Genomic DNA, 72089 nt, shown 5'->3' on the forward strand with positions numbered 1-72089 from the left:
TCTCCCTCACACAATCGACTGCCTACACGTACAGCCCTCTCTACCATTCATCTCACTCTTACTCACAGATATAGGCTATTATAAAAAGAAATACATGCAAATCAAAGAAAAAACGAAAGAAACACAAGCAAATCAAAGAAAAAATGAAAAAAATTGATGTCGAAAAAATACAAAAATACTTATCGATTGAGAAGGTGAAGAACGCAAATAAGAAGTCGAATCAATGAACCAACATTTGGAAGCAATCAAAAAAGAAGAACAAAAAAAAAAAAAAATCGGTCGGAGAAGAAGAAGACTTGTCCTACATGCGTGTGGCTTGAGTGAGGAAGAAGAAAAATTAGGGTTTTTAGTTGTTAGGATGAATATGGAATTAATTAAATTAGATGAAGGTATAATGAAAAACAAGTAGTATGCTGTTCAGATACCACCACTTCAATGGTTAAAAAATTTATTTTAAAATTTTTCATTTAAATATTATTTGTTACAATTGAAAGTTGAAATAAACATAATTTTTTCACGCTCGTAAAATATAATACATTAAATTCGTATCACTCATCATGATCCAAATAGAGGGTAAGAGTTAACATGGACCAAAATATTTGTTTTTTGGTCAATTGAGTTCATTGTCCATTAAAAAAGTACATGAATTAGATTCATAGTATTGTAAAATAGTTTATTTTATATTCTGTGTGAGCGATGCAATTTTGAGAAATTTTTTTTTTAATATAAAGAGATTGAGAAAGATGCACTTTTAATATATCATTTTTGTTACCCATGGTAAATATTGGAGAAGATAATTGGTAAAAACATTTAAATAATAAGCCTATCCCAAAATGAGTTTTTCCCTATTCCAAAACGGACTATAATTTATCTTAAACAATAAATCATACTAATTATTCTCTAGTTTATTCTAAAAGAATTCCATCATACATATACATTCTCTCTCTCTGTATTTTTTTTTTTAATTTTCAACTCAACAATCCATTAAAATAATTAATAGAGAATGATATAAGATTTAATGTTGATAAAATATTTTTACTTAAAAAATTGCAATTTATTCAATTGTTGCATGGCTTTTTTTTTTTTTTTTTTTTTTTTTTCTGGAATTCAACTCTATAGTTTCACTATTATTTTTATTTTTTTATTTATGAAGAATGTGACTTTTTATACTCAATTTTAAGTTTTTTTTTAAAATATTTATATAAGAATTAATCTCAAAATAAATAAATTAATAGTATGTTTAGATATTAAAATAATAAAAAGGTATAAAAGAATTAGTAAAATAAATGACTAAATTATTACATATTTTCTCAATTTAAAAATGATATCAAAAGCATAATTAAATAAACTAATTACATAAAATATAAAAATTTAAGAAACTATAAATGAGATAATTATGTTTTATCTTCTTAAATTTATTTTTTTGAAAATTCATAAATACCATTTTTACTTCATCAAATGCAAAAATAAAAAATCATATATAAATAATAAAGAAATAATTCTGCATACTCAATAAGCAAAGTGTGTGTGTGTGTGTGTGTGTGTGTGTGTGTGTGTGTGTGTGTGTGTGTGTGTGTGTGTGTGTGTGTGTGTGTGTGTATATGTATATATATGCATGTATTGCGTGGTAGAAAATTTTTAAACCGCTTCAAAGCTCTTCTTCGCCGGTGGAAGAGTCAGGTTGGTGTTAAAACCATAAAAAAGAATAAAGAAAGAAAGGGGGAGACTCGAAGCCCCTAAAAATCTCACCACTCAAAGCCCAACTGTTTTCTTTTTCCAATCCCTCCCTTTCTATCCCTTTCTCTTCTTCCTCAAACCCAATTCGATTCAACAAACCAGAATTACTTACAACTCTTCATCATCACTCGCCATTCTTTTGCATCTTCCGACAATTTGAACGACGCCAAATGATTGAGGTTTATCTCCTTTATTTACCTTCTCTTTTTCTTTCTTTTTTTTCTTTTTTATGTTTAAACTTTTTCTTGTTTTGATTTCTTAGGGTTTGCTGCGTCCCCTGTGATTATGATTAGTGTATAATTTTTTTTTTGCTGTTCATAATTTGAGTTAGGAAAGAGAAATAATATGGTCTCCATGCGTCTCTGTTATTTCAGTTCGGTTAAATTGATTGAGGAAGTAAATGAGGATGGGGTTGGCTTTATTTTTAGCCTAGTTCTCGGTTTGGTCTCCGAGAAGAGACGTGGAGAGCAGGAGGCTGCAAATGAATGTTAGATTTTGTACTGCTTAGAAAGTCAAAAAAATTTCTAGCGTTTAAGTTTGTTTGGGTAATTAAAGTTTATGTTGTGCCTTCTTATGTTAGGTGTAGTTAGGTTAATCTTCTTGTTTTCCTAGGAAGAGAGTGAACGTTCATTTCTTTTCCTTTTCATTTTTTCTTTGCTAGTATGGTTTGCCTTCACTAGGAACATAGCAAGATCGGGGCCGTTCTTTTCCTGACGCTATTGCTCAAACCCTTGTTGGGTTTTAGTTGATATACATAATTAATTAGTTTGTATGTTGTTAGCTTGAGCATTATTGTGATAATACAAGTTCTCTTCTTGTTTTCATGTAATTTATGTTGAAGTGTGAGTTTTCTGATATTTTTCATAAGCTAAAACAGAAATATTTCTTTATTGCTTTTTATTTTGGTTAAAATTAGGCCGTTTCAAGTAGATGATTGGGTGCTTAGCCGAGGAAAATGGTGTTGGTAACCCATCAGTTGCAGGTAATTCAAGGAAACTTTGACTTCTAGTAATCTACCGTGCATCTGGAATTATGTTGTGGGAAAAATCGTGCCTGTAAAACTTGCTGTTTATGCATTTATCCCGGATTGACACGTATGAACTTCAAGAGGAAGCTTTCACATGATAAGAATAATTCGGAAATGGCTTTCTATAAAAAAAGAAAAATCTGGAAATAGGCTCATACAATTGAATTGAGCATTATACTATTACGTTAAGAGTCCTTGCTTGGGATAAAAGTAGTCCAGGCAGGTTGCCTTTGACAGCAACACTAATTTTACCCAGAAACATGCTCAGTGGTGATGTTGATTTTTACCCATAATTTAAGTCTGATTTTATTTGCTTGTACTCAATATCATTTCTTTATTGCTAGCAGAATTGGAATGCAGAAGGTTAAACTTTACTCAGTGAACATGTTCCAGTATATCTAATGTCGTCACTGTCCATTTTGTTTGTTCAGCCACACTTTTTCATCATAGAATATAAGGAAATCAAATAAATTGAAGATCGTTAATACATTCCAAACCATGCCCCTCTAATTAAGAATTTTGCTCTTCTCTCAAACGAAAAAAGAGGACCAAGTATGGTTCTTGTTCTTTACCCATGCTGGTGTTTCTGCTCTTTATACCAAGCCCTTGGTTTAGTTTTTGGGCCTGACATTTAAATTTGTGTCTATGGATTAACTCTCATAATGATTTATGTGGCGATAGATTAATTATGAAATGTTTGAGGTCCTGCTTGTTTCAATGAGTTTGTGTTTTCTACTGAAAATCTTTTGCAAACTGCACTCACAATCACTTAACACCAAAACTGTTATTTTTGAAGCTCAAGACTTTCCAAAAAGAGTTCCAAAAGGATACTCCTTATCTTTTTTTCCTTAAAAAGATATTATTTAAAGAAAGCTCACCTAAGGCAATAAAAAAGATAAAGGGGGGCAGAATTGAGGCAAAAAGTTTAACACCTTTACTTCAGATCTAGTGTTTCTTTTGTATATTAAATGATTATGGATAATGCTTTTGGCATTCAGGGTACTCATGTAGCATTTCCTTCTAAATCTTCATCATGGAGCAAGGGGTTGACGTTAAAGCGATACATAACCACACTTCAATTGGTTGGGAGAAAAAACAGGTGTTTGTCATTAAAGAACAATTTCCATGTAAGGTGAGAAATGTCCTTCTGAAATGTACTTATTTCTTATTTATTTTGTTTGATGGCAGAAATGAAAAAATTGGACGTAGTAATTTCTTAAAGTGTTATTTTAAAAGTTTACTTATAGAGTCTAGTTTTACTTGTAAAATAGGAGAACTAAGGGTCCTTGGTTAGAATTTGAGCAAGCTTCAATGGATTGAGGTTGCATTCAGAGAATCTAACTAGTTTTACTTGTAAAATAGGAGAACTAAGCGTTGAGCAAGCTTCAATGGATTGAGGTTGCATTCAGAGAATCTAACTGTTATACTAGAAATGAGCTCCATTTGTTACACTTATAAATGCAGATAATATAAGAATTTCATTCCGCATTTTACATTGCTCTTTTGAGCCAATGAGGTCTCAAAGTATCAAGTCAGAGGTCGAAAGAGTTCAAAGAAAGATGTCATAATGACTATGTTTGATTATTTGAACTTTGTGAGTAAAATACTTTTTAAGAGTGTTAATAAGATGGAAATTTCCTAATTAGCATTAAAAGAACCTTTAATTAAAAAATGAACAGATAAAAGATGACCAAGACATGGGATGAAAAAAGAATTAGATTCTCACATCATTAATTGATTGATGTCTGTGAAAGGAAGTGGCTGGTAAATCTGGAACTATTTCAGTGCTTTTAATGGTAACCATGGACGAGAGGAAGATATATGGCTTTGTATCCCTCATGTCATTGATGGGTTTTATGGGCCTTTTTCCTCAGCGTATTGCTAGGATTCTATAGTCTTGAATGCTTGGGCCTGTTAATGTAATTTGTCAATTTCATCCGAAAGGATTCCCACTTGCTCATGAATTTATTTTGAATTGGGATCTTCTGCCTCAATTTTTGCTGGGGGAGGTCTTTGCTGGATCCAGAATGTGCTGTATACCATTACAAAGCAATGATACAAGGATTTGAGCATCTTCCTTCTCCTGTAATTACAATCTGGATCTTGGGATCCAATTGCGTTTCTTTAGTGATTCAGATTGCATCAACTGAATTTTTATAAGTTTTGAGAGTCTCTGGAATCTTGATAATTAGATACTTGGATTTTATCTGTTTTTGAACTCCTTATTTGGATATTATAATGAAATGGCCCTATATGATTTTGTGCTTTTATTTGTTTTCACATATATTTGTGTATATAACTGACTTAGTTAACACTCATTTGAAGTAACATATTAATTGGTAATAAGGTGTCTAATGGCAGTTCCAGCCATAACTCTGTCCTGAAATATCAGATTGTACTTCATTCTAACCTGCATGTGCAGATTGAACCTTATGTGGGCTTCTGGTATCTCGGGTACTTGCAAAATGTTGACCACTAGTTAAACTCTCTCCCTTTCTCTCTCTCTCTTTCTCCCCCACAACCCCCCAACCCCCCCTCCCCCACTCAATCTCTAGCAGCACAAGTAATCTGATAAGATATTTCACAATAAGCGATAGATGGAACTGCTCTTAGACGATATATGAGCTGGTTAATGGATGACTTTATTTGTAGTTCCATTTATAGGGCATTTTCTTAATGCTGATAAGGTTTAGATTGCATTGTTTTCTTACTCTTTGTATATGTGCTGAACCCATTATATGGGGTTCTGATATCTAGTATGCTAACAAAATGCTGATAAGGTTTAATTTTCTCCCTCTCTCCCTTCTCCCTTTATCTGGGTTTTTGTGAAGGAGTTTCTCTGCTGATATGCGCGACAGTAAAGTCATTATTACTGTCTGCTATATATAGTTATTATATGCCTGTTTACCAGGATTGTCATATGCTGCAAATGCTCCCTATTTTCATTTTTATGGTGATGAGAAGATGCCTTTTGAAATCTTTCCAGTATAATTCTTCATTGTTTGCTTCTATAGTGGTAGGCTATTTATGTCTCCATTTTCATTTTCTTGAAGCTGTTTCTTTGTGTGTTATGTGCAATCAACATGTAATTCATATAACTTGTTTCTGCAGTGTAGGGGCTCCTCGTGTTGTTGGACTGAAGGTAAAATGTTTCAAAATTTCAGCATTTAAAAGTAGTGCCCAACATGATGACTCTGGAAGTCGAGGTCGTGGATCAAAGGTTGCAAAGAATTCTGTTGAACTGTCTTATCTTCCAAAAGATGGTGAAGAGACTACGGCAGAGTCTCCTAAGGCACACAATGTTCCACTTTCTTATGCCACTGAAACAGATGAAACTGTTGCAGCATCCCCTGCTATTCACAAGTTATTCAAGAAATGGTTAACAATGTTACGCACTCAATCACCAAATGAAGTGGTGGATGAGGTTTTGGGGGAAGGAAGACCTCCTGTGAAGATGTCAGAGGCACAAACCGAGACTCAGATCACTGGAAGAGGTGAGATCCTAAAGGCAGTATGGTGCCACTTCTGGTGTCTGGACGCAACAATTAAGATTCCCTTGTTGATATTGTAAGTATTGCAGTTTATATATTTCTCTCCAGTACCACTGTAGTGATTTGCATTATTTCCACTTATATGCTCATCAACGTTATTACAATGGTGTGACTATCTGTGTTACAGTTTTTCCATACGACGGAAGACCTGACAATTGTGTCATTAGATATTAATTGCTTTTAATCACTTTGGTGTTTGCGTGCAGTATCCCTTTGTATTTGGTTGTAAATGTGATCTACGGGGCAGAAGTTTCAAAAGAATTGGCACCTTTATGGGTGTTTGGGCCCTTGATTGTGGTTCTATACATCAAAATGCTCCAAGGATTGTGTAAGCTCTATGCGTACTGCTTTAAGCAAACAGTTAAAATTGTTAAAAGCTTACCCACATACTATTTGATTGCGTACAATTACGTCGCTCACGGGAAACTGAAAGAAGATGTGCGAGCTCGTATCTATCAGCCGGTAGTGGACATGAAGAATTTGGATTACAAAGAGGTGTCAAGAATAAAATTGAAAGAACTCCAAGAATGGATGCTGGAGAAGTATCTAGATTTTGTGGAATCAATATGGCCGTACTATTGCCGGACCATCAGATTTCTTAAGAGGGCTAATCTGATATAGATTTGGCAACTGTAGTTTGGGTTAAGAAAAAAAGGTGTTTTAGGTTGTTGAGAGAGAAATTTTGAAACCAGATCCCATTTTAGACTGGGATCTTGGATCTTTGACTTGAGCGCTCAAGTGGTCTGTGATTCTTTGTAATTTTGAAGGGCAATGTTTTTATATTCATTTAGGCATCTAATATTTATTCCTTAGTAATATTTTATTGCTCCTGCGAGATTCTTTAATGGATGGATCCTTTTTTATTTTGATAACTCATGGCCATCAATATTTCTTATATTTCAATTTTTGTGGAGTATATGCTATTTGGTTATCTTCTGCATATTGTGTATTTAGTTGGCTATCTCCCTTGAAGTTGTAATGGGTATCAAGGAGGATCATTTTTATTTCCATTCTGACTTGTATTCTCTTTTCTGTATAAATTTAAAATTTACCTTAAATTTACATTTAGGGAGGGGAGGGTATAATAAATTTTGTTAGTAGAGAAAAAAAGTTCTGATGAAATTCAATTCAATTCACAGTAATTCATGAGAATATTCAATTTTCTTTAATAAAACTAATTGTGATTTGGTATTTAATTTTTGTATTTATTTACTTATTACCATGAAAGAGGATAAATTTCTCACAAAATAATAGACATTGAACTACAGATTTCATTTATTTTCAATATAGACTAACAATTTGATTTGAGTAAACAGACTTTATTTATGTAATTTATTTGAAATTAATGTTAATATTTATAAAATGATAAAGAAGTAAAAGTGGAACAGTGTATTTTAAAATTTTATATATTTTTAATTAAAACAAACATGAATAAAATCTGATTTTATTCATCATTTTTTGGAATTGCCAAAAAAAAGCAAAGGGAAGAACCAGAGGCTCGTTTAAGACGTGGAATTGTCCAAAACTTGGGCTGTTCTCATAATCTATAAAAACCAGAGAGCCGCTTTCTTCTTCCTCTTCCAACTGCATCAAATTACTACTTCACTCTCATCCAATTCCTCTTTCCCCTCAGTTCCCAAATGTCTTTTTATTTAATTTCCCTTCAATTCAAATATATTGAGTTAAAATCGACCACCATGTATTAATTTGGTCACTGTTAGACTGGAGCTTCCTTAAATTCTCTCTTTCCCCTTCATATATATATATATATATATATGGCTATTAAGCCTGGTTCTTCTTCGTTTTCTTGTTTGGTCGTCTCTTTTTATTCTCCATATCAGTCCAGGAACTTCTCCCAGGTACTGCTTTCGTCCCTCCCTCTTTTTGTCTATCCATGGATGTATAATTTTTCCTTGTCTTTTTTTTTTTTTAATTTTTTTAACTAAGGAGTAGTTCTGGGTTGTGTTCTAAATTCTTGTTCTTTTATTTCTATTATTTCCCATAAATAACAGGCTAAGTTTTGATAGGTAATCTTTTTTAACTAATTCGTATAATGTGGGAGCTGTTTTGTTAACTGAAATTATTAAATGCAGCTTTTCCATGGTTAAAAATGAAACCTTTCTACTTTGTTTAAGTTTGTATGCACTTCCTTCAACCGGAAACCATGGTTCTGTTTAGTTATTGTTAATCCTATTTTAGCTCTAAAAAGGCTTATATTGGTATTTTGAGGACGCTATCAGACTCTGAGACTTTTGCCTTTTCTTTGTCTCAGTAATTTTCGTTCAAATGGTGGTACACTAATCAGTGTTTGCTTAATGGGTTTGATATACCTGTGTTAAGCCCTTCACAAGGTTTATATAATTTGGCATGTCTATCTCGTCTCTTCATGAGGGTTGGTTAGAGGAAAGATGGTAGAATGTTGTGTAACTGGTTTTTGGCATGGGTGTTGTGATTGGCGAGAAAAATGCTAGGATTTTGAAGGATCGATATTCTCCTTTTCTGCTTCTTTGGGAGGAGATGAATGCTTTTTTTTAAATTGTCTTCCGGTGAAGACCCATGGGCTTTTTATGAATTTGTCTTTGTCAATTCTATATAGAAATTGGCTGGCTGTTCTTTCTTGAATTTTATGTGTTTTCCCGGCCTCTTATTTTTTGTTTATTTTGTCTTGTTTTTCTGGGCAACTAGTCCCTCCATGATGCATTCTTTTCCCCTCTCTCTATCTAAATAATACCTCTTTTTCCAAAGAAAATAATAAGTTGGCTTCAGAACTTTGAAAGAGAAACTGTTTTGCTAGGTGGGAATTTGAAAAAGCCCCAGTAGCCTAAAAAGTACAATTCAGAGAGATTGGTGGATGATTAATCTTCCAGTCAAAGCTAACTAAGAAAGGGAGTGATTGGCTTTTTGTATCAGCTCTTTTTGGGATTAAATTGTATGACAAACAATTATATGCTGCTGACTGAACATAGAAAAGACAAATATTTTAGGTGAATTCCTAAACAAAACTTTAGGTGAATGCCTGTTGCATTTTTCCAGGATATCCCTCTTATTCATTATTCAATTTCTTTCATATATGAAAGATGAGAAAGTGAATGATCTTATGAACTTTCATGCATTTGTAAATTATATGTTCTTTTGTAAGGATGGAAAGTTGACTAATCTGTATCCCATGAAAGAGTTTAAATTGTGGCTGTTTTCTAAATGAGGTTAGTCATTTGAGATTTAAGCAAGAAGAGTTGGTGAGAAAATAGACCTGATTAAGCAAGCTACCAAGTACCTAGATAAACTCATTTTTGATAAGGAACTCGTTCTTGATTGAATCCTATAATTTGGCATATGGAAGCTGGCTACTTTGCAGAGTTGTTTTGGAGCTCAGTTCAAAGAATACGAGGGTTGATGGGTTAATTACACTGGTCAAGTCTTATGAGTCATTTGGGTTTGGAGGGGAAGAATATTGATGTTAAAATGTTGTGGTCTGGTTATCTCAAAAAAAATGTTGTGATTTGGAGCTGCTTATAAATTGAGTTTTCTGGGTTTTCTTTGGGCATATCTAGATTGCTGATTGGTTAATATTGGTCGGAACTGGTGGTCTGCCTGCTTATGGAAACTATGGTTTCTATGGGAACCCCGATTTGTGATTTTTCTCAAGTTGAATGATAACATCTTCTTGCAAAACATTTGAGTCCAATGACAATTGGCAGTTTTGTTAAATTACCGTACAGGACTCTCTTATTTGATATGGTCCTAAATCTCAGGAACATAGTTGTTTATGAGGTCTCATGTTTTGTCTGCTCTTGATTTTGAAAATCATTGAAATTAATCTGTTCCTTATCATATTTTTTAAGGAAAAGACATTTTTTTTGTCACAGAGGGACTTGAACTGCTCTGTTTATGAGTTGCCAACATTATTCTATTTCTTAGATATTCACACAACTCCAAGAGACTGATGTGTTGTGGATACATTAATGCCTGTCCATATGTTCGTCCTGCCTGAAGATGCAGTAGCACACAGTCTTTCTCTTGGTCTTTCTTTTAAAAATCCTTTGATTGCTTCTTCCTAGTTTTTTTCTCTCTTTGTTTGTTGGGAGATAACTTTCACCTCCACACTTTTAGCTTCTGCAGCACATCTTTTCTCCCTCAGCACGTGTCCATATTCCTCTCCTTCTTATCACTATTTTTGTATATATATGTGTATATAACGCCCCCAATAAGATACACAAAAAACAACAGCTTAGTTTCTCAAACACAACACTTGTATAATTTCTTGCAAAGATGCCTTGAGAATCTGTTGAGTTAGAAACATGATGCTCGTTTTTAAAATTCTCCTTCAAATCTGAAAAGGAAAATATGTATTCAGAATCGAAGGCAGGTCTTCTCCATTTTATATCTTTTCCATTTGTTGTTGACTCAATTAAGGAAGGTAAATGACATTTTATTGCTTTGAATGAGATGTTGCCCATTTGCACATTTTGTAAAAAACGAGGTTTCCCTTTGTTCTGATTTCTTAACATCTACTTGTCTTCTCACTAGTAGGATAACATTGTGTGGAAATATCTAGCAGCAGTTTTTGTTTATTGTCATGCACAGTGGTATGGTGTGAGTTCTTTTTGTTGTGATTTTACTCAGTGGATTATCTACTCTACAATTTAGAATTTGTTTCTGTTAGAGTAAGTTGTTGATTGAGCCATTTTATATTAGTTTAAGATTTTTTGATAATCGATTCAGTCTATTAGTTGACATAATATCAGAACTAAAGATATGATGTTCGAATCCTGGTTGCCCAATCTCGATTGAAAATTGATTTCGCACAAGGTTTGCTGGGCCTGTGCTTTATGTGAGCTTTTAACCTGATGGGCTTATACGTGAGGGAGCTTGTTAGAGTACATAATCCATTGAGTCATTTCTTATTAGGTTAAGCTTTTGGGATAATGGGTTCTTTCCATTATTTAACAGTTTCCGATGTATAGTAAACCAACAAGTGTAGTGAAGTAATACTAGGTCTATCATCTATGTAGTATTTATTCTGTTGAATGTTTTGCTTTTCATCTTATGTTTGTCTAATTTGCTACAGTTAGACTTACGTTTTGTATTACATTAATCATTCTTTGATATCCAGCTGAGCTTATCAACGAGACAATATAACCACCAGAAATATGAAGCTTTGCAGCTTGTAAATGCTAAAGGTAGCTTTGATAACTTGCAATGCTTCAACAGTTTTTTTGAATTCCTGCAAGTGATAGTGATGTTTGGCCTCCTCTGTAGTTACCCATGGCTACAGGTCTTGATTCCCCTGTTTAGACTGCAACATTTTACTTCTCTGCACATGTCTTCTTATTTTTTCTTTCTGGTGTTATGAGTAGTCAAATTATGCCACTTCATACATGGATCTCTCAAGTTAAGAGCAAGGTTTCCAGAGAGGAAAAATGTGCTACTTGCTGCTTGTGAAGATCAGTATTGTGATGAACTTAATCCTGATGATCAGTATTCTGATGAACTTAATCCTGATGCTTTAGAGCAAGTAAATTTCCAATCCAATGCCGAAATTGTTTCTACGGATGACAGTTCATCTATTCCTCTTGAGGGAACTGATGGAAAACCTGGTTTAGTGTCATTCTACAACCGGCCATATAAAAGACAGGACGATGTCAGTTCTAATGTGCAACGGACTCAAGGCAGCCCACTGTGGTTTCTCGGTCCTGCTGTCTTGGTAGCCTCTTTCATTTTCCCTTCCCTTTATTTGCGCAGGATATTGTCCACTGTGTTTGAGGACTCTTTGCTGACAGGTAATTGCATTTCCTTATGTTGGCTTGAGTTTTGTAAGCCTAAAATTTATCATGGTGAAGAATGATTTATTGGGGATTAATGTTACTTTCTTCCCCTAATAGATGCTTTCTTTCTTTTTCCTTGAGGTTATTTATATGCATATTCCAAGGGCTGTTTTGTTTGTGCTGCCGTCTAGAAATTTCAATGAGTATAAGCAGGATCTGTTATTGAGTTGGATGGAGAAAAGAAGAGAGTTGGGTCCCTGAAATTATTTAGTGGATAAAATAAAAAGGAGACACCAAAAAATGAAGGAAAGAAAAAAGTTTTATACTATTCAAGTTGCCATTGGCGGGAGAAAATTCAGTCCTATATATGAATGTGTTTCTTGTTCTTCAGAAAATTTAGGTAATACATTCCACATTCACTTTATGAATTCCTTTGTGATTGAATAGCATTTTAAGGATCAAGAACTTGATGGAATACCTAAGAATGTTTGAATAGTATTATGAATATGAAAGAAGATGCAGCAGAGATGGACGATTGAGAATACTGAAACTATATTTTCCTTAACAATACAGGTGCAGTATTTGGAGAGAAGTGTACAGGGAACATGTAGAAAATTATTGAAGGTTAATATGGAAGTTAATACCACATCAACCTGAAAGAACAAGAGATTTGAAAATAGATATAGCTAACTTATAATGATTTAAGGTGGACAGAAAAATGTTGTCCATGGATGTATGATCTATTTGGGATTGGATGCCAGATTGTTAGCTTCTAGAATTACTAATTTATTAGCTGAATATTTTCGCAAAATTTCCATATTCTTGGTGTATTGCTTTTTATTCTTAGGATAATATTGATTCCTTATTTGAAGAATCTTTCCTTCCCTCTATGTAGATTTCCTCATACTATTCTTCACCGAAGCCCTTTTCTACTGTGGCGTTGCGATTTTTCTTTTCCTCATAGATCATCTAAGAAGGTCTGTGCAACCTGATTCTGCTACAAATGATGACAGAACATTGCCTTCTCAATTAGGACAAAGAATCTCTTCTGTTGCTACCCTGGTGCTTAGTCTTTTAATTCCAATGGTGACAATGGGTTTTGTCTGGCCATGGACTGGCCCGGCAGCATCTGCTACACTTGCTCCTTACCTGGTTGGTATTGTTGTTCAATTTGCATTTGAGCAATATGCAAGGTATCGAAAGTCACCTTCTCGGCCTGTCATTCCAATCATCTTTCAAGTAAGACACTATCTTTTATCTTACCAGCTTTCCACTTGTCTTTCTTTTCAGTCAGACCATGGAAAAGAAAAACCTCAAATAATATTATCCTTCACAAAAAATTTTAATGTACTTTTTACCTTCTGATAAATCAGACTTTTTTCAATTGTGCGTTTATTCATGGGTCAACTGGAACTAGAATGTTCAATATTTAATGGTTTTTAATAATTCTTTTCCTGCTGGGAATTCATCTTAGTTGACTTTATATTTCACTGGGAGACTCTAAAAGGGTCTTTTCTTGGCTTGGCTTATCTTTTAACAGATTTATAGATTACATCAACTGAACAGAGCAGCACAACTGGTCACAGCTTTGTCATTCACAGTTAGAGGTGCTGAAATGACTGCTCATAACATGGCCATAAACAGCTCTTTGGGTACACTTTTGAATGTTCTGCAGGTCCTTGGAATTATCTGCATTTGGTCACTTGCAAGCTTTCTTATGAGATTCTTCCCTTCCACTACTAGGATTGCACAGTGAAGTACGAATTTCATTTCCAGATTGTGATCTAATTTACAGAGTAAAGACTGCATTTTGTCTTGGTTTTGACAACTTATAAATTTATGCGACTGACTCAACTGCATTGGTGTCAACTTGCGACCAAGTGGAGCTGGGTATTTAATTAGTCTGAAGCATATTAAAAGGCTAAGCAGGATAATTTGATCGAGGATGTTAGCGCAAAAGAGAGCAAAACCAGCCGGGATTGTCGTGCTTGCTATTTTCTGGTCTCATTTGCCAATATCAAAATTTTGAACAATTATCTGGAAGCTTGGTAGAATTTGGATTTCATTTTGCATAGATTGGCCTCATTCTCTACAGAGTGTTAATTCTTTTGTCAATTGTGCTCCCGAAGTCCACCAGGGTGATTAAGACAGTGACACTGCTGAAATTTGGCAGTTATCTTTCTTTGCCTATTAATTGATGGAATTTAATCAACTAAAATAAATCAGTTGAATTCTTACTAAATTCTTTCCTGCATAAATGTCTTTATTGGACTTTATTCCTTATGGAGTACAAGAAATGATGATGTGCCTTTAAGATGTGTTTTCTTTGTCATCTTCATCCTTATGTGACAGTAATTTACTCCGCAAAAGAAGCAAAGTTTGCAGTATTTACTCAAGGTTACTGGAGTCATGTTCAAGTCATGTACTTGCATGTTGATCACAATAATTACAGATTCAGTTATTACTTTTTACTTACTGAGACTACCAGTTCTTTTTCCTGGCTTTCTATATTTCTAACTGTATCCACCATTTATTATCATTCTTGTTCATATTATCAATCATTGATCTAAAAGCTTCTTGGTGTAGGAAAGGACCACTAGGTTATAGGTGATCTCATGTGACATGGTTTATGCCCATAATCCTGATATTTCCATTATAGTGACATAGATGGATACAGGAGTTGGCTACTAAAGCTAGAAGCCTAAAAGACTAGACCCTCTCCTTCCAAAAGCCGAAGTCATCATCTTCTCAACCAACAATGGTATCACCCCATCAACTGTCCACCTTGATGGCCAACGCTAAAATATACATACTTTTTAATGACTGAATGATAATGCCCACAGCTGCATAAGGGATCCATATTGAGAGAGAGACAGTACCTTCTTCTTTGGTGGTATTCTCTCTTGTTTCTCTTTGCTCTTGTCGGTTGTGATATTCTAACTAAACAGATGTCTTGTTATTGGTATTTTAAACTTGGGAGTAGATAGTGTTTTATTTGATATTTTATTTCTCCAAGTGGAAGATTAGAGGAATAAAGAACTTCCTGATTATGTTCATGATGGGAAAGTTTTCATGGAATGAACCATTTGACTAATGAGGTTTGTGTTGATAATCTTTTATTTTATTTATCAGTCAGCAGCATGCTTTGTTTGCCATTAAAAACCTTAACTTGCCTACCTGCGGGACTTGTTGTCCATAAGATCATAGCTAGACATGAAGAGAGAACGTCAAAAGGGTATCTCAAGAATCAACTTTGATTGCACAAAAACACATCCTAGGCATGTAGAAGTGGAAGCAGTAAAATATGTCGCTGTGTTTACACTCTGTTGGAAAGTGACTTAGATAAGAAGTTCAATATGGGCACTATAATGTCATATTGCTTCTATACGAAAGAAAAAAAAAAAGTAAATAGATACCATTGAATTTAAATGGTCCAGGTGGACAAGTACTTTGCTCTTGCTTGTATTAGGTATCTTGATGGGACAAGCCCTTCTGGATTTCCACCAATGTTGTTTGCATATCCTAAGATCCGGAGAGTTTAAGCAAAGGTGAAAAATATAAATCTAACTACTGAAACCTAAAGCCATTGCAACTCTCTCTTAGAAAATACAGTAGGTGGGATGAAATTCTTTGTCTTTATATACTTGGACTCTTGTTTTAGCAGAATCCATTTAGTTCTTTACCTTAACCACTAACTATTTATTTAGTGGAGGAATTATCCTTTCTGTATTCCTAGAGACAGACAATTCCCCTTCCAATATTTTTAATTAAATCTGCTCTGTGCAAATTGAACATGATTTGGATGTCTGGTACCCAAAACCCCAGATGGATTTTGGCCTTATTGGTTTATACTGAGATTCAATAGACTTCAATAATGAAGCTGAATTCTTTTCTAGTGTAAAATTGGTCATACAATGTTGTTTTCTCTAATTGTTATCTTGTGGTTTTTAATTTGGTATTAGGTTGTGGCAGAGAAAAAAAGAAAATTCTACCCTTTCAATCAAATAATCATCCCACTAGCAGTAATTGTTGGAATTTCGATTTCTCTCCAATCATCTTCCTCTTGAATCTGCCTCTTCAATTGATGTTGTGTCAGGAAATTTTCATGCCAACTGGACCAGGAAAGCTGCACGCTTACGTTCCTCTTTTCTTCTCTTTTTGAGCTTCCTATAAATTATTTTCATTTTCTTTTTCTCATTTCTCTTCAAGATTGACAAAATGGAATCATAAAAAGCTTGTTTATAAAACATTAAAATATTTAAATTTCTTTAGAACAATTTATCTTTGACTTATTGTTTTGAGTTACGTTGTAAATAAATTTCTTTTTCAGTTATTTTTTTGTCTAGTCAGATTGTAGAAAAAATACCAATAAAAGACTGCTGAGTACATGAACTTATATAATAGAAAGTGATATTTTCTTCTCTCTCAATTTAAATGTGAATGAGATTTTGACTTCACATCTTATACCTGAATCCTAAAGATTTCTGGTTACATAATGGTTTATAACCTATATAGTTGACAACTGCTGCAGTTAAATTGGACCTTGTCTACTAGAAAAGTCAGACTATACTTAAATCTTTTGGAACAGTTCTGATGTATTCTTTCAGAATTCTTATGCAGCTGACATACAAAACAATATTATATATGGAGCATAGGTGAGAGGAGAGCGTAGACAGGAGCCCACTTCTTGTGCTTTCTTCTAGTTTCAAGTGGTTCTTTCTTAACTTTTTTCTTCTCTTTCATTCAATATCCATCACGCTATCTTATCCCCCACATAATTTCCTTTTCATAACCTATTAAAATATGCCTTCACAGTTCATAGTAGCTTTTTACAGGGAAAAGATTTTAAAAAATACATTACCTTCTATCAGAACTGGAAAATGTTAAAAAGAGATTACTAATTACTTTTTTAAGGAAATTTGTGCTGGCAATTATTTATGGTACTGCATCTTTCTTGTCAAATTTGTATTTTGTGGTCTCAAGCTCATAATGCAATTATTTGAACTTCAAGATTCCATTGGATTAGTAGTATAAAACCTATGTGATTCTCATAAAAATTCCATTCTTCCATTTTGATTCCAACCCATGTAACCTCTTACTTATACTGTTGACCTTGAGCTTCTCTTGCTTGTTCTTGCCCGTTAGTTTAACATGGAACCAAGCTCTCCCAGAACAGAAATGGATTCTGGTATATGATACTTTTGAGTCCTAATCAATTCCGGTAATACTTTTGTGCAATGGGCTGCACTGAAATGTCCCAATCGGTGCTGTTTCTGGCCTTATTCATTACAGTTTCTGTTGCTGTTGATGTTGGCAATAATTTGACAGATGCATACTGGCTTCTAAGAATCAAATCAGAACTTGTTGATAGAGAAGGAGTTCTTGACAGCTGGTCCCCAGGAGCTCATATCTGCGGATGGTCTGGACTGATATGTTCTGATGATCAAAACCATGTTTTGGGCTTAAACCTGTCTGCCTCAGGATTATCAGGTTCCATCTCAAATGAGCTCTGGCACCTCACTTTCCTTCAGATACTTGATTTCTCTTATAATTCCCTTACTGGTTCAATTCCTGCTGAGCTGGGACAGCTGCAAAATTTAAGGATGTTGCTTCTGTATTCTAACTCTCTCTCTGGTAAAATTCCTCTGGAGATTGGTCTTTTGACAAAGCTGGAAGTGGTTAGGATAGGAGATAACATGTTTACAGGGGAGATTTTACCGGACATTGCTAACCTAACTGAGCTGAGGGTTCTTGGTCTTGGGTACTGCCAATTTAGCGGAAGTATTCCAGTTGAAATTGGTAACCTGAAGAATCTTGTATCTCTTGATTTGCAGTCGAACAGTCTTGGTGGTTTCATTCCCAAAGCGATTGGAGGCTGTAAAGGGCTTCAGAATTTTGCAGCATCAAACAACAAGCTGGAGGGAAATATCCCTTCTTCAATAGGATTGCTTAAATCACTACAAGTTTTGAACTTGGCTAACAACAGCATTTCTGGTTCAATTCCTTTCCAGTTGAGTCATCTGACCAATTTGAGGTACTTGAATTTGGCTGGGAATAGATTAGGTGGAGAAATTCCTTCAAATATTAACCAGCTCATCAATCTTGAGACCCTTGACTTATCGAAAAATAACTACTCGGGGACCATAAACCTTCTTAACACCCAACTGAAGAATCTCCAAACTCTAGTTCTGTCTGACAATGCTTTGACAGGTACAGTTCCCCCTGACTTTTGTCTCAGCAATTCAAATTTACAACTTTTTTTTCTTGCACGGAATAAGCTCTCTGGTGATTTCCCGGGTGAGGTGCTGAGATGCATGTCACTGAAGCAAATAGACTTTTCCAATAATAAGTTGCAAGGAGTGCTACCACGCAGGCTGGACAAATTAGAGAACCTTACAGATTTGCTACTCAATAACAACAGCTTCTTTGGAAGTCTACCTCCTGAAATTGGAAACTTGACCAATTTGGAAAATCTGTATCTGTTTGACAACATGCTCACAGGTACACTTCCAATAGAAATTGGCAAGTTACAGAGGTTGAGTACGATATATCTCTATGATAACCAGATGTCAGGAAGCATACCAAGAGAGTTAACAAACTGCTCAAGCTTAAGAGAAATTGATTTCTTTGGGAACCATTTCACAGGATCCATTCCTTGGACTATGGGAAAGCTAAAGAATCTTGTCATTCTGCAACTGAGGCAGAATGAGCTATCAGGTCCTATCCCCCCAAGTTTGGGCTACTGCAAAAAGCTACAGCAATTGGCCTTAGCTGATAACAAACTCTCAGGACCTTTGCCACCCACATTCAGATTTCTTTCAGAACTGAGAATCATTACCCTTTACAACAACTCCTTCCAAGGTCCTCTTCCTGTATCCCTTTACCTTCTCAAAAACTTAAAAATCATCAATTTTTCTCACAACAGATTCAGTGGCACCATACATCCTCTCACTGGTTCGAGCTCTCTGGTTGCACTGGACTTAACAAACAACAGTTTCTCTGGTTCTCCTTCTGGACTAGCCATGTCAAGAAATTTAAGCCGTCTCCGCCTAGCATACAATCATCTTACAAGTGACATCCCATCTGAATTTGGCCAACTCAGAGAACTAAGCTTCCTTGATTTGTCCTTTAACAATCTCACAGGAGCACTGGAACCTGAACTGTCTAACTGTAAGAAGCTTGAACATCTCCTACTTAATGGAAACCAATTGACTGGTGAAATGCCTCAATGGTTAGGAAGCCTACAAGAACTTGGGGAGCTTGATCTTTCTTCCAATAAGTTCCATGGACCAATTCCTGCAGAGCTAGGTACCTGTTCAGGATTATTAAAGCTTTCTCTTCACTCTAACATTCTCTCTGGCGGGATTCCAAACAGTATAGGAAATCTTACTTCTCTCAATGTTCTCAATCTTCAAAGGAACAACCTCTCAGGCTCTGTTCCTTCAACAATCCAGCAGTGCAAGAAACTGTATGAACTGAGACTGTCTGAAAATTTCTTAACAGGCTTGGTACCAGCTGAGTTAGGAACAATGACTGAACTACAAGTAATCTTAGATTTGAGCAAGAATCGTCTATGTGGAGAGATTCCATCATCTCTTGGAAATCTGATGAAGTTGGAGAGATTGAACCTGTCTTTCAATCAACTCCAAGGAGAAGTACCTTCTTCACTTGGAAGGCTGACCAGCCTTCACATGCTAAACCTGTCGAATAATCATCTCAAGGGCCAGCTTCCCTTAACCTTTTCAGAGTTCCCACCAAGCTCTTTCTCCGGTAATGACAAGCTATGTGGCCCGCCATTGTTATCATGCTCGCAGCTGGTGGATCAACAGAAAAACAAGCTCTCCAACAATGAAGTTGCAGGAATCATAGTGGCCATTGTCTTTACTTCCACGGTTATATGCCTAGTGATGCTTTACATCATGCTAAGAATGTGGTATAATTGGAGAAAAGTTTCAATTTCGAATGCTGATGGTGGTCTGAATGAGAAGAAAGAGGAGGAGAGATGGGTCTATGGAGATGAGAAGCAGAGGAATGGTGAGTACCGCCGAGTGAATTCTGCAACCATGGTCCATTCAAGAGATGATCAAATTTCTACACCATGTCTTTTTCATCTCAAATTGGATACAAGAGTCACTGAGAACTCCCAAGGCCAATGGATGTAATTACTTTGCTTGTTTTCTTTATTTTTCTAATCCCCTCTTCATCATTTTGTAAAGTTTTTTCTCTGCCCTCACTTCCTTTTAACATTTTCATTTCCAAAAGTATAGAACAGTTCAAGCTCACAGAGTTTTTAGATCATATTGGTGCCTTACTAGCCTTAATTGAATTCTTCTTTTCTCTTTCCCGTAGGATGCTCAAGTGATATTTTGTTTGTCCTAAAAAAATAGAAGATCAAGTTTTCTAGTTAGCAATGTTTTGTTTTAGGGGACTTGCTCACTTCGTTTTGGTGGTTAAAGCTTTCTTTTGCCCATTTGAAAGATGCCCAAAGTTACTACCAAATTTCTGTTTGGCACAAATGAATTCATTTGGAAATGGACTTGATTGAAACTTCATCAAATTTCAAGTACATAATTATGAATCTTTTCAAAATTATGAATGTTTCTGCCTTGCACTAAACTATAAATTCAGGAAAAGGTTAGAAGACTTTTTATCTTCCGCCCAAAACGCCACATAACACATTGAAAATCCAATGTCATGATTCTCTTTGTTTCACATACAATCTAAACACCATACTTTTTGTAAGCATAAATTATTAACCTCCATCTATTAAAATTACATTCAGAGTTAAAAGTTCAGTGTTTTATCAGATAAAATGAAGAAAAAAATTGATTTAAACTGTAGTGAATTGATTTTTAATTTATTAATACTCTTCATAATAGATAGATGGTGTATAACACACTTTGATTAATCGCAGATAGATACAAGAACGATTATCTGTAGGTTTATTCTTGATAGACTCCAAGTACAGCTTGCAGTTTTTCTTTTAATGTTATTCTTTTGCCATTACTGTTAATTGTCCTTGTTGATTTTTCTCTAAACTTTTAACATTTTCACTTTAATTTAATAATTTTTCTAGACCTTGTTGATTAGATAAATATTGTTTTGTAAAATGCAGAATCAATCAAATCAATGTGATCAAAAGTTTCAACATAAAATGTAGTACAAAAATTTAATTTCTAAACAAACTTTCTCTACTTAATCCACAATCAATATTGTGATTGAGAATTAAGATAATTAAAATAAATGAATTGAATAGAACGACATAAAAAAATATTTTGATAAATTAAAATCAATTCAAAAAATAAGATTAATGAAAATGTCACAAGTTATCTTGATAAGTTGATATCAATTCTCCACTCAACAAGAATATTGAAGAAAATCTATCAAAGAGTAGTCACAACAGTTAAAAGTTAAAGCAAAAATTTAAATTTTTATTGATCCAAATGATGTGATTACAATAAAAAAAAATAATGAGATCTTTATGTAGTCATAAATTTTACTAATTCAAGTAGAAATTGAAAACTAAATTCTAAATATATTCTTATATAAGATTTTGATTAAAATTTAAATTAAAAACTCATAAATATAAAAGAAATAAAATTCTTCTCTCTTGAATTAGATTTCTAATTTTTGGTGAAGAAGTTGTATTGAAGATGTCTTAAAAGCTTCTAAGTTGAAGTAGAATACAATTCTTCTTCCATGAAAAGATTTAAGAGAAAATCTAGGATTCTTTACATACTATTTCACCTCATTTTGAGTGAGAGAACTCGGCTAGGACTCTTGGAAGAAGAGTTGGATAGCTTCTATGTTTGTAGGGATGAAAAATCTAAGAGTTCTTGATGGTGAAAACTCTTTTGGTGGCCGCTTGCTTGAAGAGATTTGGCTGAACGGCCATGTGAGAAATATTGAAAAAGAAGAAACATTCTTGTGAAGGGCTGACCGCTTGTGATGAGAAAAATTAAGAGAAAATTTCTTTTGAGTGAGAGAAAATTTTTTCATGTGCAAATCCAAGCTGTCCATAATTTTTAGGACTCCTTTTGGCTTGATTTTGATGAGTTTGAGGAGGATAGAACTCCTTACACCCTGATTAGATGATTCGTATGAGAGTTTATTAATATGAAGTATAGTCGGGTATATTCAAAGTTCATTAATGTCCAAATTTAATTATATTTGAATGATGGTCTATAAATGTCTGATAGTGACATCTGTTTTTATTTAAATTGACAAGATGATATGGTTGCATATTTGAGTAAATTTTCTATTTTGACTCTACTTTATTTCATATTACAATAAATGAAAATTAAAAAAATATGTAATGTTAAATATAGAGATATATAAATATATACATATATATATATATGTATATATAATTAAAATATTATATACATGTATAATATATAAGTAAAAACATAAATATATATATGATTAAATATATAAAAATATAGATAATTAAATATATAAATATATGTATATATAAATCGATATAATTAAATATATAAATTTAATTGAATATATAAATACATATTTATATAAAAAAATATAACTAAATATATATATATATATATACAATATTTTGAAAAGAAGAAGAAGAATATAAGAAGAATTGTTGGGTAGAAGAAATAAAAGAGAAAAAATTATAAAATCATCATAAAACCACTGAATTATTAGTTTGAAAAAATAGAAAAAATCATGGTTTTGAAAACCATGACTCAATTACAAAAAAAAATTATGCCATGTGTTTGAAAATACAAACAAACAGAAAAAAAATTATAAAAAAATCATAATTGAACCATCATCGGAATAAGGTTAAGGTTTTAAGGATGAGTAGCCTAGAGTCCTTAAGTTGAAGGGTCGTTTTGCCCTTGTTGTAGGACATGTTTTCAGCTGTCTCTTCCCTTGAATTGAGGGGCTCGGGTTTTCTTTTTCAACACCTTTAAAGTTTGGCCCAAGTCCATTTTGAATTATGTCCAAGCCTTGCTTTTTTTGTCGGCCTTCACTTGTGCACTTTAGAGCCCAAATCATCTTTGATTAGGTGTTGGACAGCCTTGCCCGAAACTTAGATGGATGGAATGATCCTTTGAATGTTCCATGTCGTCTAAGATCACATTATATTGTACTTGGATTAAAAAATATTAATTATATTTTAGTTAATAAACTTTTTCTGAAAAATTTAGTCACAAGTTAATTAGAACTAATATCAAAGTTTCTAGTTAAAGTGTTTAATTAGTTATTTTGGATCTAGAGATAAATAATTAAGATTAATTATTATGTGCTGCATAATTAAGATTACTTAAGAGTATATAAGTAAATTCTAATATATTAATCAATTTTTTAATTGATGAGCTAAAATAATAGAGATTGAAATTAATTATAAAAATATAATCGAGAGGTCAAATAAGTAAAGCGGATTTCCTTATTATTATTACCTATAGAAACATTTTCTCTATAAATGTATTCAACCAAATATAAGGTAGGTATTCTAGATCTACAACCTGCTTCTTGATTTTATTTTAGTACACCATAAAGAAATAAACATGGCCAAATTGGTTTGTTTTGACATGCCTAATTTTTAATGAAAAAAGATATACTTAGGTTATGTGATAGATAACTAATAAATTTAGTTAAATGATAACTAAATAAAACTTTTAAATTTTATTGAATGTAAAGATATATGTCAAACTCATAATTCTTTGATTAGGAAATCTTTCATTATCTCCAAAATAATCTTTACAAAAGTATGTCCTTTATTTATTTATGTTTTTTCAATTAGAGGCTATAAATTATCAACAATGATCAAGAACAATATTTTTAGTTTATAAAATAAAAAAAAACACTACCAAAACATGTTTAACCAAAAGATGTATTCTTCTCACTATAAGCTCCATCTCTTTTCCCTTCTAAGAAGAAATCTATTAGACCAATCTTGTAGTACATCATCAAAGTCTTACACTATAACACATGGTTTAGGAATCAAAGAGTTAGTACTTTCAGTCATCTCTAAATGAACATTAAAGTACAAAATCGATTGGGTGTTTCAAAGACAAATAATCTTTATCAACAATGACCAAATCAATATCTCATGTGCAAGTGATACCATAGTTGTTGAATCAAATTTCAAGCTCCAAACTAAAAATTCAATTAATCTTATGTAATAGATGTAATTAATTTCGTAATATAATGTAACATAACCGATTATAGTGTTGAGAGACTATATTCATCATTATATTAAAACTTTGATTACATAGTTATACAGTAAAAATAAACGAGATAATCAATTTTGATTGCAGAATTTTTCATATTATATAGGTTATTAAGGGAAACCAAACATGTTGTTACTAGTATTATTATCAATCCATGCTTTTACATGTCCTAGTTGTATTTTACTTTCTTATTTTTGGTTATAGTGCGTTAATACTAAGTGCTTTTTGTTGGGTCTTTCAAAAAATCTAATTTTACTTGTGTAAATTAAGGCAGTCACAAAATTAATTCCCAAAAGTCCAGTTGATAATTCTAAACCAATCAATCTGTAAATCAATGTATCACGCAAGCAAATAAACAACCATAAAATAAAGAGACGTACCATTTACGTAAAAAACTCTCTAGTGTAGAGAAAAAAATCACAAGCTAAATTTCGAATCAAATTCACTATTACAGAATCAAGTACACAATATTCTAAAGAAAAAAATATAAATTCTTCTCTAATCAAATTCAATTTTTCTTAAATGATTACACTAAGAAATTAGAAAATAATCTTCTAAAAATTGATTCAAAACACCAAAGAAAAATGATCAAACTTTCTTCTCAGTTCCCATGATTGAAAAGAGAACAAAATCAGCCCCTTCTTATTTTCTATCTTGAATTCTGTGCACAAGAAAACAAATAAACAAAGCAAGCCCCACTAATTTCTTTCCTTCGGTTTCTGTGCGTAGAGAAGAAATTTTTTTTTGTCTTTGTTGCTTCCAATTTCTGTGTGTACATGAGAGATACAACAAAACCCTTTCTTCATTCTCGCTCTGCCTGCCTGAAAATGAGAGAAAATTAAAAAAGGAAACCCAACTTTTTATGTTAGTTTCAATGTATGTGTTGGATACAACTGCCAACACTTACTTATTTATTTGCCACATGGGATAGACAAAGAAAATCAACACTCTCTCCTCTCCAGCCCATGGAGATATACCCAACATCCACCGCTCAACTGCCATTCAATCTACCATTTTGTTTCAAAACTGATGTTTGTCATGAATCACCACCATCTAAGATAAGATATCAGCTGAATTTTTATTAATGTGAATATTTTTAAATAACATTTCTTAATTATCTACCACTTCACGAATTTAATGGTATTTCACATCATTATGTTTAGTTCAAAAATGATATGTAGCATTTTTATTCAAATGTAGAATATTTTGACTATCAAAATTCATCACATACTCATCTTGCTTCAAACTCAATTCTTCAAAATCTTTTCATTAAGAATATTTTTTTACCTAAGTTGTAGATAAAACAAGATACTTTTGTAATTTAAACTGTCATAATACAGTTCCCCTTGCAAAAGATCACCTACGATATCAATATATTTATATATTACTCTAGAATTGATTCTAAGCCTCTAAAACATAAGTATATCTTAGAAATACTTCTCAAATATCTGAAAATCTATTTTACTGCTTCCTAATTATCCTTACCAAGATTATAAAAAAACCTACTAAATAAACCAATAATATGACAATATCTGGTCGGGTACAAACCATAACAGACATCAAACTCTCAATTTTAGAGGAGTAAGGAACAAAAGTTATTTTTTCCTTTTTTATTTGAGTAAAAGGACATAATTTCTTACTAAGTGTGAGATGATTAACAAGCACTGTGCTAACTAAAATATGTCATGCTAAATCTTTCATATCAAAAGAGTAAGATAACTCCTTTTTCAAACTAATAATCTCTGTAGTGTCTTGTCCTAAAAATCAGTATTGCCTCCCGAAAAGTGTCTCTTTGGAATCAAGGTTAACAAAGCTTTTCAACAGGAACTCACGCTTAAGAAACACCGAGAGGAGCCCACGAATGCTTTCAAACTGATGGTCGAAACCCTAATGGAGGGTTTTCAGACCTATCCGTGGAATGAATGAGGCGATGATGCTTTCTTGATCGACGTTGCAATAAGCAATGCTATCTGAGTGGCCACCCTTGGGTCCTTTGTGTGCTCTACATAGTCTGTCAGGTAGGTTGCCAAGAGGTTCCTCTCGGTACATGCTACATCTTCTCCTCTTTTTTTTGTAGATTTTAATCTATTTACTTGGAATTGCCAAGGGGCGGCCAACCATCAGTTTGGTCATGTACTCAAGTCATTCATCAGGTAATATAATCCTTCTATTATTGCCTTGATAGAGCCTCGGATTGCCGAGATGAAAGCGGACAAAATCATCCAAAAATTAAGCTTCAATTCTTCCCATATAGTGGAAGCCCGAGGCTTTGCTGGGGGCATCTGGTTGCTTTGGAAGGACCCCATTCAAATGAAAATCCTGGTGAACAATTGACAATTCATTCACACTAGAATACGATTGAATGAGCAGGAGCCGGATGTGGTGTTCACGGCTATCTATGGGAACCCGTAGGGGCAAAGACACCGACACCTATGGGAGCACCTTAACCAACTAAGCCTGAGCATTAATGGACTGTAGTTACTGACTGGTGACTTTAACACAATCCTTGATAGTTTGGATAGGAGGGGTGGTGCTATTAGGGGAAATAAAGGTTGTGCTTATTTTAACCAGTTCATTACCTCTAACTCCTTTATTCAGGTTGACTATGTTGGCCCGAACTTTACTGGAGGAGAGGCACCCTCCTCCAGCATCTGGACATGGCCATTGTCAACACGTCCTAGTACAATGCTTTTCCCAAAACACTGGTACAACACCTCCCTAAGCTCTAGTAGGATCACAGACCTCTGCTTTTCAAAACTCATACCAACCATGTATGTGGTAAAAGGTCCCAACATTTTAATTTTCTTGTAGCCTGGGTCACTCATATGGACTTCTCTAACCTGGTCAGATGCAGTTAGAATAGCCTTCCCTCCTTTTAGGCCACTATAGAAAACTTCTTGAAACAGGCCAAAGAATGGAACACTACTGTTTTCTCCCATATTTTTAGGAAGAAGAGAACCTTGATGGTCAAGATCTCGAGTATTCAACTTGGCTTGGAACATGCTCATATGATCACCTAATTCGTTTGGAGGAAGCCCTCTGCAAGGAACTAGAGGACATCTTACTTCAATAAGAGTTGTATTGGATGAAAAAATCAAGATGTGAGCTTATTTCCTTAAGTGATAAGAATACGACGTATTTCTATAGTTGCACCATGGCTCGTCGTAGACGGAACATGATTATCAAGCTCTAAGATAGTACTGGCAAATGGATCACTGATGGGGACACCTTAAGCATATGGCCGTTGATTTCTTTAAAAGCCTATACTCCGAGGACCAGCAAAGTGGCCAGGGGTTCATGGCGAGGGGTAGATTTTTGGCTCTACCCCTAGTCATACTCGATGTGCTGAGTGTCCCGGTCACTAAAAAAGACATCCGCACAACACTGTTTGACATGAAACCTCTCAAGGCCCCAGGTGTGGATGGTCTTCACGCGACTTCTTTTCAGTGTTATTGGGACGTCATGGGTGACTAGGTTTGTGAGATGGTGACAAAAGTGTTCCAGGGGGTCAGTTGGAGAAAGGCCTCAATCGAACCTTAATCACATTGATCTCCAAAGTGGCCAGACCCACGAGCATCAAGGAGTTTAGGCCAATTAGTCTCCTTAATATCTCGTACAAGATCATCACCAAAATCATTACCAACAAGCTTAAAGGCATTATGCATTTTTAATCAGCGGTACCCAAGCGAGCTTTGTGGAGGGGCAGAGTATCTCTGACAATATCATTATTTCTCAAGAGTTCATTTACTCTATGAGGCAAAAGAAAGGTAAGAAGGGCTGGATGGCTATCAAGGTGGACCTTGAAAAAGCTTACGACTAGCTTAGGTGTGATTTTATTGAGGACACCCTGTGGGATGCTGGATTTCTGCTGTCTCTCATCAGAACATTTATGCAATGTATCAGAACTTGCTTTATGCAACTCTTTTGGAATGGGGAGACCACAGAAGAATTTACCCCCTCTAGAGGCATTCGTCAGGGGGATCCTCTCTCACCTTACATTTTTATATTGTGTATGGAGTGCCTCTCCCAGCATATTGAGCTGTTAGTCAACCAAGATAGTTGGCAACCTATCTCTCTGGGTAATAATGGACCCAAAATATCACATATGTTCTTTGCTGATGACTTAATACTCTTTAATAAAATGTCTATTAGTCAAGTACAGCTTATCAAATCACTGCTAGAGGATTTCTGTGGTACCTCAGGACATAAAATCAGTAAGGCCAAGATCCATATCTTCTTCATGGTAGAGTTACTGTTGAGACCTACAGATACATCTTGGAGAATGTGTAAAATAAACTCTCTGGGTGGCAAGTCAAACTTTTATCCATGGTTGGCCGTTTGGTCCTTGCCAAATATGTTCTTATAGCTATCCCTGTCTACGCTATGCAAACTTTCGCCCTACACAATTCCCTTTGCGATCAAATTAATTGGTTGGTGCGTGACTTTATCTGGGGTTGTTCAAATGACTCGAAGAAGCCAAACTTAGTTAACTAGAATGATATGTGTCAACCTATCTTGCATGGTGGGGGAGGTATCCTGCACCTCAGAGACCTCAACAAGGCCTTTCTCATGAACGTGGGTTACACTATCATTACCAAACTGCACCTCCTCTAGGTTAAGATCTTGCATCATAAATACAAGTAAGACTATAACTATAGAAACACATCCAAGGTTAGTGCCTGCTCTCGCTTATGGAGGAAGCTCAATGGGCTATGGGATTTTTGGATAACAGTTTGGCTTGACACAATGGGGATGGAAGCAAAGTTAGATTCTGGGAAGACAACTGGTGGTACAGCAGACCACTTAAGCTGTTGGCTTTCCAACCCATTAATGAGACCCAAGCGTCTAAGAAGGTTAAGGATTATGTGACCTCATGTTGTCATTGGAATTGGTGGCTTTTACAGGATACGCTTCAGGCTGGCATCCTCTTGCACATTACAGCGATCAGAGTTCCTCATCGTGAGATGGGGGGCGGACATGCCCTATTGGGGGCTCTCTTCTGATGGTAATTTTTCTGTTAAGTCTACTTATAATATGTTTATTGATATTTCTTCTCTTTTTTTGGATAGCAGGTGGAGTCTCGCTTGGAAATGGTCAGGCACTCAATGGGTTCGCCACTTTCTTTAGCTAGTCTTGCGGAAGAGCTTACTTATCAATGAGGAACATGCTCGTAGACATATGACTGATGATCCAACATATAGTATTTGTGGGCTTGTCATTGAGGACTTCAACTATGTTCTGAGAGAGTGTCACCAAAAAAAGTGTCTTTGGCTCAAGATCAGTCCTCAGACGACCACATTCTCCTTGTTTAACCCTGCTTTGATGATCGGCTCTTCCACAGCCTACAGAACAAGTATAGCTGGTGTTTTTCCTTAAGTGATTGGAAGATTTTTTTTTGTATTACTTGGTGGCTGCTATAGAAACAGCGTAATTCTTTTACTTTTGGTGGCAGCCTGTCTAGCTTAGAGGCGCTGAAACATGTCGTCTTCAGAATGATTGATTACACCTTCCATGTTGTTTTTGTTGAGACAATTATTTCTAGGCACTAGGGGAAGAAGGATGAGAAGCTTATCACCTGGACCCCACCACCTCAGAACTGGATCAAGATCAACACAGACGGGGCCCTTCAGGGCAGCACCAATAGGGCCTGTGTGGGTGGGCTTGTCAGAGATGATCATGGGAAGTGGCTTGGGGGTTTCTACTATAATATTAGTAGTTGTTCCATTCTACATGCAGAACTCTGAGGGGCGTTGGTTGGCTTAGAGCTTGCTTGGAACTTGGGTGCGTGGTATGTTATTTTAGAGATGAATAGTGCCATTTCTGTCCAAATCTTGAGAAGAAACCTTAAAAATGAGACTATTCCTACTAACACCAACTCCAACCTAACTGACTTTGGATACATGGTTACAGAAGAATTACAATGTCAAGGTTCAACATGTCTACCAGGAGGGAAAATGGTATGTCAATTTTTTAGTGAACTAGGCCTTTATTTGGCCTCTGGCTTATACTACCAGTATCATCCACCTACGAAACTCATTAATATCATAAAAGATGACACTATTGGGTTTTCCTGGCTTAGGATGTGTATTTTATAGTCCTTTCTTGTGTTTTGTTCATTCCTTGTAACAAAAAAAAAACTTTAAAAATCTAATTTTGCTAATATAGATTAAATTAGGTAATGATTCTTATATATCTGTACAATAGAAATATAAAGCTACCATTTAAAAGAATGCAGGAATATAAAAGACTGCTGAAAAATAGAGATTTGAAATCCTAAATTTGTTGTTATGATTTAGGTTTTTACCAGTATGCCTAAATAGTTAAAAATTCATAATCTAAACCATGCAATCTTGATATAGAGAAAATTTATGATATGTAAATCATAAATATATTTGTTTTCTAGTTATCTCCCTTTGTTCTTCTTGTCCAGCAATTCTGCCTTTACCTCGATTACCCCTGCCTCGATAACCTCCTCTACCACGTGGTGGAAATAACAGATTATAATTTGACTCACTAGCTTATATGAATCAGCCATTATTTAAATTTATAAGTTGGTAACTAACATATCTTATTTGTTTACCTTTTTTTTATGGTATCTCTAATTAATCCTTTTTTTTTTCTTGTGGGCACTATTTTATTCTGCCTTACTCTGTGCACGTGAAATGATGGCTCTAGAAGATGGATTAGCTGATCTTATCTGGGAACTGAATAATCGCCTACTTGCTCTTTCATTCCACATCAGGGAGTATTGTTGGATTGATTTGCGAAAACTAAATGAGATTTATTGTTACAAGACTGAAAATACTCATATGATACGATTAATAAGTTCAACATTTACCTAGATCAAATATCTCCTTGGTAGGTGGAATGGATGCCTAATAAAGGAGGTTATCTAATCAAAAACTTACATCCAACACATATGGATTTTTGAATTTTTTCTCTAGGAAACATGTGGTATGTTGTAAGAAGTCTAGCAACAGCTGATCAGTCACATGCCATACTGGATCTTTTTAAAGCAAAATGGGTAGATTTGGTAGTAGACATATCGTTCAAGATATGTCATCTTGCTCTTGAAGTTCAGGAGTGGCAAATAATCACTGGTAGTGATCTTAAGAACATGTAAGATATTTGCTATCATATTATTTATTTATGATCTATTTCTTTATTATCTTTAGCATTTCTCACTACATTTCCTTCTAGTGCAGGCCTTGGTCTTACCACAGTGGTGGTTCTTGGCCAACTCTGTTATGGTAGGTTAGTTTGTTATGCTTAAATATTCACTCTACTGTTAATGTTTTGTTCATTGCTCTAAAGAACTGTTTGTTTTTAGGTATAAGTTTCCTAAGTTGTCATGCTTGAATTTAATAGGATATGACACCTTGTTGATGTTTTATAAAATAAAGCAATAATGAAGAAATGTTGGCAGTGCGACTTAAGATTTTAAAAATGGACTTTTGGCAGCTTACTGTTGCAGCCATAAAGATGAAAAGACCAGAAATCATTGCAAAAGTTGTTGAAGTTGCTGAAAGACACGTATCAAGAGATAAGTGACCTGAATACTATGACACAAAAAGAAGGTTCATCTAGAAGCAAGCACGGTTATTCCAAACATGGTCAATTGCTGGATACCTTGTGGCTAAGCTTCTATTTGCAATCCCAAGTGCAGCCAAAATTCTGATAACTGAAGGGGCTTCTGAGCTTGACAATGCCTTCTCTTTCATGATAAGAAGAGTTAATCAACTGGTAATTGAGAGTGATGGAGAAGACAGTGTGTACAGGTGTATGTATATATATACAAAGTGAAATGACGGTTACATAGAGTGGAGTAACTGATAGTAAGTTGTTCACCATTTTCTTTCACGAGGAAACAAAATTGCAGTCTCCTACGCATATAACTCTCTGTTCTCTGATCTGTAAACCACTCATCATTCATAAACATTTTCTATGTCATGTGTTCATCGTTTCTTCCTTTTCAATTTTTTTTTTGTTTCTGGCCTTTTATGTTTAGAGTTAATTCATTCTTAGAAGCATTAATATATATATGTATCTACATATGTATATACCATACATGCACCATTTTATGACATAATTACTAAACCATATTAGTATAGTATAGTATAGTATAGTATTAGAAGTTAAAATATTTGTATATGTATCTAATTGTCCCATTTACTTTAATTTCTAAACAAGTTTCATCATTTTCTTAAGAAATTTAATTATTACATTTCTCCCATATTTTATAATTTAATAATATATCACAATTTTAATATTTAAACTCTCTGATTTATATTTTTTGAAAACTGAATTCTAATTGATCTTCCTATGTATGAAGGATTATGAAATAAAATTTCATTCAAGCTAAAAATATAAGTGGTTCAAAAATAAAATTAATGAATATATATCTCATTCAACATGTAAATGATTATTAGTAATTACACAAAAAGTAAAAATTGAATCAAATGAACAAGATAGATTTAATACTGCTTAATGTAAGTACACGTATATATTTTTGGATGTATTTAATTTAAATTGTACTTTTATATTTTTTTTGTTATTTAGAGCAAAAAAGTAATTTGATAAAAAATCAAATATGTTATTTGAGTTGGTTTATGGTTGTTAGCTGAAATTTAGGAACTATTTGAAAAATATGAATCTTATTACGAATATACTTTATAATTACTACCTAATTGTGCGTTATGCATTAGGAAAAAAAATAGAGAACTTACCTTTATAATGCCTACATTCTAACTCTTGTTTTCTTATCTCATTTCCTTTTGTTTTTCCTCATTCTCCCAATTATTTTCTACTTTTTCATATTTTTAGATCACCTAAAATTGATCATATCGTAATAGAATAATAAATGTAAGGATAAGATTATGAAGAAATCATATTGTGGTAAAGAAATTAATAGAGCTAATGTTATAAAGAAACTAGTTTATTGTTTCCTATCTGAACATTGCATTATAGATATAAATTATAACATCAAAGATAGATTGAAAGAAAAGCCGAAAGCATCAAAAAAGAAAAAAAAAACTACACGTGTTGTAATCAAACATTTTGGAGTTAAAGTGTTGTAATAAAATATTTTCGAACTTATGTAATCAAAATTTTTAGAGTTTTAACATTATTTTCATTATGTTTTCTATAAAAAAACTATTATAAGATTAGATTTAAAGAATATTTAAATTTAGAGAATTGAATGCTTATTACAAGTCAAAGTTTAGAGATTTCTTTTCTTCATTAGTCTTTAAAATTTAAAAATTTGATTACTACTTAAACAATTAGAGATAAAAATCTTATTTTCAAAAAGTAAATATATAAATATATAATTATATTTAAGAAGATGTTATTAGTTTCTACCTTAATTATTAAAAGCAAAAATATTGATTGTGCCTCAATTATCAAAAGATATTTTGTAATATCTATTTATGTAATACCCAGGCCTGAAATTTGGACTGGGATTAATTTTAAAATAAAAAAATATATAAAAATATAATTTTATAAATTTTTTATTTAATATAAAATTAAGAAAAAAATAGGTGGAGGATGAAATTAAAAATAATTTTTAAAAAGGGGTGAAAATTTGGGTTTGAGAGGTATTTTTGAAAGAAAAAACGTAATTTATAAAAAATACGTCACGTAGGACCTGCCCAGTCAGCAGCCCTGACGAATCGAAGTGCACTGCGTGGTAAGGGACGATGACTCGGTGCCACGCGGGAGTCCACACTGGCAATCTGCGTGCCTACGATTGGAAGGTAAGATGTGTTCTCGTGTGCGTGGACGGTCCAGATCCGTCCCCTGCTCAGGCGCGATCGGACGATCATAATTAAACGCGATAAACGGTTCAGATTCGTTTCTTCTTTAAATACGATCGTACGGTCCAAATTAAATCACAATGAACGGTCCAGATTTATTTTTTCTTTAAACGTGATCGGACAGTCGAGATCTAACACGATGAATGATCCAGATTTAAGGAAGACGGGTATAAATATTTCACTTCACATCGAACCCTAATCTTAGCTGCCAGCCCCCCCGATGGAGAAGAAGACCCAGTTGCCAGAGAAGGGAGCCGACCCTTGCTGCGCCGAAGCCACCTCCGACTGCCAAAAAAGGTAAAAAATTCTGCCATTCGCTTGAAATTTGATTTTAAACACCCCCATGACCAAATTGGAACAAAAAGATCGGCGGATCAGTTGAAAACCGCGAGTAAAGCCCAGCAGCACTGCCGTGGAAAAAAACAAAAAATTGCCTTTAATGAGCCCCTTTTCGATTCTTGTTTCATACGATTTTTTCACCATTATATTTACCATTCTGTTTTGTACAGATTGACCAAAGAAAAATACCCAACCGCGAAGGCGAACCGGCGGAGCTGCTACGTCGAAAAGTTCTGTCGCTAGTAAGTTTTTACTTTTCGACCTTTTTCAGCCACGATATCCCTTAATGTGTTCTCTCGTAGGGATGAGTATGAAACTGGTCAAAAATAGCCAGTCCAAGGCACGGTGGCGGTGCCGTCGTTGGAGCACGACGGTGCCACCGTGTTAGAATTTCAAAATTGGTCAGAAAAGGTTTTTAACTCCAATTTTGAGTTTTTTTTGGGTATTTCTAGGTATTTGAAGCGTGTTTTAATCTCTAAAGAAAAATTTAGAGAATTGGGGACCGCCAGCAGGTGTAGCTAAAAGTTAAGTATTTCGAACACCGATTTGGGTAAGAATTCCTCACCTTATTCCCTATTATAGAATTGAAGTTTAATTATAAATAATACGATATTTTGTGTTATTTAGAAAACTTCGATAATTTATTACAGGTTACTAATAGAGCCGGGATTGGTTATTTATTATTGTTTGTCTTGTTTTAACTGATTGGTTAATTTTATAGTTTTAAAAGCATGATAATACACTAAAATTGGTAAGATGATTCGGTTGTGTTTTCTTGATGCATGTATTGCTTGTCTTGCGTGATTTACAATTAAATTGTGAAATTGAAAAATTAAATATAAACGGGAATTGCTTGATTAAGTGGATGAATGAATGGTAGCCTTACTGGATATCTTGGGAGTGGTGGATGGACCGGGTACATAGAGAATCTTACTGTGAATGTCGCCTCATACTGGATAGGGTATCGAAGATTGGTATTTTGGCGCTCTTACCAAATGGGGTATTGGGACGGCCCGTTTGACCCTCATACCGGATGGGCTATTGAGAGATGGTATTTTTGGCGCTTATACCGGACGGGGTATTGAGGGATGGTAGTTTTGGCGCTCATATCGGATGGGGTATGGGGACGACCAATTAGTTAAAAATGTTGAATAATGATTCACGTGTAGTGGGGACATCTCTATGAACCTCAATGGATACCAATAGACAGATAAAAAGAAAAAGTTGTTGTTCTTACTTACTTGAATATGAGATTATGATGTTATTGAGCTATTATTCCTATAGGTCAGTTTTAAAAATCTAGCTACAGTAAGTATGCAATAAATAATTTTATTTAGGATAAATGAATTTACTTAAATTATGAGCTCCATTAGTTATTTTTATTATTTTTACCAACATTCATTTCTGTATCGGTGAGCAGTGTGATATTCTTACTGGGATAGTGTAACTCACCATTTCATTAACTATTTCAGATCAAGAGGATCAAGATCCAGATCTCGATCAACAAGAGGGTTATGAATAGTTCACCATCCGAACCCCCTTCAAAGGCTAGTGAAAGTCGTGTTAGGATACCTAATTATTTACTTTTTATTTTTCTTGAATTTTCATTTGTTCTTTTAAAAGGTTCATTCCCATATCCTTATTAGGTATTCTAAATTATTGTGTAATGAATGTAAATCCTAACTCTATTATTTCGCTTCTGCATTCAATTTATAATTTATTTTCTTTTAAGTTTTGGGCTGTTATAATTTAATTTAGGGATTTTGTTGCCATCCTCAAAGGTTCTGATGGTTCCTCCTTCACTTTAAAAGAGGACGTCGGGCTGTAGAGGAAGAGGGAGAGGAAGAAAATTTGCAGCTAGGGTAAATTGAGAGGAAGTTTTTGTGCGATTTTTCAATCAGATTAATCGGCTAACAATGTGATCGATGGAATCTAATCCATCAATTAGATTAATGCTGTCACTGAGAACAAAGGTAAGTGAAATTTGATTCTCACCATTTGAGTAGAATTTATCTTCTAAATTCTTTGAGATATTTTTGGGAAGAAATGAGTTGATCTGGGAATAGGGAAATTTTCTTGAAATCATATTAGAACTAGGAGTAAAAAAAAAAATTAAAGAATGAGATCTAAGGATAAATAGAAGATCAGACGAAATGATGGAATTATTAAGTGGACAGCTATGAAGAGAGGACAACAGAGATATGCTAGAAACATAGGAGAAAAATTGAAATGATGAGAACGGGAGAGGGATAAGAAATTAAAAAAAAGAGGAAAATAGTGGTTTGAATTTGATGTTTGTTTGGTAATTATTATTCTGTTATCTTTTGGATTTAATTCTCTTGATGTGTTCATTTAAATGCCTAGAAATGGTGGTATTGGTAACTTATGTGTGTTGGATACTGGTCTGCGTTTGGGTAACAAATTTGTGAGGTTGTTGGGCATGACAGAGGACTTCATAAGGAGTAAACTGGGAAGGTGATGAGAAGGAATGTGCATTGCAGAGAGTTTGAGAAAATGGAGAGAAGTAGTGAATGGGTACAATAGGAATGGTGTAGAAAAAGAAAAAAAAAAAGAAAAAGAAGGAAAAAAAAAGAATTATGGACACTAAGGAAGACAAAGGGTATTTCGGAGGGTCTGGAAATTATGAGAGAAAATAGGAGGTAGTGGGTAAAAATTATGAGAGAAAATATGAAGTAATGGTTAAACTGGAGGTAATGAAGGAAGGGAAATGAATTGGAAAACGATTAAAAATAAAATAAGTATAAAAATCTAGGAGCCGATTTGGGTGAGTAGAGACAGTGTTCTCTGTGATGCACGTGTAGGAAAGGATGAGTTACACAAACTTTAATTAGACATTTCTTAATTTGAGATAGATGTAATGGTTAACCCTCACTGGCGAGGGATGTGAACACTACACTTGGAGATAGAAGTTTATTGTATTTTTCGCATTGTGAATATAAGTTCTTATAGTACCTCGATTCCCTGTGGAGGTATTGGTTCTTACAGCTCTTATCCAATCATTTCGAATAGGAGGATCAAAGCACACAGCTCCTCAACATGATCCACTTGATGGAATAGGAGGTTTAGTGCTTAACATCTAATCTATTTTTCTATTATTTGTTTACCGATCATGTATATATATCGATGTCGTTGATTGATTTGCATTCGAATTTTGTTAAAGGAAATGGTAGATCACTTTCATATTTCAATGATCTCCTTTCCACCTTCGTGGCTGAATATGAAATCACCCTATCAGACATGGGTAAAGCTTTGTACGTATACATAATATATATCTTGATATAGATTTGAGTAGTTATTAACCATATATGATTAACTGATGGGTTTTCACTATTTGGTCTTCTTCTCTTAATTTGCAGGGACAAAGTAGCTTATACAGATTTTCTTAAGATTTGTGCACTTTGCATCAAGATTAAAGGAGCCTCCTCAAGATATATAACTAATACTAATCATCACAGCCCAAAACTCTTTAATATGGAGTATTTATGTGTGTTATTATTGATCTTATAATATATATTTAATAATAAAAATTCCCAAGTACAATTTTTGCTAGTAAAAATTCGTATATTTTAATAGTTAAATGATATGTCACGAGATGTATTGTAACACCCGGCCCGTCCCTCATTTATCCAGGCCTTTAGGCTGTATTAAACTCATTTAATTTACTCTGCATATTATTTATCGTAAAACGCGAATCTTACTGTTTTTAATTATTTTAATTTTGTTTAATATTATTTAATTTAATTATTAATTTAATTTTATTTACATTATTTATTTTATTTTAGTAAAAATTGGAAAAATTAAAAAAAGGGCAAAACAGAGAAGGAAAATCCCACGAAAAAAATCTCATGGGGAAGTTGCCCGCATGGGATGCCTGCGCACTGTACGAGCGAGCATGCGTGCACAACAGACATGATACATGCGCATAGCGCGCACATCCCATCTGTGTATGTGGTGTGGGGACCCTGCGTGCATCCTATCACGCGCAGGTGGGTCGTCTGTGCATCACATCGTGCGTGGATAGGTGCCACACACTTTACATGCATCGTCTGCGCAGCAGGCCTATGGGGATAGGTCCCTATGTGCTTAGGGCTTGTGCGCGCAGTTCCCAGCGTGCCTAGGCCCTGTGCGTGCGGTAGGTGGCTTGTGCACCTGTAGGCTAGCCTGCAGCACACTAAGCGGGCCATTACCACCTCAGGCAATGCGCCGTCATTGCCTCATGCAGCGCACCACTGCCGTCGGCAGAAGAGGCCTTCCTCCCTCGTTTTTCATGCCAAACATCTTTTTCCTCTCACTTTTCACCGAATTTTACCACTTGGAACAAATCTAACGATTCTAAATTTCTATAAATAAGTCTTCCCTTCCCACTCTTCTCCACACTTTCATTCTTCAAATTTTCAAGACTTAGAGAGAGAAAAAAAAAGAGAGAGTAATTTAGAGAGAGAATGAGAGAAAGAAAAAAAGAACAATGAAGAATAAAATATCAAGGTTTTAGTAGGGAATTTAGTATTTCTTTTGAGGTCTTAAAGACTATTTTTAGATAAAGAAAAATTACTAAATTATGATAATTATGACTTTGCCTTTTTTGCATGCTTGTGTGTTTGTAGGTCTTATAAGTTAAATTGTTATTGTTTTCAAGCAAGCTATGCGATTTATAGACACTTTATGTTTTGCATGTAATAAAATTAATATGAACTCAGTATTGTTACCAGAAAAAATAAAAGAAATAAAAAAAAAGAAAGTGGAATGAATTGTCTGAAGTATGAATCAGTTTTAACATGCATAATGCATTAAGTGTCTCGTTAGGTCTTTTATCTCTGAGGAGTATCTAGTCCACTATCTCCATCTAGGATATCTATGTCCCCCTCCCCCATCTGGTCTTGAAAGATGTAAGAAAACCACTCTCTGTGGATGACAGCATGCAATCTAGCGAAAGTGGTATCACAATAACTGTAGAGGTCACCCATGGCAAAGTAATGTCATGATTATAAACTATCTGTTATAACCACTATGGTTAGTACAATAGTGGTTATAGATTGTACTATGGTTTGGCTAGCTAAAATTATGCCTAAGCAAATTGCATTTATTTATATATGAACTGATCATTCCACAAGAGGAGTTTAAAATCTATATCTGCCTTCAAATATGGAAGTAGTAATGACTTCGCGAAGCATGACATGAAAATCTGAGTATTTCATGATTTATTTGATTTTCTCTATTATCTGGCATGATATACATTTGTTTGATTATATTAACGCACTGTTTCTTAATAAATAAATTATTTTCATAATATAAGATAGGTCTACGAAGTAGCCAAATAGTAGGTATATTTGTTAAAATAATTCTCATTTGAAAACTTACAATATTATTTAAATATTATTTTTCTTACTGAATATATGAAACTCATTTTTTACATGTACCCCAGATGAGGAAGAAAATGAGGAACTGCAAGCTGACCTAACCTTGGAAGTTTATGAGGAACCCGTGGATCCAGAAAACTTGAGTGCATGATTGATCTCGCACTCCGATGAGTCCAATAATATAGTGAAATAAATGGCATTTTTTGTGTTTTGATTTTGTAATTGTAGCCACTTCTAGCCATAATTATATGTATGTAATTGGAACTCATAAATATTAGTAAGACATTTATGTTAATTAGTTTTGCTGCTTAAACTTTTATCATGCACTCGTTCTTCTGTTTCTGTGTCTTACACCCATTTGCCTTGATTAGCACTCGGGATGTCACATATATAGTCTAATTTTAACTCATACTCTTATAGGTAAGAATAAAAGTACTTAGATATCTATCCTATAGATAAATAATAATTAATTTAATTAAATATATATGTGTATACTTAATTTGTAATGGCCCCAGAATTTAAATGAAGATGTATGTATTCATAATCTTAAATACAGAAGCGTAATAAAAATTTTAATTAATATCCCTTACACAATAACCAAAAACGTACTCAAAACATGAAAGAATAAGCTAATTTAAAAGAGATACTCGAGATAAAAACTATAAATAGAGCTATAAGGTCCTTAAGCGTTTAACTCGCTGTCTTCCTGCGGAACGGGCTCGGGAACCATGTCTTCCTGATCTGAAATGGTTAAGGAATGAGCTACACTAGCCCAGTAAAGACATCACACTATCTCACTGTCACAGAAGTAAAGGTCGGTAGAAAACAAAAACGACCAATGGAGCCAAATTTATAACAAACTAATTTATTAACGTAAAAACCTTTACTGTCCACTTACCTCGGTGAGATTCATGAAAATAACCTATGAAAACAATAACATGATAATCATCATAAAATCATATCGACTTTGTAATAGAACACATGTCCTACTTTTGCACTTCAATAATCAGACAATAAATTTTCTCTTTTACCAGCCTACTAGTATCCATGGGGATCCATAGGGGGTCCCCGCTACACGTGAACCATTAACATTAATAACCTGATTCCAGGGCCGACCCCATACCCCGTCCGGTATGGGCGCCAAAACACATAAGATATCCATACCCCGTCCGGTATGAGAGACCACGTTCCCAGTAGGGTTCCCTATGGACCCGATCCGTCCACCATCTCCGAGGATATCTAGTCAGCCTGTCCATATTATCCACTTATCAATTCACATAACTTTTTTGCCCTTTTCCTTGGTCTCAATCATCCAATCATACACAAACATGTAAACCAGTAATTTACACCAAACAAGACAACACAGTATCGGGTTTACCATAATACAAACCATAATAAAAGAAACTATGATTCATGGATTCGAGACCATAAAATAAATACGTCAAACATCATACTGCATTTAATACTGAAAAATAGATCAAACAACAACTGACCAACAATGTATCAGATTCGGGCTCCATTGGCAACCTCAATCTATTATACATCTATAAAGTCACAAAATACTGTTTAATTATTTATTAAGCTTTAATACTGTGATAGAAAATAGGGTGAGAAATCCTTACTTGTTTCGGGGTCTAAAATTGGCTCTACAGTGTGCCTACGGGCTGTCCCTAATTTTCCTGAATTTTTTCTCGAAAAACTGAAACGCACTACTGGTACTTGCACGTGTCCCAAAAAATTCCAAATCAGACCTAGGGCCCTTTTTGGCCAATATCAGAATTCCGGCACGGTATCTTCGCTGTGCTCCGGCAGCAACGGCGATTCGCCTCGGGTTGGCCATTTTCGGCCGAATTCGGCCAAACTTGCATTGGTCCCTGCGATAAAACAACCCTAAGGCCCTCGGTGGGCCAAAAAATTACGAAAAACTGAGACTTACCGGCGGCGGTGCTCTCGGGTGCGGCGGCTCCCCCGGCGTGAGTCGCATTTTGATGTTTGGCTCCGATCAACATGTAGAAAAAATAACGTTGATCACAGTGGTATAAAATTTCCATCGAACGGAGGTCAGGAAGGGACTCATCGGAGGCAAAAATAGAGGGAAGCCGCGGCTGCACCGCCAGACTTCGGCGGGGTTTTTCGGCCAATTGGCCAGTGGTTTGGCTCTAGTTTGGCCATAGGCGGATTCAGCATCGAAAAATGAACCAGGGGGAGAAACTTTACCTCAATTGGCGGTCAGAAAATTCTTTGGTGCAGCGGCAGGTGGTGGCGATCGGCTCCTCCGGCGTCTGGTTTTTCTTCTCCGGCGAGGCACTAGCGGCTAAGGTTTTGTGGTCAGGTGTGGGTGGGGTTATTTATACCCTTGCCTTTTAATCTCAACTGTCCATCAAGATTAAATTTGGACCGTCCGATCGCGATTTATTTGGGATTAAATCTGGGCCGTCCATCGCAATGCGATCTGGGTTGTCCGTACCTGATTGAATCTGGGCCGTCCGTACGCGTGAAAGCTGGGCCGTCCGTGCGCACATTTGATCTGGGCCGTCCGTGCGCGCAGGAACGGATCTGGGCAGTCCGATAGCGCGCACGCGGATCGCCTACGTGGCCTGTCCTGTGTCAGCATTTTTTTGCCACGCGGCGTGTCCTGGTTGGCTGAGGCTGCTGACCGGGTTGCTGACGTGGCTGCTGACATGGCACAACTTTTTTAAATTGCATTTTGACCCGTGGTTTCCAATTTTCTTTTCAAAAACACCCCCAGAATCTAAATTTTCATCCCTTTTTCCCAAAATCAATTTCAATTAAATCCAAATAATAATTTTACCCAATTTTATCATTATTATTATTTTTATTTTTATTAAATTAAATTAAAATCTAAAAAATTCAAATACAAAAAAAATAAAAATAAAAATAATACAAAAAAAATAATTTGGGTGTTACATTTCTCCCCCCCCCCCTTAAGGAAATTTGGTCCCCCAAATTTGTCTCTCACTCTTGGTCGAACAAATGGGGATACTGATCTCTAAAATCTGATTCTAGCTCCCAGGTAGCCTCCCTGGGCGTGTGGTTCTGCCACACGACCTTTACAAATGATATTTCCCGGTTGCGAAGTATCTTGCTCTTTCGGTCCGTGATACTGATTGGTACTTCTTCATAAGACAAGTCCTCTTGGAGTGGAAGCGGTTCATGAGCCAAGACATGAGAAGGGTCCGACTTGTACTTACGTAGCATGGATACGTGGAACACGTGAACTCTGGAGAGCTCTGGAGGCAGTGTTAGTCTGTAGGCAGCAGTACCAATCCTGTATAAGATTTCAAAAGGTCCGATAAATCGGGGGTTTAATTTTCTCCTCCTGCCGAACCTACTAATTCCCTTGAAAGGAGTGACCTTAAGAAACACCCGGTCGCCTTTCTCAAACGCTAGCTCTCTCCTCCAGGTATCTACATAACTCTTTTACCTACTCTGAGCTGTCTGAATGTTCTTTCTGATTTTAACTATTTTAGATGTAGTCTCCTTTACCAACTCTGGGCCGAACAATCTTCTATCCCCCACTTCCTCCCAACAAATCGGTGATCTGCACGAGCGCCCATATAACGCCTCATATGGAGCCATGCCGATGCTTGCTTGGTAGCTGTTGTTGTAGGCAAACTCTATCAGGGGTAGATGGTCATCTCAATGGCCCCCAGAGTCCAGGACACAAGCTCGGAGCATATCCTCAAGTGTACGAATTGTCCTTTCTAATTGTCCATCAGTATAGGGATGGAAGGCAGTACTAAGAGACAGCTTTGTTCCCATAGCTTGCTGAAAGCTACTCCAAAATCGAGAAGTGAACCTGGGATCCCTGTCGGATACCACTGTCACTGGAACTCCATACAATCTGACTATCTCTCGGATATACATCCTTGCCAACTTGTCCAAGGAATCGGTCATCCTAATGGCTAGGAAGTGGGAAGACTTGGTAAGTTGGTCAAACATTACCCATATGGCATCATGTCTTGAACATGCCTTGGGTAGCCCCGATACGAAGTCCATGATGATATGTTCCCACTTCCACTCTGGGATCGGTAAGGGCTGAAGTAACCCACCTGGGTGCTGATGCTCTACCTTAACCTGCTGACATACCAAGCATTTAGATATAAAGTCGGCTATGTCTCTCTTTATCCCATTCCACCAAAACTGGGGTCGCATGTTTTGGTACATTTTGGTTCTTCCTGGATGCATGGCAAACTTCGAGCTATGGGACTCCATCATGATGTCTCTTTTTAACTCACTGTTATCTAGAACACACACCCTGTCTTGGAAACGAAGTAATCCATCGGCAGAGATTCAGAATTCTGAGCTCACTCCCTGTTCTGCATCCTTCTTGCGGGCTACTATGGCGGGGTCGACTGACTGGGCTTCCCTTATTTTCTGCATCAACTCGGGCTGGACTGTCAGGCGGCCCAAACATGTGACTCTCTTCAGATCCTGAAGTCGAACTTGTTGCGTGGCCCCAATTGGTCTGTATTCTAAAACCATCAAATGGGCTAAGATACCTGCACTTTTCCTGCTGAGAGCATCTACTACCACGTTGCCTTTACTCGGATGGTATAAAATATCACAATCATAGTCCTTAAGGAGTTCCATCCACCTTCTCTGATGCATGTTGAGATCCTTCTGAGTGAATATGTGTTTCAAACTCTTATGATCGGTATAGATCTGAAAGGTCTCTCCGTACAAATAATGGCGCCAGGTTTTCAAGGCGTGTATGATTACGGCAAGCTCCAAGTCATGGGTGGGATAGTTCTTCTCATGATTCTTTAACTGTCTGGACCTATATGCTATAACCTTTCCATGCTGCATCAGGACACAACCCAGGCCTAGATAGGAGGCATCACTATAAACTGTATATCCTCCCGATCTTCTCGGTAAGGCCAGCACGGGTGCAGTAGTCAGCCGCTTATTCAATTCTGAAAAACTTCTTTCGCAGTCCTCATTCCCCTCAAATTTGGCATTCTTCTTTGTGAGTCGGGTTAGAGGAGCTGCTAGACTGGAGAATCCTTCAACGAATCTGCGGTAATAACCTGCCATTCCCAGGAAGCTGCAAATTTCCTTAACTGATGTCAGCTTCTCCCAGCCAAGTACCGCTTCAACCTTTTCGGGATTCACTGATACCCCTTCCTTCGATATGATGTATCCTAGGAAGGCGGTCTGCTCAAGCCAGAATCCACACTTACTCAACTTGGCATATAACTTCTTATTTCTGAGGACATGCAAAACTTGGGCAAGATGGTGAGCATGTTCTTCTCTGTTTTTGAGTAGACTAAGATGTCATCAATGAACACGATAACGAATTGATCCAAGAAGTCTTTGAAGACCCTGTTCATTAGATCCATAAAGATTGCCGGGGCATTGGTTAGCCCAAGTGGCATGACCAGGAACTCATAGTGTCCGTACCTGGTTCGGAAGGGCGTCTTGGGGATGTCTTCTGTTCTTATCTTCACCTGATGGTAACCTGATCGCAGGTCTATTTTAGAGAAGACTTGTGCACCCTACAGCTGATCGAAGAGGTCATCGATTCTGGGAAGGGGATATTTGTTCTTGATCGTAACCTTGTTCAATCCTCTGTAATCAATGCACAGTCTCAACGTTCCATCTCCCTTCCTTGCCAAAGTGACTTCGGCACCCCAAGGAGACACACCGTGTATAATAAAACCACTGTCTTGCAATTCAGTGATCTGTTTTCTCAGCTCTTCCATCTCAATGCGGCTCATGCGGTAAGGAGCAACCGAAATGGGCTGGGTACATGGCTGTAGGTCTATAGTGAACTCGACTTCTCTGTCCACTGGCAGACCGGACAGTTCGTCTGGAAACACATCTGGGCAGTCTCGGACTACCAGAATCTCTTGAATACAAATTTCCTTCTTAGGCTTGCCTAGTTAGAGAAAACAGCAAGATTAAGGCACTAGAAGTTAAGGAAACTTGCCATCAAGGAATAAGTACTGAATGATTTTATTAATTTATAAATGGCTCCTCGTTAGGAGGATTAAATACAACTTTCTTGTTAAAGCAATCTATGGTGGCGTGATACGCCGCTAGCCAATCTATTCCTAAGATTACATCAAAATCCCCCGTGTCTAACCCTATCAAGTCTACACTCAGTTTTCTATTTACTATCTCCACGGCACAAGCCCTGTGGATAACTTCCCCTAGTAGTGTTTCACCTCCGGTAGTAGACACAAATAACGATGAATCAAGTTTATCAGGTGATACATTAATTTTGGAAGCAAAAGCATGTGAAACAAAAGAGTGCGATGCACCAGTGTCAAATAAAACATGAACCATATGGTCACAGATAATATACATACCCTGTACCACATCCGGGTCGACGTCGGCATCCTGCTGGGTAAGGTTGTAAGCTCTGCCCTGGATAGGAGGCCTTCCTTGATTCTGGTTCCTCGGGCATTCTCTTGCATAATGCTGGGCACTGCCACATATGCGACAGGTGTTGTTGAGGCGGTAGTAGGGTCGGTCCTCGTGATCTCTGCCGCAGTGCTGATAGATCTTCCCACGTGCTGCCCCTGGAGCCTGAGGAGGGGCCTGGATGGCTAGTCTTAGCCTTTTATTTGGCTAGCCTGTGGAACGGAGCTGAGGGTCGGGAACTCCCTCCTGGCTGAGGACGGGTGTTGAAGCTCATTTCCACGATCTGTGCCTTTGCTAGGACTACTGAATATGTCTTGAGCTCCAGTACCAACAAGTGTTGCCTGATCTCTGGGCGGAGACCCCACTAGAATCTCTTGGCCTTTCGACCCTCATCCATCAATGTCTCCGGGGAGTATCGGCCCAGCTCTAGGAACTTACGAGCATATTCCGATACTGTCATGTTTCCCTGAACCAGTTGAACAAACTCCATTTCCTTTAGGTGTCAGATGTGCTCAGGGAGATACTCCGCATGGAAGGCCGCTAAGAACTGCTCCCAAGTGACTGGTGTAGGCAGGGTGGTTGGCTTGAGCTCCCACCAATGTCCTGCTTCCCCTACCAGCATGTAGGAAGCAAGGGTAGCTCTTTGCTCAGGAATTACTCCCAAGGTCCTGAAAGCTCTCTCAGTCTCTGCCAGCCAGTACTAGGCCTCTTCAAAAGAGGATCTCCCTGCAAAGGTGGAGGGGTTCAGTCTCCTGTACCTCTCTATGTAGCCTGGGTCGATCAAGGAAGGAGCGGAGTCCCGTGGAAGAGGGACTGGACCCGGCTGGGGATAGATTGGGGGGTCCTATGGTGGCACTTGCTGATATGATGGGGGCACTGGACTGTACTGTGGCGGTGCCGGGTAGTACCGTGGCTGGGGCACCGGGTTATACTGCGGCAGTGGTGCCAGGTGGTACTGTGGCAGAGCAGCCCGATAGGGTTCCCTAGGGACCCGGTCCGTCCACCATCTCCCAGGATATCTGGTTAGGCTGTCCACATTATCCACTTATCAATTCACATAACCTTTTTGCCCTTTTTCTTGGTCTCAATCATCCAATCATACACAAATATGTAAACCAGTAATTTACACCAAACAAGACAACATAGTATCGGGTTCACCATAATACAAACCATAATAAAAGAAACCATGATTCATGCATTTGAGACCATAAAATAAATACATCAAACATTATACTGCATTTAATACTGAAAAATAGATCAAACAATAACTGACCAACAATGTATCAGATTCGGGCTCCATTGGCAACCTCAATCTATTATACATCTATAAAGTCACAAAATATCGTTTAATTATTTATTAAGCTTTAATACCGTGATAGGAAATAGGTTGAAAAATCCTTACTTATTTCGGGGTCTGAAATCGGCTCTATAGTGTGCCTACGGGCTGTCCCTAATTTTCCTGAATTTTTTCTTGGAAAACTGAAACGCACTACCGGTACCTGCACTTGTCCCAAAAAATCCCAAATCAGACCTAGGGCCCCTTTCGGCCAATACTAAAATTTCGGCACGACAGCTCCGCCGTGCTTCGACGGTGGTGATCCACCTCGGATTGGTCATTTTCGGCCGAATTCATCCAAACTTGCATTGGTCCCTGCGATAAAACAACCCTAGGGCCCTCAGTGGGCCAAAAAATCACGAAAAACTGAGACTTACCGACGACGGTGCTCTCAGGTGGGGCGGCTCCACCGGTGTGAGTTGCGTTTTGATGTTTGGCTCCGATCAACCTGTAGAGAAAAGAACGGTGATCACAGTGGTATAAAATTTGCATCGAACGGAGGCCGGGAAGGGCCTCATCGGAGGCAAAAATAGAGGGAAGCCGCGGCGACACCGCCGAACTTCGGCGAAGTTTTTCGGCCGATTGGCCAGTGGTTTGGCTCCGGTTTGGCCATAGACGGATTCAACATTGAAAAACGAGCCAGGGTGAGAAAATTTACCTCGATTGGCGGTCGAAAAATTCTCCGGTGCGGCGGCAGGTGGCGGCGGCCGGCTCCTCCGGCGCAGCATTGGCGGCTAGGGTTTTGTGGTCAGGTGTGGGTGGGGTTATTTATACCTTTTGCCTTTTAATCTCAACCGGCCATCAAGATTAAATCTGAACTATCCGATCGTGATTTATTTGGGATTAAATCTGGGCCGTCCATCGCGATGCGATCTGGGCTGTCTGATCACGCGCACGCGAATCACCCACGTGGCCCATCTCGTGTCAACGTTTTCTTGCCACGCGGCGTGTCCTGGTTTGCCGGGGCTGTTGACCGGGCTGCTGACGTGGCACAACTTTTTCAAATTGCGTTTTGACCCCCGATTTTCGATTTTCTTTTCAAAAACACCCCCAGAATCCAAATTTTCACCATTTTTTTCCAAAATCAATTTCAATTAAATCCAAATAATAATTTTACCCAATTTTATCATTATTATTATTTTTATTTTCATTAAATTAAATTAAATTAAATTAAATTAAAATCTAAAAAATTCAAATACAAAAAAAATAAAAATAAAAATAAAAATAATACAAAAAAAATAATTTAGGTGTTACATAATTAATTTAATAGTTGATGTGTTTCTTCTTTTAAAATAGATTATAAGTTCAAGCCAGATTGTATTTTTATTTGTGTCATCATTTAAAAGTTATTTATATGGTATTATAACTAGTGTATATCACATGACTAATCTGGAATAAAACTATATTTTTGTATGTATTCTTATTTGGAGATTATTTGTATTATGTTATGATTGATGCATATCACTTAATTAATAGATATACCAAATTTTTATTTTTAAACAAATAATTAATTGATATTAATTGCAACATTTGCTCTTGTCAAATGGCATTGAAATGTAAGGAATTCTCAAGGCATTTAATAAAAAGAGTAAGGAAAGGTAAGCCTTTTTATACAATTGATGTTATAAATCAATTAACGTTCTTTATACATTCATGCGGTAAATGAATTTTATACTTATTTTTTTATTGCAAATATTACTAATATATCTCTTTACTGAGTTTTTTTATTTTTTTTAAATTTCTTTTTTTGAATAAAAAAGAGCATGAAAGCATTAGATGTAATCAAGCAGAATTCTCACCAGTGAAAGGAAAAAATGAAATTCCTTGTTAAGGTAATATTTTATTTTATATATTCTGTAAAGTTTTATTTTCATGTATATCTTTTTTCTTATGGATTTTGTGAAAATTTTAATTGAATTTAAATTTGTTTACTTATACAACATGATTTTTTCTTCATCGAAAATCTATTTTGATGACTGAATAATTATAGGTATTAATAATTATAATGAATTATAACAATATGATAGTAGTTAAAACTCTTATGTTCTATTTAAAATTTATAAGTATAAATTTTATTAAAAAGTAGAATGTTTTATACTATATAAGTCTGTAAATTTAAATTCGATTAAAATTTTTAGGAAATCTATAAGAGAAAAAGATGTGTATGAAATATAAAATATATAAAATAGAATATTTTGTCAAGAAGGATTTTTATTTTTTCCTTCATTAGTGAGAATTCATGTTTGGTTGCATTCACTGCCTATGCACCCTTTTAAAAAAAAAATTAAAAACTTTTTTGAGAAAACTCAGTGAATAAATATATTAATAATATGTACAATAAAAAATAAGTATGAAATTCATTTACTATATTCACTAAGTGATTTGATTTATGACGTCGTTAATTATGTTTGGAAGTTTACCCTTCCTTACTCTTTTCATCAGATGCCTTCACACGTGTGTATATATATATATATAAACATAAAATTCATATATACGATGGTGTATGACCAATCATATGTGGCACCAATAAGTATGAAATTCATTTGTGATTGGTGGTCGTGTTTACTCACTGAGTTCTATCTCGGCGGGGATTTTCACATCCTTCGTTAAAGGCAGCCGGATAAACGCTTCAATGAAGCTGTTGCCCAGTAAGTACGTACAACAACATTAATTATCTGTATCTATAAAAATATATTATATGACTGGACGAATCGTTAATTTATTATTATGATATTCAACACAATTAGTATCGTGATATACGTACATACATTATCTATATACCCACGCACACACACATATATATTGATAAGTTGAGAAGGTTATATATATATATAGAGAGAGACACACACATTATATATATTATATAATTCTCAATTATAAGTATCTTCTTTGAAGTTTCTAACCTTTCCCCTTTGCATCTTCTTAATTCTATCATATTTCTGCATAAATATATATATGTATATATAGATACAATCTTCATTTTTATTTTTATTAATTAATAAAATCTTCTTTTCATATTTTAATATGGTCCCAAAATGTTAAAGTATAAGAGCCAAATTCAAATATGGAAGAATTTGGTTTACAACTTCATGAACCTGTTTATATATTAATAAATTAAATATATTATATATTTTTACTAATTCGGGTAATATAAGAAGAGAATTATATTTCAATAATATATTAAACATATTCTTAAATATATTAAATAGAATAAAGTATTAAAATTTTCAACAAGCTATTCGTATAACTTATCAAACTCAATTTTATATATTTTGAATTTATTTAAATTTATTCATCTATTTTTTTTTTTATAAAAAGATTTGTGACCTTCTCCTTTTTGCACAGGTTTTATGCATTTGAAATCATAGTGGGCTTAGAATACCTACACATGATGGGGATAGTTTACCGTGGTTTGAAGCTCAAAAACGTGTTAGTAAGATTTGACGGCCACATTTCGTTGACTGACTTCTATCTCTCAAGAAAAGACGATAATTCAACATCAACGATCCATATAATTTCTGATCAAAATGCATCATCAATCACAAACTTTTCTAACTCATCATGCATTCTACCCAATTATATCAGACCTGCAGTAGCCTTTTTCTTACACCCTAGTCAACATAAATAGAAAAAAGTAAACACATCACACGACTATTGAAATCATCACAGAGCCAATCAATGTCTAATCAATGTCTTTTGTTGGGACCCACGAGTACTTAGCACGAAAAATTTTGTCTGGTGAAGGACATGGAAACACAGTTGATTAGTGGACACTAGGGATATTCATATTTGAAATATTATATGGGATGACACCATATAAGGGAGTTGACTAGGAGTTGCCCTTAGTGAATATTGAGGCTCGAGCACTTTAGTTTTGAAAAAGAAACCATGGTTTTGAAGCCGACAAAGGATTTGATCACACGATTATTAAACAAGGACCCCACAAGGCAAATGGGGTCCACAATGGGTGCAAAGGCAATCAAATGACATAAATTTTTTTATGGGCATAATTGGGCACTTTTGAGATGTATAAAATCACCATTTGCCTTTGATAGTATTTTATTGTATCTAGTAGGGATTTTATTGCATTTGATAGTACTATTGAGAGTTTAATAGAGTTTTAATTTACACGATATTTTTTTTAGTATATCTAATTTTAATAACTAAATAGAAGTGAGATTTAATTAATTTATACATTGGGACAAGAAATTTTAATGAAATTCATGTTGAAAGGTTCAATATTTATAAAAATATATAATGAAGGATTTACTGGATGATTTTGTCTAACAGACAATATAGCATTTTCAATTGTTCTTAATTAATGTCTTTACTTAACTGTCTAAAAGTAATATTAATTTCTCTAATATGTGGTATAAGAGGTAGTAATACTCTTTTTAAGGTATTACTTGGATAAAACCAAAATGTATTGCATCAAGGTCCTGATTATATAAGTAGGGAAACTCATGAATCCTTGTGTAGTTCATCAGGACTGTTTACCTAATTTAGGATAAACAATGCTAAGGTTCAAGGATAGTTGAGGATAAGAAAACTTTTGGCTTCTAGAGCTATTTTGAGATGCCTATGAGGTTACAAGATAGCTTTGCCAAAAGGTTGTGTAGGGTTTTAAAATTGTTCCCGCATTCTAGACCTATCTTAAGACAATTATAAGGTTTCGAGCATGTATTAGGTCTTAATAAAGCTCTAAAACTGTAGTGAACATCTAAATCTTAAGGTTTTAGTCTTTTTTTTCCCTTAATGTTATGTTGCACTAAGATGCAAATTTTTTATCATAAAATTTAATCCAGTATAGATTTTGTTTTCCTTAGTTGTATGGAAAATTTTGTACCAAGTACAAATTTTATACTTGATGAATATTTCTCTGAGTTTAGGTTATTACTTGAGGATGTTTAAGTCTTCATTTTGCATTTTGTTTCCTTTCTTAGTTGGATTCAAAAGTATAATAAGAATAATACATGGCTTAGTTAGAGATGAGTAAGGACTTCTGAAAGATAGATAATTGTTCATGAATCTCCTCAGTTTTTGCTTCACTTACTTGAGCATGATGGTTTTTATTGTTAATGAATATTTCTCTGAGTTTAGGTTATTACTTGAGGATGTTTAAGTCTTCATTTTGCATTTTGTTTCCTTTCTTAGTTGGATTCAAAAGTATAATAAGAATAATACATGGCTTAGTTAGAGATGAGTAAGGACTTCTGAAAGATAGATAATTGTTCATGAATCTCCTCAGTTTTTGCTTCACTTACTTGAGCATGATGGTTTTTATTGTTAATGAATAATGATTTTATCTTAAATGAAATAATGTTATATTGGATGCTATTGTATTGATTTCCATTATATAAGTTGATTCAGTATTAAAAATAGATATTACTAAATTTATAGTTCAATCAAATAATAAAATAGAACCGAATTTAAATGAATTATTTAATATTATAATAAATAAGTGAATCGAATTATGTATATTTATTGTTTAAAATATAGTATTTGATGACTAATTATAAAAATTGACACTTTAATGAATAATGAGAGGCGATTGATGGTGACTACAATGAAATGCAATTAACACAAAAATAAAAGCTTTGGTATCTTGCAACAAAGTAGATTACAGTTTTTTTAGGTTTTAAGACAAAGATGAACTATTTTATCTTATTTTATTTTTGATACTCCTTTTTATTGATACAAAAGTTAAATAACTTTTTTTTTTCAAGTAAAGAAATAGATAGGGTGGGCACGAAATGGACACATGAGTTCCTCTATTTGTCACATATTACCTAGCAACATTTCAACTTTTGTGATAGTCTGAATCAACCACTAAAATTATATTACATGTTTTCTAATTTCTAGTTGTAATAGGACAATTTTGAAAGGTACCAGGTACAAATTTTATACTTGCTGAATATTTTCTAAAGTTTGAGTTATTATTTGAGGATGTTTAATCTTTCATTGCATATTTTGCTTCTTTTCTTCTTAGTTAGATTTAATAGTTTAATCAAATAGTACATAACTTAGCTAAAGATGTAGTAAGGACTATTGAAAGATATATATTTATTCATGAGCCTAAGTTTTTTGTTAACTTGCTTGAGCAAAATGGTTTTTACTATTAATGGATGATGATTTTTCTTAAAAAAGTAATGTTGCACTGAGATGCAACTAATACAAAGATAGAAGCTTTGATGTCTTATAGTAGAGGAGATCAAATTTTCTTTAGGGTTGAGTACATAAAGATGAACTATTTTATTTCCAGCTTCTTATGTATTTCTTTTTGCTGATATAAAAGTTAAATAATTTTTTTTTCAAGTAAAGAAATGGACAGGTTGTGCATGAAATGGACAAGTTGCTTCCTTTATTTGTTGTATATTTAGTTAGCGACATTTTGACTTTTAGTGACAACGTTTATCACCCGCTAAAATTGTGTCATTTATTTTTTAATTTTTAGTTGGATTTAAAATTAACTTTCATTCCACATTTTGTTTCTTTTCTTCTTAATTGGATGTAAAAGTGTAATCAAATAGTATATAACATAGTTAGAGATGTAGTAAGGACTTCTAAAAGATATATAGTTGTTCATGAGTCTTAAACTTTTGTTCACTTGCTTAAGTAGAATGGTTTTATCCATGATGTTTTTTAAAAAAGAAAAATTAAATGTTGTATTGGATGTTATTGTACTGACTTACATTGTTTGCTGACTTATATAGTACTGAAAGAAATATGACTAAATTTGTAGTTCAGTCAAATAATAAAGTATGATTTAACTTAAATAAATAATTTAATCTCATATAAATGAGTGAATCAAGTAATGTAAATTTATTGTTTAAAATAAAATATTCAACGACTGATAAAGAAAACCGATACTTCAATGAATAATGAGAGGTGATGGGTGATGACTGCAATGAGATGCATCTAATAGAGAGAGAGAAGTTTTAGTGTCTTGCAACAAAGAAGATTGAATTTTCTTTAGGTTTTAGAACATAAAGATAAACTATTTTATTTCTAGCTTCTTTTGTAATTTTTTTTGTCAATATAAAAGTTAAATAATTTTTTTTTTCAAATAAAGAAATGGACAGGTTGTGCATGAAATGGATACGTGGCTTCCTTTATTTGCCACAAATTTAAGTTGCAGCATTTTTACTTCTTGTGACTATAAATTCCCTTGTAAAATTTTATCATCTATTGTTTAATTTTTAGCAGCAATTAACTGTTCTCAAAAGTGTCAATGTAATGCCTTTTATCAGTTGAAGTAATTTATTTGGAGAAAAACTATCTTTGTTGTTTATACAATATTATAAATGGATTAAATTAAACTTTTGTTTTTTTTTTAAAAATATTTGTTCTCATAAAACTATTGGCAAGATTAATCGAAACTCGGAACACAAAATTCAAAAAATGCAAGAAGATTTTATTAATTAATAAAGATGAAAATGAAGATGGTATCTATATACATATATATATTTATGCAGAAATATGGTAGAATCAAGAAGGTGCAAAGGGGAAATGTTAGAAACTTAAGGTGTGTGTGTCTACATATATACATAACCTCCTCAATTTATCAATATATATATGTGTGCGTGTGCATATACATAATGTATGTACATGTATTGCTATACTAATTATGCTGAATATCATAATAATAAATTAACGATTCGTATAATCATATAATATATTTTTATAAATACAGATAATTAATGCTGTTGTACATACATACCAGGACACTGCTTCATGGAAGCGTTTATCCGGCCTTTGACAGAGGACGTGAAGATTGACGCCAGGACAAAACTCAGTGAGTAAACACAACCATCAATCACAAATGAATTTCATGCCTATTGGTGCCACATGATTTATGCCACATATGATTGCTCATACACCATCATATGTATGAGTTATATGTTTATATATATATATATATATATATATATATATATACACACACACACACACACACACTTGTCAAGGCATCTGATGAAAAGAGTAAGGAAGGGTATACTTTCATACATAATTGATGACGTCATAAATCAGATCAATTAGTGAATATAGTAAATGAATTTCATACTTATTTTTTATTGTACATATTATTTATATATTTTTTTACTGAGTTTTTTTAAAATTGTTTTTAAATTTTTTTTTGTAAAGGTGCATAGGCAGTGAATGCAACCAAACATGAATTCTTAGTAATGAAGGAAAAAATAAAAATCCTTCTTGGAGTAATATTCTATTTTATATATTTTATAAAATTTATTTTCATATATATCTCTTTCTCTTATAGATTTCATAAAAATTTTAATTGAATTTAAATTTACAGACTTATACAATATAAAATATTCTACATTTTTAATAGAAGTTAAACTCATAAATTTTAAATAGAACATAAGAGTTTTAACTACTATCATTTTGTTATAATTCATTATAATTATCAATAGCATAATTATGCAGTAGGCAAAATAGATCAGATTTTCAATGAAGTAAAACTCATCCATTATAAATATGCAAATTTAAATTCAGTTAAAATTTTTACAAAGTCCAAAAGAAAATAGATATAAATGAAAATAAAATTTTACAGAATATATAAAATAAAATATTACCGTAAGAACATAAAAATACAATTTAACTCAAGATTAGTCAAGTGATATACAGTAATTACAAAACAATACAAATAACTTTCAAATGATGACACACATAAAAATACAATCTGACTTGAACTTATAATCTCTTGTAAAAGAATAAACATATCAACTATTAAACTAATTATTTAATTAATTAAGTATACACATATATAGTTAATTAAATTAATAATTATTTATCTTTTGGGTAGATATCTAAGTACTTTTATCCTTATCTATAAGAGTATGAGTTCAAATCAGACTATACATATCATAATATCATTTAACTAATAAAATGTACAAATTTTTACTAGCAAAAATTGTATTTGAGAATTTTTATTATTAAATATATATTATAAGATCAATAATAACACACATAAATATTTCCAATTAAAGAGTTTTGAGCTGTGATGATTAGTTTTACTTATATACCTTGAGGAAGCTCTTTTAATCTTGATGTAAAGTGCACAAATCATAGGAAAATCCGTATCAGATACTTTTTCCTTGCAAATTAAGATAAGAAGACCAAATAACTAAAACCCATCAATTAATCAAATATGGTTAATACCTACTAACATCTATATTGAGATATATATTAAATACAAATATAAAGCTTTATCCATGTTTGATAAGGTGATTTCAGATTCAGCCACGAAGGTGGAAAGCAGATCATAGAAATAATTAGGACCGCAACCAAAATCTCCTTTCATTTCATATGCTGCTGCAAGAAAGTGATCTACCATATTGCTTTAACAAAAATCGAATGCAAATCAATCAACAACATCGAGATATATACATGATTGGTAAACTAATAAGAGAAAAATATATCAAATATTAAGCATTAAACCTCTTGTTCCATCGAGTGAATCATGTAGAGGAGCTGAGTGCTTCGATCCTCCTATTCATGGTAAGAGCTGTAACAACCCATACCTGCATAGGGAGTCGGGGTACCGTAAGAACTTATATTTCTAACACAAAAAATACAATAAACTTCTATCACCAAATAAAAATAAGTATGTCCAAGTGCAGTGTTCACATTCCTTGCCAATGAGGGTTAACCGTTACACCTATCTAAAATCAAGAAAACATCCTTCTTTATCCATGTCGGATAAGGTGATTTTAGATAGCTGCGAATTTTATTCCTTTCCCTCTTCTCCTGCAGCCTGACGTCCTCCTTTAAAGTGAAGGAGGAACCATTAGAACTGTTGAAGATGGCAACAAAATCCTTAAATTAAATAGAGATTACAAAATAGTTATTGATAATTGAGGCATAATCAATATTTTTACTCTTAATAATTAAGGTAGAAACTAATAAGATCTTCTTAAATATAATTATATAATTATATATTTACTTTTTGAAAAGAAGATTTTTATCTCTTTAATTGCTTAAGTAGTAATAAATTTTTTAAAATTTAAATACTAATGAAGAAAAGAAATCTCTAAACTTTGACTTCTAATAAGCATTCAATTCTCTAAATTTAGACATTCTTTAAGTCTAATCTTATAATAATATTTTTTATAGATAACATAATGAAAATAATATTAAAACTCTACAATATTTGATTACATAAGTTCAAATTAATGAAAATAAGATCTCTATCTCTTTAATTTTTAAATTTTAAAGATTAATGTAGAAAGAAATCTCTAAATTTTGACTCCTAGTATGCATTGAATTCTCTATATTTAGATATTTTTTAAGTATAATCTTCTAATAATTCTTTTGAAGATTACATACTTTAGAATGAAAAATAATGTTAAAACTCTAAAATATTTGATTACATAAGTTTAAAAATAGATTATGACACTTCTATTTTTTTTTCTTTCTTGATGCTTTTGGTTTTTCTTTCAATCTTTCTTTAATGCTATGATTTATATTTATGATGCAATATTTAGAAAGAAAACAATAAGATACTTTTTTTTTATAAAATCAGCTTTATTAATTTCTTCACCACAATATAATTTCTTTATAATCTTATCCTCACATTTGTTATTGTATTATAATGGGATTAATTTTAGGTAATCTAGAAATATAGAAGAGTTAGAAAATAATTGGGAGAAAGAGGAGGAAAAACATAAGGAAATGAAATAGGAAAACAAGAGTTAGACTAGAGGCACTATAGACGTAAGTTCTCTTTTTTTTACCTAATGCATAACGCTCAATTAGGTAGTAATTATAAAATAGATTCGTTATAAGGAGTCATATTCTTCCAACGATTCCTAAGTTTCAAACTGCGAACTAACTCAAATCACATAATTGACTTTTAATGAAATTACCTCTTTACCCTAATTAACAGAAAAACATAAAAGTACAATCTAAATTAAATATGTCCAAAAATATATACATGTACTTACATTAAGTGGTATTAAATCTATCTTATTCATTTGATTCAATTTTTACCATTTGTGTAATTACTAGTAATCCTTTACATATTGAATTAGGTATATATTCATTAATTTTATTTTTGGACCACTTATAGTTTTTGCTTTAATTCATTGAATGAAATTTTATTTCATAATCCTTCATATATAAAAAAGTTCAATTAGAATTCGATTCTCAAAAAACATAAATAAGAGAGCTTAAATATTAAAATTGTGATATATTGTTAAATTATAAAATATGGGAGAAATGTAACAACTAAATTTCTTAAGAAAATGATGAAGCTTGTTTAGAAATTAAAGCAAATGGGACAATTAGATACATATATAAATATTTTAACTTCTAATACTATACTATACTATGTCTATTTCTACAATATAGTTTCTCAATGAGTAGTGTAATTTGACCCACAACCTAAAAATTTCTATGTAATTTCTTCATTACAAATTAAAAATATATACATATATATGAAGTTAATTTCTATTGTTGTTGGAAATATATTTATTTTTTGTGGTACAGTTTGAGAGAAGGATTGTGGCTAATGCTAGAACCAGATGAAGCAAAAGTTTTTGAATGCTATATGTTTAGTTTCCTTTAAAAGCTCATGCTAAGAATTAAAAACTTATAAGTCTGTAATAATGCAAAAATACGTAATGAATAAAAATATGAGTTTGCAAGAAATATCTTATCATCACTCTCTAATCACTCTTTGAGACAATGCTTTACATACTAGTTGAATTTTTTCAACTGATCTGGAATCAACAAAGGAAATGTATTAAAAAGTTCTATTGTCAAGCATTAATTATGATGACATGGTAATGATTTATGAGACAGAAAAATACCATAACAAATCCAAAATGATTTACAAGATATAAAAATGTCATAATAAAAAAATGGAGTTAAAATAATGTAAGGGTATTCTTGATTTACAGTGAACTCTTTAAAAGAATACTAATATGTATATGATCTAAAGTTTGTAAACAAGAAACAATTTGTTTAATCTCCAATGCAGGAAGATGTTCCAAGCTAATGCTAAATCAACATATCATCTTTACATTAAGATCCTATCATACTGGAATCACTACTCAAAAGCTTTAATCCCTAAATAAAATGAAACATAAACCACTATTATCATCACCTTTATACATTTAAGTTGTTCAGATAAGTAAGTTGAGTCACAAATTGAAGTTAACTATCCTTATGTGAAAGCAGCTTTAAAATCTTATATTACATAAGTGTTTTATGAGTTCTTTCGACCACACTTTCTCTTGGGGTTAGCACTTATCATGCAAGAGAAGGCATTGGCATGCTCAAAATCCTCTTCAGTTATCAGAATTTTGGCTGTACTTGGGTCTGCAAGTAGAAGCTTAGCCACCAAGTATCTAACAATTGACCATGTTTCCAATAACCGTGCTTGTTTCCCAATGAACCTTCCTCTTTTTGTGTCATAGTATTAAGGCCACTTATCTCTTGATATGCGTCTTTCAGTATCTTCAACAGCTCTTGCAGCAATTTTTGGCCTTTTCGTCTTTATGGCTTTAATAGTAAGCTGCAAAAAGTCTAATTTTAAATTTTTAAGCCCCACTGCCAACATTCCTTCATTATTACTTTATTTTATAAAACAACAACAAGGTGCCATATCCTATTGGATCTAAGCATGATAACTCAGGAAACTTGTTCCTAAATATAACTTCTACCAAGGGTCTGGAGCAATGAACAAAACATTAATAGCAGAGAGAATATTTAAGCATAATAAACTAACTTGCCATAGCAGAGTTGGCCAAGAATCACCATTGTGGTAAGACTAAAGCCTACATTAGAAGGAAATAAAGTGAGAAATGTTGAAGATAATGATGAAATAGATCATAAATAAATAATAAGAGAGTAGATATCTTACGTGATTTTAGGATCACTACCAGTGATTATTTGCCAGTCCTGACCTTACGGAGAATGATAACATATCTTCAATGGCATGTCTGCTACCAAATCTACCCATTTTGCTTCAATAAGATCAAGTATGGCATGTGACTGATCAGTTGTTGCCAGACTGCTTACAACAGAACACATGTTTCCTAGAGAAAAAATTAGAAATCCATACGTGCTGCCTGTAAGTTTCCAAATAGATAACCTCCTTTATTAGGCATCCATTACACCAACTAAGGAAAAATTTGATCTGGGTAAATGTTGAACTTATTAACTGCATCATATGAGTACTCCTCTGTCTTGTAATGATAAATCTCATTTAGTTTTTGTAAATCAATCCAACAATACTCCCTGATGTGGAATCAAAGAGCAAGTAGGCGATTATTCAGTGCCCGGACAAGATTAGCTAATCCATCTTCTGGAGCAAGCATTTCACGTGCACAAAGTAAGGCAGAATAAATAGTGCATGCAAGAAAAAAAATAAGGAGTAACTGGAGATACCACAAGAAAAGAAGGTAAACAAATAAGATCTCTTAGTTACCAACTTATAAATTTAAATAATAGCTTATTCATGTAGGCTAGTATGTCATATAATAATCTACTGTTTCCACCAACATGTTACAAACATACTTAATGCACAAACTAGATCTCCATGGTGTCAAACATGTAAGCTATGAACTATCTCAAAAAATATAAGCTATAAACTATACAATCTCTATCATTCTAAGGAGTTGCACCATTCAGAAGCAACCATAAATATAATGAGTAACAATTCCAATTGTTAAACATTTTCTAAATTGACCAGACTGGAATCATATACTTATTACACCTACTAAAAAGTCACTTGAGAGGCACCAAGATATGATATCAATTTAATTCAATCTTGTCAAGTACTTAATCCTAGCTTTATTTTCAAACTTCCATTATTGTTTCCCGAATTGATTTAGTTTTATAATTTCACTTCTACCATAGTTGCTCCAAAAAGCCCCTATTACACCATGTGTAGAATTATTTTGTATAACCACTCTTTTGCTACAAAAGTTGCAAGCACTAAAAAATAAAAAATTGAATACCAAATCTCAATTACCATTTTAAATGAACAATAAAGACAATTTTTTCCTTGATTGAAATAAACAATTGATGAGCAAATATGGCAATTCAAACAACTGTTAGAACAAAAAATGAATCTACCCTGATGATTCCTTCATTCCACATAATATAGTTAATTACCTCCCCTTTTTACTAAGAGGGTTTGGTTTTGAAACTTACAAATGTAAATCAAATGTAAATAGGAATTGACTTGGTCTAGTACCAAGTCAGTGTTGGATGACCTTATTCTCCATTTTCTTTGTTTGGTAAGAGTTATTGTTTCTAGCAGTGAGATCTTTTTGCACCACAGATAAGTTATGGTTGTTTCTCTAAATAGTCTATCAATTGGCACGTAAAGGGTGACCGATGGATATGGTGGATGGCATGGCGTCGTTGTCGATCATAGAGGAGGAAGATTGAAGCTGGGACTTAACTGAACTTGTCCCTGAACAACAAGAGTCGTATGATCCATGTTTTGTAGGAAGATTCTATACTGAAGCGGTTGTGAAGTTTGAAGTGATGAGGAATACACTAGCAGACCTGTGGAGGCTGATAAGGAGAGTAAATATTGTAGATCTCAGTTTCGGCCATTACTTGTACAGATTTTTTTACGGAGTGGATATCCAAAGAGTGCTCAACAAAGGGCCATGATCGAGTGGATCATGTCGAGGAGCTGCGCTCTTCAATCCTTCCTATTCGAAACGATTGGAGTAGAGAAAAATGAGTTTCCCGAGAGGTGGGAGATTGTTTTTTTTTTAATCTGCAGTGCTCCCCGAAGTGGCTGAGAGTTATAATGAGTTTAGTACTTATAATAAATTTCTAATAATCTAGGTCTTTTTTAGTGATTGATATTTAGGTTACCAATATTCTATGCATTAATGAACTTGCATATTCTTGTTTTTTGTTTTTCGAGTTTAGATTAATCTTGTCAACAATTTTATGAGAAAAATATTTTCTTTAAAAAAAATATGAGTTTAATTTAGTCAATTTATAATATTGTATAAACGACAAAGATGGTTTGTAACGGCCCCGAAAGTTCAAAAGGAAATACATATAATAATCTGAGTGCGGAAGCGAAATAAAAGATTAAGGTTAACATCCCTTGCACAATAACTTAAAAGTACTAAACAATATCACGGAATAAGTTCTCTAAAAGAAATACAAGAAATGAGAAAAATAAAGGAAACTATAAAGCATCTAGTATCTACTCACCGTCTTCTTGTGGATCGGGCTCAGGAACCAGGTCCTCTTGATCTGAAATGGTTAAATAAGGAATGATCTACACTAGCCCAGTAAAAACATCACACTATATCAATGTTACAGAAGCAAAAGTTGGTAAAAAACTAAAAAAATAACCAATGGAGCACAAATTTTAAAGCAATACATTTATTTAAAATAAAACCATTTACCCTTTTTGTTACCCTTGGAGAACCTGTGAAAACAACTTATAAAGACAATGACATCATACAAATCACTATTTCATGTATAATCAGTAACATAAAACATATCATAATTTTGTATTCATTAACAATAACTGATTATCATCATTTCTCATTTTCACCAGCCTACTAATATCCATGGGGATCCATAGGGGTGTCCCCGCCACACGTGAACCATTCTTTTTAACAATCTTAATTCCAGGGTCGTCCCCATACCCTGTCTGGTATGAGGGCCAAAATATTAAATCTCAATACCTCGTCCAGTATGAGGGTGAAGCAGGTCGTCCCCATACCCCGTCCGGTATGAGTGCCAAGACATTAAACCTCAATAGCCCGTCTGGTATGAGGGTGAAACAAGCTGTCCCCATACCCCGTCCGGTATGAGCGCCAAATGACCAAGTCTCCATACTTCGTTCGGTATGAGACGACGTTCACGGTAGTGTTTCCTATGAACCCGGTCCGTCCACCATCTCCCAGGATATCCAGTGAGGCTGTCATCTTATCTGTTTTCCCTTAGTCTCTGTTACCAAGTTGAACATAATCACATAAACAATAGACATGCACCTGGTAAAACAATCATATCATAAATTTCAAAATCACACAGTGGTCAAGTAAGACAGTAATACATGCAATTAAAACCATAGAATAGATAGACCAGATACCATAATGCATTTATATTGTAAAATAAATCAAGCAGGAATCGACAGAGAATAATTTTCGGTTCGGGCTCCATTAACAACCTTAATTAATTATGCATATCTATTTGATTTATACAAAATACAGTATTATCTTTCATTTCAACTTCAATTCCATGATATAAAATAGGGTGAGGGGTCTTTACTTGATTCGACGCCGAAAACTAGATTGTTACTGCGCCTACGGGGGCAGTCACTAAGTTTTCTGAATTTTTTCTCAGAAACTAAAACGCGTTTACGGTACCTACACATGTCCCAAATAACCCAAAAATCAGACCTAGGACCTACTCGGCCAATTTCAAAATTCTGGCACGGCGGCTCTGCCATGCTCCGACGACGGCGCCGCTATGGGCAGCGGTGATCTACCTCGGGTTGGCTGTTTTCAGCATAATTTAGCCAAACTTGCATCGGTTCCTGTGAGAAAACACACTTAGGGCCTTCGGTGGGCCAAAAAAATGTAAAAAACTTATACCCACCGGTGGTGGGGCTCTTTGGTGTGGTGGCTCCTCTAGCTCACATTGCGGTTGGGAGTTTTGCTTCGGTCAACCTGTAGAGGAGGAAATAGTGATCACAACGGTAAAAAAATCACATCGAACGGGAAACAGGAAGGGCCTCATCGGAGGCAAAAATTAAAGCACCCCGTGGAGGCTCCATTGAGCTTCGGCGTCGTTTTTCAGCCAATTGGCCAGTTCTTTCACTTTGATTTAGCCATGGGTGGGTTTTGAATCAAATTATGATCAAAGGGTAGAATTTTTACCTCGTTTGGCGACCGAAAATTACTCCGGTGCGGCGGCGGGTGGTGGCGGACGACTCCCCGGCGAGGGGCTCTGGCCGCTAGGGTTAGGGTTTGGGTGCGGATGGGGTTATTTATACCCATCTGCTTTTGATCTGGCCCGTCCATCGCTTTTAATTTGGACTATCCGATCACGATTAAATAGGGAGTGAATTTGGACCGTTCATCGCAATTCAATCTGGGCCGTCTGTGCGCGATTCAATCTGTGCCGTCCGTGTACGATGCAATCTGGGCTGTCCGTGTGCGCTGGAATGGATCTCAGCAGTTCGATCGCGCGCACGCGGATCGCCCACGTGGCTCCCTCCCGTGTGGCCTCCTGCGTAAGCGTCTCTGCCACCTGGCGCGTCCTAGTTTGTCGGGACTGCTGACCGGGCAACTGACGTGCTGTAACTTTTCTAAATTATGTTTTGACCCCTGATTTCTAATTTTTCTTTCAAAAATACCCCCAAAATCCAAATTTTCACCCCTTTTCCCCAAAATTATTTTCAATTAAATCTCTAACCAATTTTTATCCCTTTTTATTATTATTATTATTATTATTTTCATTAAAAAAATAAATTTAATTAATACATATTTATATTTATATAGAAATAATAAAAATAATTGGGTGTTACATGGTTTTTCTCTAAATAAATTACTTCAACTAATTAAAGGCATTATATTGACACATTTGAGAACGGTTAATTGTTGCTAAAAATTAGATAATAGAAAGTTTACTAATGGATTAATATTGTTACCAAAAGTCAAAATGCCACAAAGTAAATTTGTGGCAAATAGAAGAAGCGACATATCCATTTCGTGCACAATCTCTCCATTTCTTTATGTGAAAAAAAAATTATTTAACTTTTATATTGACAAAAAGAAGTATAAAAGACGATATAATTTTAGTAGTTCATTCAGACTATCACAAAAGTTAAAACGTTGCTAGGTAATATGCAATAAATGGAGGAACTCATGTGTCCATTTTGTGTCCACCCTATCTATTTCTTTACTTGAAAAAAAAAGTTGTTAACTTTTGTATCAACAAAAAAGAGTACAAAAAAAAAAAATAAATAAAATAGTTCATCTTTGTCTTAAAACCTAAAGAAAATGTGATCTACTTTATTGCAAGATACTAAAGCTTTTATTTTTGTGTTGGTTGCATTTCATTGTAGTCACCATATCAATGTTTATTTTTTATTTTATTTGGGGGTTAAAGCTTTTGAGCAGTGATTCGCGTATCATTGGATCTTAATGTAAAGATGATATATTGATTTACGATTAGCATTAGCTTGAAACATCTTCCTGGATTGGAGAGTAAGCAAATTGTTTCCTGTTTATAGACTTTATATCATATATATAGTACTATAGGAGTGAAAGGTGTTCTTTTAAAGAGTTCACTATAAATTGAGAATACTCTTATATTATTTTAACTCTATTGCTCGATTATGACAATAATAATTTCAATTAACCTCGTCTATATGTATATATTTTTAATTTGTAAATGAAGAAATCACATAGAAATTTTTAGGTTGTGGGTCAAATTACACCACTCATTGAGAAACTATATTTTAAAAATAGATATAATATAGTATAGTATTAGAATTTAAAATATTTGTATATGTATCTAATTGTCCCATTTGCTTTAATTTCTAAACAAGCTTCATCATTTTCTTAAGAAATTTACTTGCTACATTTGCCCCATATTTTATAATTTAACAATATATAATAATTTTAATATTTAAACTCTCTTATTTATGATTTTTGAGAACTAAATTCTAATTGATCTTCCTATATATGAAGAATTATGAAATAAAATTTCATTCAATGAATTCAACCTAAAAATATAAGTGGTTCAAAAATAAAATTAATGAATATATACCTCATTCAACATGTAAAGGATTACTAATAATTACATAAATAAGTAAAAATTGAATCAAATGAACAAGATAAATTTAATACTGCTTAATGTAAGTACATGTATATACTTTTGGACATATTTAATTTAGATTGTACTTTTATGCTTTTCAGTTATTTAGGATAAAGAGGTAATTTCATAGAAAGTCAAATATGAGATTTAAGTAGTTCGCGGTCTAAAATTTAGAATTGTTAGAAGAATATGACCCCTTATAATGAATCTACTTTATAATTACTACCTAATTGTGCGTTATGCATTAGGGAAAAAAAAGAGAACTTACCTCTATAATGCTTCAAATCTAACTCTCGTTTTCCTATTTCAATTCCTTACGTTTTTCCTCCTTGTTCTCCTTATTATTTTCTAACTCTTCTTATATTTCTAGATCACCTAAAATTGATCACATCGTAACACAATAATAAATGTGAGGATAAGATTATGAAAAAATCATATTGTGGTAAAGAAATTAATAGAGGTAATTTTATAAAAAAAACTATCTTGTTATTTTTTATCTAAACATTGCATCATAAATATAAATCATAGCATTAAAGAAAGATTGAAAGAAAAGCTGAAAGCATCAAGAAAGAAAACAAAAAATAGAAGTGTCATAATCTATTTTTAAACTTTTGCAATCAAATATTTTAGTGTTTTAACATTATTTTTCATTCTAAGGTATGTAATCTTTAAAAGAATTATTACAAGATTATACTTAAAAGATATCTAAATATAGAGAATTGAATGCTCAGTATGAGTCAAAATTTAGAAATTTCTTTCTACATTAGTCTTTCAAATTTAAAAATTAAAGAGATAGAAATCTTATTTTCATTATTTTGAACTTATGTAATCAAAAATTTTAGAGTTTTAACATTATTTTCATTATGTAATCTATAAAAAAAATTATTATAAGATTATATTTAAAGAATATCTAATGTAAGTACACGTATATATTTTTGGACGTATAGATTGTACTTTTATGTTTTACTATTATTTAGAGTAAAAAAATAATTTAATAAAAAGTCAAATATGTGATTTGAGTTAGTTCGCGGTCGTTAGCTAAAACATAGGAACTGTTTGAAAAATATAAATCCTTATGACGAATCTACTTTATAATTACTACCTAATTATGCGTTATTTGTTAGGCGAATAAAAGAGAACTTACCTTTATAATACTTATAGTCTAACTCTTATTTTCCTATCTCATTTCCTTATGTTTTTCCTCCTCCTCTCAATTATTTTCTAACTCTTCTTATATTTCAAGATCACCTAAAATTGATCACATCGTAACACAATAATAAATGCGAGGATCAGATTATGAAGAAATTATATTGTGGTGAAGAAATAAATAGAGCTAATTTTATAAAGAAACTATTTTATCATTTCTTATATGAACTTTGCATCATAGATATAATTTATATCATTAAAGAAAGATTGAAAGAAAAACTGAAAGCATCAAGAAAGAAAAAAAAAACTAGAAGTGTCGTAATTTATTTTTGAACTTATGTAATCAAATATTTTAGAGTTTTAACATTATTTTCATTATGTTATCTATAAAGAACTATTATAAGATTACACTTAAAGAATATCTTCAATTAGAAAATTGAATGCTTGTTAGAAGTCAAAGTCTAGAGATTTATTTTCTTCGTTAGCTATTAAAATTTAAAATTTTGATTACTACTTAAGCAGTTAAAGAGATAAAAATCTTCTTTCAAAAAGTAAATATATAATTATATAATTATATTTAAGAAGATGTTATTTGTTTCTACCTTAATTATTAAAAGTAAAAATATTGATTATGCCTCAATTATCAAAAAATATTTTTTAATCTTATTTAATTTAGGGATTTCGTTGCCATCCGAATGGTTCTGATGGTTCCTCCTTCACTTCAAAGAGGACGTTGGGCTGCAGGGGAAGAGGGAGAGGAAGAAAATTCATAGCTAGGGTACACTAAGAGGAAGTTTATGTGTGATTTCTCAATCAAATTAATTAGCTAGCGGTGGAATTGGGAGCAGAATAAGGGAGGAATTCGTCAATCAGATTAACGCCATCACTGAGAACAAAGTTAAATTTGACTCGCACTACTTGAGTAGAATTTATGTTTTAAATTTTTTGAGATATTTTTGGGAAGAAATGAGTTGATCTTGGAATAGGGACATTTTCTTGAAATCAGATTAGAACCAGAAGTAAAAACAAAAAAAATGGAGAGTGAGATCTGAGGATAAAAAGAAGATCGGACGAAATGATGGAATTATCGTGTGGACAGCTATGTGGAGAGGACATAAGAGATATGCTAAAAACATAGGAGGAAAATTGAAAGGATGAGAACGGGAGAGGGATAGGAAATTTTAAAAAAAGGAAAATTGTGGTCTGAATCTGATATCTATTTGGGAATTATTATTCTTTTATCTTTTATATTTAATTCTCTTGATGTCTGTTTCGAAAATGGCAGCATTGGTGAGTAGAGAAAAAGAAATGAACTGGATAGGGATTAAAAACAAAATAAATATAAAATTCTAGGAGGTAAATCCAGGTGAGAGAGACAGTGTTCTCTGTGAGTGTAAAAGTGATGCTGTTTGGAAGAAGGAATGGGATTAACAACGGAACAAACAAACTCTAGGAGCTGATTTGGGTGAGGAGAGACAATGTTCTCTGTGATGCATATGTAAGAAAGGATGAATTACACAAACTTTAATTAGATGTTTTCTTTATTTTAGATAGATTTAATGGTTAACACTCACTGGTGAGGGATGTGAACACTGCCCTTAGATCTACATATTTTTATTTGGAGATAAAAGTTTATTGTTATTAACCATATTTGATTAATTGATGGATTTTGTTATTTGGTCTTCTTCTCTTAATTTGCAAGGATAAAATATCTTATGCAAATTTTCCTATGATTTGTTACTTTGCATCAAGATTAAAGGAGGCACCTCAAGGTATATAAGTAATACTTTTCATCACAGCTCAAAACTTTTCAATTTGGAGTATTATTGTGTGTTATTATTGATCTTATAATGTATATTTAACAATAAAAATTCTCATATACAATTTTTGCTAGTAAAAATTCGTACATTTTAATAGTTAAATGATTTGTCATAAGATCTATAGTCTGATTTGAACTCATACTCTTATAGATAAGGATAAAATTACTTAGATATCTGCCTAAAAGATAAATAATTATTAAATTAATTAATTATATATGTGGATACATAATTAATTAAATAATTAGTTCAATAGTTGATATGTTTCTTTTTTTATAAGAGATTATAAGTTCGAGTCGGATTGTATTTTTATGTGTGTCATCATTTGAAAGTTATTTGTATTGTATTTTAATTAGTATATATCACTTGACTAATCTCGGATGAAACTGTATTTTTATGTGTATTCTTACTTGGAGGTTTTTGTATTGTCTTATGACTGATGCATACCACTTAATTAATAGATGTACCCAATTTTTATTTTTTAATAAATAATTAATGAAGGAAAAAATGAAAATCCTTCTTAAGGTATTATTTTATTTTACATATTCTATAAAATTTTATTTTCATGTATGTCTTTTTTCTTTTGGACTTCGTGAAAATTTTAGTTAAATTTAAATTTGCATGCTTATACAGCATGAGTTTTACTTCATTAAAAATTTATTTTGTCAGCTCCATAATTATAGCTATTAATAATTATAATAAATTATAACAATATGATAATAGTTAAAACACTTATTTTCTATTTAAAATTTATAAGTTTAATTTTTATTAAAATGTAGAATATTTTATACTGTATAAGTTTATAAATTTAAATTCAATTAAATTTTTTACGAAATCTATAAAAGAAAAAGATATATATGAAATCAAAATTTATAAAATATATAAAATAAAATATTACCTCAAGAAAGATTTTTATTTTTTCCTTCATTACTAAGAATTCATGTTTGGTTTCATCCACTGCCTATGCACCTTTTTTTCGAAAAAAATTAAAACAATTTTTAAAAAAACTTAGTAATGAAATATATTAATAATATGTACAATAAAAAATAAGTATGAAATTGATTTACTATATTCACATCCTCCATCATAGGTAGCAGGATAAATGCTTCAATGAAGCTGTTGTCCGCTACGTACGCACAACAATATTAATTATATGTATCAATAAAAATATATTAAATGATTATACGAATCATTAATTTTTTACTATGTTATTCAATGCAGTTAGTATTGTGATATACGTACATACATTATCGATACACACACACACACACACATATATATTGATAAATTGAGAAGGTTATATATATATATATAGACACACACACATTATATATTTATATAATTCCCAATTATAAGTATCTTCTTTTTGAAGTTTTTAACTTTTCCCCATTTCACCTTCTTGATTCTATCATATTTTTGCATAAATATATATATGTATATATAGATACCATCTTCATTTTCATCTTTATTAATTAATAAAATCTTTTTTTCATATTTTAATATGGTCTCAAAATGTTAAAGTATAAGAGCCAAATTCAAATATGAAGGAATTTGGTTTTCAAGTTTATGAACCTGTTTATATATTAATAAATTAAATATATTATATATTTTTATTAATCTAGGTAATATTTCAAGAGATTATTATATTTCAATAGTATATTAAACATATTCTCAAATATATTAAATAGAATAAAGTGTTAAATTTTAAACAAGCTATTCACATAACTTATCAAACTCAATTTTATATATTTTGAATTTATTTAAATTTATTCAATTTTTTAAAAAGTTTTGTGACCTTCTCTTTTTGGCACGGGTTTTATGCATCTGAAGTCACAGTGGCCATAGAATACTTACACATGATGGGGATAGTTTACTGTGATTTGAAGACGTGTTAGTAAGATTCGACGGTCACATTTTATTGATTGACTTCGATCTCTCACAAAAAGACAATAATTCCACATCAACGATTCATATAATTTCTAATCAAAATGCATCACTAATCGCAAAAACAAGTTGTTACCCTGATGATCAACCCAACTTTTCTAATTCATCATGCATTCTACCCAATTATATAGTTTATCCGGGGTTGTATAATTAATTATCATGAATAAGCCCCTTTGATTTTGAAAATAAGTTCTCCAATCTCGTGAAAGTCCACCTCTGATTTTTCACTGAAGTTAAATAAAGAGCAAAATTATCTATACTTATATATACACACCCAATTATATATATATATATACCCACATAATATATGAATGATTAAACAGATATAAATGAATCAAACGGCGGAACCGCCATGCCGAAATTCTGAAATTGGCCGAATAGGCCCTGTGTCTAATTTTGAGTTATTTGGGGACACGTGTAGGTACTGTAAGTGTGTTTCGGTTCCTGAAAAAAAATTCAGGGAATCTAGGGACAACCCGTAGGCGCAGTGAAAACGGTATTAAAGCTTAATAAATGATAAAACGGTATTTTATGAATTAATAGATATGTATAATTAATTAAGGTTGCTAATGGAGCCCGAATCTGATATATTTTCGGTCAGTTGATGTTTTAGTTATTTTACAGTTTTAAATGCATTATGGTATCTGATCTATTTATTTTATGGTTTTGAATGCATGAATCACTGTTTACTTCATTATGGCTTGATTTTGTGAATCTGATGATATATCTGCCTTGTTGGATGCTCGTTACTGGTTTAAATATTTATGATTATGTGAGAAATAGAAAACTAAGAAAAAATAGAAAATG

At 33.6% G+C, this 72089-nt stretch overlaps 3 protein-coding genes, 1 long non-coding RNA gene and 1 pseudogene across 13 annotated transcripts; all 5 read left to right on the top strand.

Moving 5' to 3' along the window:
- Positions 1-1776: 1776 nt before the first annotated feature.
- EMB2759 (embryo defective 2759) lies at positions 1777-7074 on the top strand. Its single transcript, XM_022033345.2, has 5 exons — positions 1777-1916; positions 2654-2719; positions 3763-3896; positions 5876-6331; positions 6522-7074. The coding sequence occupies exons 2-5, from the start codon at positions 2693-2695 to the stop codon at positions 6934-6936; spliced, it is 1032 nt and encodes a 343-aa protein (XP_021889037.1). The 5' UTR covers positions 1777-1916; positions 2654-2692; the 3' UTR covers positions 6937-7074.
- A 697-nt stretch (positions 7075-7771) lies between these two features.
- LOC110808007 (uncharacterized) lies at positions 7772-14322 on the top strand. Its single transcript, XM_022033335.2, has 5 exons — positions 7772-8174; positions 11429-11495; positions 11673-12095; positions 12976-13319; positions 13621-14322. The coding sequence occupies exons 1-5, from the start codon at positions 8091-8093 to the stop codon at positions 13834-13836; spliced, it is 1134 nt and encodes a 377-aa protein (XP_021889027.1). The 5' UTR covers positions 7772-8090; the 3' UTR covers positions 13837-14322.
- A 382-nt stretch (positions 14323-14704) lies between these two features.
- On the top strand, positions 14705-20378 carry LOC110808006 (uncharacterized). Its single transcript, XM_022033334.2, has one exon. The coding sequence runs from the start codon at positions 17318-17320 to the stop codon at positions 20240-20242; it is 2925 nt and encodes a 974-aa protein (XP_021889026.2). The 5' UTR covers positions 14705-17317; the 3' UTR covers positions 20243-20378.
- Positions 20379-25912: 5534 nt separating this feature from the next.
- Positions 25913-32238, top strand: LOC110808024 (uncharacterized). Of its 10 annotated transcripts, none has more exons than XR_015816245.1 (5): positions 25942-30068; positions 30191-30237; positions 30956-31399; positions 31486-31530; positions 31742-32238. It is a non-coding gene; the product is annotated as an uncharacterized LOC110808024 (long non-coding RNA). The 10 variants fall into 10 exon arrangements; XR_015816244.1 differs by having other exon boundaries at positions 25943-30068; positions 30959-31399; XR_015816246.1 differs by having other exon boundaries at positions 25913-30061; positions 30191-31399.
- A 17796-nt stretch (positions 32239-50034) lies between these two features.
- Positions 50035-55341, top strand: LOC110808019 (serine/threonine-protein kinase D6PKL1 pseudogene; annotated as a pseudogene).
- Positions 55342-72089: the final 16748 nt, after the last annotated feature.

Source organism: Carica papaya, chromosome 9, assembly GCF_054855325.1.
Source record: "Carica papaya isolate Zhongbai chromosome 9, ASM5485532v1, whole genome shotgun sequence".
Classification (NCBI taxonomy): Eukaryota; Viridiplantae; Streptophyta; class Magnoliopsida; order Brassicales; family Caricaceae; genus Carica; species Carica papaya.

Bases quoted from the DNA above. Each gene is read 5' to 3' on its own strand.
- EMB2759 (XM_022033345.2), top strand. From the start codon at position 2,693: ATGGTGTTGGTAACCCATCAGTTGCAG. The intron at 2,720-3,762 runs GTAATTCAAGGA...TTTGGCATTCAG, and splicing joins TGGTAACCCATCAGTTGCAG to GGTACTCATGTAGCATTTCC. The intron at 3,897-5,875 runs GTGAGAAATGTC...TTGTTTCTGCAG, and splicing joins AAGAACAATTTCCATGTAAG to TGTAGGGGCTCCTCGTGTTG.
- LOC110808007 (XM_022033335.2), top strand. From the start codon at position 8,091: ATGGCTATTAAGCCTGGTTCTTCTTCGTTTTCTTGTTTGGTCGTCTCT. The intron at 11,496-11,672 runs GTAGCTTTGATA...TGTTATGAGTAG, and splicing joins GCAGCTTGTAAATGCTAAAG to TCAAATTATGCCACTTCATA. The intron at 13,320-13,620 runs GTAAGACACTAT...ATCTTTTAACAG, and splicing joins TCATTCCAATCATCTTTCAA to ATTTATAGATTACATCAACT.
- LOC110808006 (XM_022033334.2), top strand. From the start codon at position 17,318: ATGGGCTGCACTGAAATGTCCCAATCGGTGCTGTTTCTGGCCTTATTC.